The sequence below is a fragment of the Bidens hawaiensis genome, unplaced genomic scaffold (assembly GCF_021521415.1).
Source record: "Bidens hawaiensis isolate Kalapana, Puna unplaced genomic scaffold, B.hawaiensis_p1.1 tig00038193_1, whole genome shotgun sequence".
In the NCBI taxonomy this organism is placed as follows: domain Eukaryota; kingdom Viridiplantae; phylum Streptophyta; class Magnoliopsida; order Asterales; family Asteraceae; genus Bidens; species Bidens hawaiensis.
In genome coordinates, this window is record NW_027505536.1 from 105,066 (window position 1) to 177,154 (window position 72,089).

General features: G+C 36.0%; 6 protein-coding genes and 1 pseudogene across 8 annotated transcripts; 3 read left to right on the top strand and 4 right to left on the bottom strand.

The window, feature by feature from the left end:
- The first annotated feature begins 3,972 nt into the window (after nucleotides 1-3,972).
- On the top strand, nucleotides 3,973-4,731 carry LOC143613794 (uncharacterized). The gene has a single exon (XM_077087410.1). The coding sequence runs from the start codon at nucleotides 3,973-3,975 to the stop codon at nucleotides 4,729-4,731; it is 759 nt and encodes a 252-aa protein (XP_076943525.1).
- Nucleotides 4,732-13,939: 9,208 nt separating this feature from the next.
- Nucleotides 13,940-16,667, top strand: LOC143613804 (carbonic anhydrase 1-like; annotated as a pseudogene). Its single transcript, XR_013150181.1, has 9 exons — nucleotides 13,940-14,143; nucleotides 14,203-14,264; nucleotides 14,820-14,963; nucleotides 15,054-15,102; nucleotides 15,195-15,311; nucleotides 15,402-15,455; nucleotides 15,547-15,632; nucleotides 16,152-16,257; nucleotides 16,343-16,667. The product of XR_013150181.1 is annotated as a carbonic anhydrase 1-like (transcript).
- Nucleotides 16,668-18,688: 2,021 nt separating this feature from the next.
- LOC143613796 (protease Do-like 1, chloroplastic) lies at nucleotides 18,689-23,158 on the bottom strand. Its single transcript, XM_077087412.1, has 8 exons — nucleotides 22,773-23,158; nucleotides 21,231-21,353; nucleotides 20,430-20,601; nucleotides 20,242-20,279; nucleotides 19,442-19,640; nucleotides 19,221-19,373; nucleotides 18,993-19,127; nucleotides 18,689-18,912 (listed from the first exon to the last, which is right to left on the bottom strand). The coding sequence occupies exons 1-8, from the start codon at nucleotides 23,156-23,158 to the stop codon at nucleotides 18,835-18,837; spliced, it is 1,284 nt and encodes a 427-aa protein (XP_076943527.1). The 3' UTR covers nucleotides 18,689-18,834.
- Nucleotides 23,159-28,431: 5,273 nt separating this feature from the next.
- On the bottom strand, nucleotides 28,432-40,604 carry LOC143613803 (uncharacterized). 2 transcript variants are annotated; one of them, XM_077087420.1, is made up of 14 exons: nucleotides 40,510-40,604; nucleotides 39,822-39,910; nucleotides 39,543-39,603; nucleotides 38,849-38,902; nucleotides 38,679-38,762; nucleotides 38,497-38,582; nucleotides 38,242-38,322; nucleotides 37,817-37,947; nucleotides 37,642-37,683; nucleotides 37,474-37,550; nucleotides 37,299-37,389; nucleotides 37,123-37,204; nucleotides 28,693-28,765; nucleotides 28,432-28,609 (listed from the first exon to the last, which is right to left on the bottom strand). In XM_077087420.1, exons 1-14 carry the CDS (start codon nucleotides 40,602-40,604, stop codon nucleotides 28,441-28,443), a joined length of 1,215 nt encoding a protein of 404 aa, XP_076943535.1. In that variant the 3' UTR covers nucleotides 28,432-28,440. The 2 variants fall into 2 exon arrangements, with proteins under 2 accessions (XP_076943535.1, XP_076943534.1); XM_077087419.1 differs by having other exon boundaries at nucleotides 39,543-39,610; nucleotides 39,766-39,910.
- A 1,551-nt stretch (nucleotides 40,605-42,155) lies between these two features.
- On the bottom strand, nucleotides 42,156-45,559 carry LOC143613802 (protein KINESIN LIGHT CHAIN-RELATED 2-like). The gene is made up of 3 exons (XM_077087418.1): nucleotides 45,217-45,559; nucleotides 43,653-45,144; nucleotides 42,156-42,330 (listed from the first exon to the last, which is right to left on the bottom strand). The coding sequence occupies exons 1-3, from the start codon at nucleotides 45,557-45,559 to the stop codon at nucleotides 42,156-42,158; spliced, it is 2,010 nt and encodes a 669-aa protein (XP_076943533.1).
- Nucleotides 45,560-63,769: 18,210 nt separating this feature from the next.
- Nucleotides 63,770-65,313, top strand: LOC143613795 (RNA exonuclease 4-like). The gene is made up of 6 exons (XM_077087411.1): nucleotides 63,770-63,993; nucleotides 64,059-64,189; nucleotides 64,297-64,508; nucleotides 64,592-64,798; nucleotides 64,884-64,964; nucleotides 65,067-65,313. The coding sequence occupies exons 1-6, from the start codon at nucleotides 63,804-63,806 to the stop codon at nucleotides 65,311-65,313; spliced, it is 1,068 nt and encodes a 355-aa protein (XP_076943526.1). The 5' UTR covers nucleotides 63,770-63,803.
- Nucleotides 65,314-69,191: 3,878 nt separating this feature from the next.
- On the bottom strand, nucleotides 69,192-71,377 carry LOC143613801 (CASP-like protein 4A1). Its single transcript, XM_077087417.1, has 3 exons — nucleotides 70,818-71,377; nucleotides 70,613-70,751; nucleotides 69,192-69,449 (listed from the first exon to the last, which is right to left on the bottom strand). Exons 1-3 carry the CDS (start codon nucleotides 71,375-71,377, stop codon nucleotides 69,255-69,257), a joined length of 894 nt encoding a protein of 297 aa, XP_076943532.1. The 3' UTR covers nucleotides 69,192-69,254.
- Nucleotides 71,378-72,089: the final 712 nt, after the last annotated feature.

A 72,089-nucleotide genomic window follows, 5' to 3' on the forward strand; every position in this document is an offset into this window, starting at 1 on the left:
GGGACCTACTTCTTCAATAACACTATCTTTTTTTAATAAATATAGCTTCAATTTGTGTTGCAGTTTACTCGATTGATTTTACTTCTTTTATAAAAGTATAAAACTAGTTCGACGACAGAAGTGTAAGGGTTGTAGAAAATGAAAAGAATCCAAGATGGCAATGGCATCTTTGGAAACGTACAAAGGGAGTTCACATTAGAGAAAATGATGATTATCATAATTTTCTTTTATTCTGATTCACAATATTATATGTCTTCCACATAAAAAACCGTCTCTGTCATAGCAAAAAATAAATTAGCTAATTAAGGTGTTCAAACATGAAATTCTCCTAATAAACAAAGAAAAAGATAACCATACTAATCCAAATTCAACTTATTTAAAATAATTAAATCCATGCAAACCGTGCATCCTTATCCCATCACCAGATGTCACGATTCAAGTCCACGATACCATCCAAAATTTTGATTTGGTGAGTGTTGGTGTAAATGAGCCTGAGGTTGACTTGGCTCGAGCTTGGCTTGTTTTGACTTATGAGGGTTTAAGCTCGAGCTTGACTCACTTCGAGCTCTTTTTCTAAAGCTCGAGCTTGGCTCGTGAGTTGTTTTTTCATACTCAAGTTCGGCTTGGACTCGAGTCATTTATTATTTATTAATTGATTTATACAGTTTTTTTTTGTTTTTTTTTTGAGACAATTTTAAACGAGCCGATTTAAGCTCGACTTGAGCTCATTTAGCACCTTAAATGAGTAAAAGCTGGTTGGGAAGTGTTAACTTAATACAAAGAAGTTCAAAGAGGTAAAACTTAATAAATATATAAGGATAGAGCTCGGGCTCGATAACTAAACGCTCTATTCGAGCCCGAGCTCGAAAAAGCTTGGCTCGAACTTTTTATCAATTCGAGCTTAAGTAGCTCGTGAGTAGCTTGGCTTGCCAACACTCCATGAGTTACTGCATACGTGAAACTACCACAAATGGTAAAAGGGGCTAAGGTGATATTGAATATGTCCTTTTTAAAAGTGTAAGTGTTACAAAAGCCGTCAACCATTGTGCCAGGTTTGTTGGTTGTATGGCCACGGTTGGTACAATATTATGTCAGGCACCCTTTCGAAAAACTTTGCACCACACCTCATCCTTATAATACTTGTTGCCACTACAAGAAATTATGTCTGATATGACGAAGAATTTACCCCGTACAGCGACGACTTGTCGCCGTCATACGCTTTAGTGACAACAAGTTGTCACGAACATATCTGTAAGGTGAAAAGTAGTGAAAACATCAAAAAATTAGTCCATAAGAATCTTGTATTCCTTCAATAAATATTTTGCAAATAGAAGTCGAACACACAAATAACAGACAAGTCGTCGCTATAGTAACGACAATTGTCGTTGCCATAGGGTTCGCCATATTTTTGCGAATAATATGGCGAATCCCACTCTCGATGATGACCGTACTTCTTGTATACTTAGTTCAAAAGTATTGTTGCCTAACCACAGAATTGTTGGAAAAAAACTATAGTGAAAGTGAGTATTCACTCTTTTGGCCATTAACTAATTATGTTCACTAATTATATATATGCGCACGGTAGAAGAAGTAGTGGAGAGTGGAGTTGTAATGAGATATGACAGTTGCAGAGAGAAACATGTTGTTTAAAAGGTAGTCAAATTATTAGCAAATTTGAGTTTGGTTTGATAACTTGAAATATTGTTTGTAGAGTATATTTGAAGATGGAGGGCCGGATATGAAAGTTAATTGCTATAAAGTTGAGAGGCTAAAAAGTGAAGTCGCTTGATGATGAGGGGCTGAAATACGATACATGAAGAAATGAAAACAATTAAATGGGTTGAGCCGTGGAATATTGATTGCGGTTATTTTTCCTCTTAATGTTGTTTCTTTTCTAATCAATGAAACTAGGGTTCGTTCATATAGGTCACTAGATTGTTAGATGAATCTTGTTTTGTAATCCGAGTGTTCAATTGAGAGATTGTTTTGTGGTTGTTTCTTTGTTCTTTGACTCATTGTAATCTCATCGCTTTGATGAAGATTTAGTTTAAAATTAATCACATATTCAGATTGAATATGTAAGTTGTCAAATTCCTGTTGTTCTTGAGTCTTATTATATCCGATACATGTTTGTGACACATGCTAAGATTAAAACAATTGAAGAAAATGTAAGGATATACACTGAAATGAGAGACCTCATTTATATTGTATTAAATCTTTGAGAATTTGGATATTTCATTCTATTTGATTTCGATATTTATTTGGCATGGTTAATTGTATATATTTATAGAATTTTAATTATACATTAAAAAAAATTGAAATGTTTTGGATCAAGTTAGTAGTAATTTGATGTGAGAGCATCTATTTAAATCTTATATTTACTTATCTTTTAATATTTGTTCAAATTTCAAATTCCTAGTTTATTTTTTTATTGTTTAGTATAAGCAGGGCTATTAAGTTAGTTGTTTATGATATTTGAATAAAGACTTTTAAGCGTGAAGTTTGTCTACCGAGTATTTTGGTTCGGGTTATTTGATTATGATCAATCGTTCTTGAGCAATTTAAGTAAAGTCGTGAAATCGGCATCATAATCATTTGTAGTAAAAACCTTAAAAAAATTGTAGCCAGTTTCTTAGCTAGGATCTAACAACATTTGTAGCATGATTGATACCAAAATCTACAGCTAAAATCATTGTAAATCTGTAGCATAAACAATAGCTACATTTCTTAGCAAAACTTCCTTCACAAACTTTTATAGCCAAATCCGAAGCTAAAATATTGACATCACTTTTCATAGCTAAAGTCATAGTAAATATGATTGTGTATCATAAATCCGTGTCAGAATAAATTAACCACCAAAATAGCACCTACTAATCAAATATGTAACAAAGTAGGTGTTTCTTAAGACTAGTTGGTATATTATGTGATGTTTGTCTTTTGTTTAAAAGGTCTGTCCAGGCTCTTTTTTGTTTGTGCCGCGTCGATCACGTACAGACATTGTTATCTGTAGACTGTTTGTTTTTTTTTAAAAACATAGGTATATTATGTGATGTTTGTCTTTTGTTTAAAAGGTCTGTCCAGGCTCTTTTTTGTTTGCGCCTCGTCGACCACGTACAGACATTGTTATCTGCATACTGTTTGTTTTTTTAAAAACATATTATTAAAAAACGTTTACGCGAACTCTTCTTGGTGCAGCCTTGACCCATCAACTTCTATAATCTTCTAAGGTCTGCAGAGAGTTAAACACTACCACCTACCAACACCTACTGCCCACCACCACCACCCGCCACCCACCGTCCACCACCACCACCATTGCCGTCTTCCACCACCACAACCCACCATCCGCCACCACCACTGTCCATCACCACCACCCATCGTCCACTACCACCTATTACCACCGTCTACCACCTACCACCATTGTCCATCACCACCCATTACAATAGTTTGTACACCACCAATAGTTTATTTTAACAGTTTACAAACGTTAAAAAACAAGCAGTCTTCTTCTTGCATACTGGAGAGGTTTGGTCCACATGTTCTTCTATAGATGCATGCAGATTTGATATTTTACTTCTGAACAGCACCTTAGTCTACAAGTATAGTAAATTGCTAGAAATAAATGAATAAGTTAAAATTATGAATGAGAAAAAACCTATTAATCAAATTAAAATCTCCATAATGGATAAAACTAATTTGAAATAACCAGAACTAATTCCAACAACCCATAATTTGAACAAGTTAATGCATACCCAAGTTGGTCACCCGACGAACACGTACCATTGACTCCTTTAAATGTGGTGTGTACATTGTACAAGGTAGATTAAAGTAAATAAATGAGTATGACCTCAACTATGACATATACAAACGCGTGCAAGTTAAAATTCCAGAATGAGACACTAACTTATTCATGCATAAATACCCCCACCCACTTAACTTTTTTGTTAAAGAAACTCAAAACTTAAAAAAGAAAAAATGCAATATTCCAATGACATAGGGTTTTCACCTAGCTTTAGTTGCTACTCCAACCATAACACGACCTCCACGGCGGCCGCCAAGGTCAGCCGTGAGGTCAAAGACTTCGAGTTTGCCGATATTAACGAAGAGGATTTCGAGTTCTCCGTGGAGTTCTCCGGGGAGAAGTTTTCGACCGAAGACCTTGCTCTTGAAGGCCGGATACTTTTACCGATCTTCAACACCGATCTGGTGACAAAGGATGAGGCAGATCATGACGATGTCATTCCACTAGACACGCTGCTTCCGAGTGATAGTGAAGACACAATGTCTTCCACATCATCAGAAGCAGCAGAAGATTTGGAAGATGATACATCTTCCAGGACTTTCTGTGTGTCCTGGCGACACAGATCCAATGGACCTGCTCATGTTAAGAAAAGCAGGTCCACTGGATCTGAAGACTCTCACTCCAGAAGATGGAAGATAAAGGACATTCTGCGCCGGAGCAACAGCTCCGGCAACGAGACCATGTTCTTTTTGTGCCCTAAACGAGTCGAAGCTTCATGTAAAAAAGGGTTAGTCAAGTCAGTCGAAGGTCCAAAAGCCGCTGGAAAGTCGAAGACAGCGCCATCACCTCCGTCGATTCACGAACTGTTTTACGTCCATAAACGAGGAGAACAGAAAGGAAGTAAGATGAAATCATATCTACCTTACAAGCAAGACATCTTAGGGTTCAAAGTCCATGTTAAAGGAGACTCAAATAAGAAGTTACCATTTTAAATAATCAAAGTCATCGTGTTCGTGTTCATGCTCATGTTCGTCATATTGATCATATATTGTTAAAAGATATAGATATTTTTACAACATTTCATTGATGTGTTCATATGTATCTTGCACTCAGATCTGCATATGTTTTTGTATTATTTTCAGTTGATTATGTTTTTATAATTATATATCCAGGGTGATCTGCATGTACAAATTGTCCACACGCTGACAAATTATGTAATTGAAAATTATGGTAAACGTTGAGAGTGATTCCACTATTGTACGTTAAATAGATAATTTAATTTTGTATAAGATTCGTTGAAAATATTATATGTATAAATATAAATATATATAAACGTAAAAACAACGACGCTCGATTTTTATTTTTTATTATTGACTTCGATCTGGTCAAGAAAGGTGGCTAGACTAATTCAGCCAGTTTACCAAACTAAAAGCACTTGGAATTATTAAAGTATAATATAAGGTGGCTTTTGGTTTACGATAAAGGATATAACTGTTGTGGGAGTGACCCTAGTAAAGTGATAATTCTTGATATGTTCTTTCCTTAGAGCTTGTTCTTCACGGATACTCTGTCGGTCTTCATTTCAAAAGCATGTGATCAATATCAAGTGCCTAATTTGGCACTACAATTTGGTATGCTATCTATATGTTAAGACATGTACGCCTGGTTTAATCAGTTTTTTCTTTCCATATTTTTATGAAAAGAACTAATACGGCCTTATGTTATATATAGCAGCTTTACAATTTGAGATGGAACAGACTTTTGTTGTTTGCAAAAATCAAATAAAATTAACCGAGCGGATGTTTGTTTATATGGTTTGAAACCTTGTTGAGTCTATTAATGTTACTTCATTTTTAAAAAACTTAATTAAGAAGCAATATGAGTAGTAGAGTGATTTATAATAGTTAGGTAGAAGTAGAACATAAATTGAGTTTTTTCAATGTGTTGATCTAAGTTTACTGGTATCAAGTTAAGTTAAATTTGATTTATTGGTTTTAGAAAGGTCACGCATACCTCATGAAAGATGTTTGGGTGTAGGAAGTTAGCAGGTCAGTAGGAAGAAGTTAAGATATGATAGATCTTATGGGCGAAGGAAATTGATTCATATCTTAGTGTGTACTTACGTTGGCTTAGTACCATTCCGCTTTTGTTCTAGCCACTTCAATTCCAAGGAAGAACTTCAATGAACCAAGATCTTTAATGCTAAATTTATTATCAAGAAAGACCTTGATTTCTTGTATCTTGTTTAAATTATTCCCGACCACAATGACATCATCGACATAAATTAGCACAGCAACATAAATATCCTTGTCTTTGAACACGGACAAAGAGTTATCTGTCTGTTTAAAACCGATTCCCACCAATAAACTGGTGAATTTTTTATACCAATTCCTTGATGTTTGCTTTAGACCATAGAGAGATTTCTTCAGTTTGCACACTTTATCATCATCATGTTTGCCAAAGCCTTGAAGTATCTTCATATAAACGTCCTCGTCTAGGTCACCATGGAGAAAAGCATTATTTACGTCTAGTTGGTGTATGTGCCATCTTCCTTTTGTGGCTACGGTTAGAAAGGTGCGGACTATTACTAACTTTGCAACGGGTGCAAAATTTTCGTGGAAATATATACTTTCCATTTGAGTAAAATCTTTTGCGACAAGACGAGCTTTATACCTTTCGATGTCTCCATTCGGTTTATATTTTATCTTGTACACCCATTTTGAATCTATTGCCCGTTTTCCTTCTGATAATTTTTCTAGAGTCCAAGTTTCATTTGCCTCGAGAGCTTGGATCTCTTTCTTCATGGCTTCTGTCCAATTTGAATCACGTGCAGCCTGATTAAAATGTTTTGGCTCATTATGTGAAGTAATGGTCGATAAAAAAGCTTTGTGTTTATTAGTAAATTTATCATAAGAAATAAAATGTGCTAAGGGATGTACCATTGAGTGCGTTTGATTGGAAGTGGCTTGCTTGTGGTCTATAGATGGCGGAAGCTTGATCTCATAGTCGCTAAAATGTTTGGGCTGGGATTTGATTCTTTTGTCTCTTTGGAGGTTCATGATAAACCCAGTTTCTCCATTATTAATTGGTCCAATAACATCTTCATTTTCAGAATTGGGCTGCCCAAAATTCCCCTCTCTTTCTTCTTGTCGTGATTCTTGCATGTCAGGCCCAATAACACACTCTTGGTGAGAGCCATTTTCAGATTGGGATGTATTAGGGCTCCCACTTTCATTGTTGGGCTGCAACCCAACATTGGTTTCTTCATTCTTTTCAGAATGCTTAAGACTTGGTTCTAGTCCATACTGAACCTCTTCATAAGGCTCGGTATGCGGGTCTGTTACAACCCATTTTGTGGGCCAACTTGGTCATCGTCATAACACCATTTTTGTGGAAATACAAAGATTTCCTTCTTTACTGTTTCATGATTTGCAAATGAAAAAATGTTTTTCATAAATTTAACATCTCTTGAAACAATAATTTTGTGGTGTTGAATATCATAAATCTTGTAGTCCTTGGTTCCTTGTGGGTAGCCCAAAAAACTCCCGGTCTTCCTCTCGCTTCAAATTTATCTCCTTTTGTTTCAGTGCTTTTGTAATAAGCAAGACAACCAAAAGCCCTCAAATGTTCATATTCGGGTTCTTGGTTATATAGAACCTCGTAGGGCGCTTTGTTTTCAATCACTTCGGATGGCATGCGATTTATCACGTGTGTAGCTGTTAAAACACATTCCCCCAAAACTTTGTAGGCAAATTGGCTTCAAATCTTAATGCCCGCGCCGTTTCTAACAAGTGCCGGTGTTTTCATTCCACTACACCGTTTTATTACGGTGTATAGACAAGTTGTTTCTAAGTTATACCTTCCTTGGCATAGAAGTAGAGCATATGATTTGAAGTAAATTCCCCCCCCCCTCCTCCCCCACCCCCATTATCGCATCTTATCCTTTTAATGGTTTTCTCAAATTGGGTTTGTATCATTTTATGAAAATTTACGAGGCAAATGCTAGTCTCATGTTTATGCTTGAGGAGAAAAACCCACATAGCCCTACTATAATCATCCATTATTTTCAAAAAATAACTCTCACCAGCGAAGGAAGGTGTACGATACTTACCTCATATGTCACAATGTAATAAATCAAAGCAAGCATAAGTCTTGGTGGTGCTAATAGGAAATGGTAGTCTTATAAACTTAGCCTTAACACATGGGTTACAAAAATCCTTTGAATTTAAAGGCACATTTTTAAGAAAACTAACATTGGGTAGTTTAGTATTTGACGGGTGACACAATCTCTTGTGCCACGTACTAAGGGTTGCCGTCATGGTTGTCTCTTCTCCTGAACCATCCCCATCTTGTATAGACCACTTTTACAATCACCAACTCCAATCAACGTCCTTGAATTCAAGGCCTGCATTACGCAAAAATTTGGGAAAAAAAGTTATAGCACATTATAAATCTTGTGATAATCTAGTAACTGATAATAAATTGCACTTGAATTCTGGGACATAAAGGACATCTTTAATCATCATCCCATTTGGCAGGATGTAATCACCCCTACCTTCAACAGCAATTGCTTCTCCATTAGGTATGGTTACAGGTGATTCACAATTTAGTTTTGTTTTATTTTAAGCATAAAATCATCATAAATTATATGCTCGGTTGCAACCGAGTCTATTACCCATCCGTCTTCCTTACCGACGTTTCCTGCCATGTTCAGTACAGGTGTAGCTTCTTCGTTAACTGTATCCTCCTTCTTTCCAAATAGCCTAATAAATTGCTGGTATTGTGCACCTGTCAAGCCGGGGATAGGACTCGACTTCCCCTCAACATAGGTGTCCTTTGGATTTGTTCTTTTTGATTTGTTTTTGCCCGACCACCACTCGGGATAATTCATGTGTCTAAAGCATCCATCCCTGTTATGACCGTCTTTGTCACAAGACATGTAGTGCTCCACCGGATCACTAACGTCGTATCTTCCCTCTTTTGCTTCGGGTTTGTTTTGCAACTGACCTTGATCACACTTTGTCGGGATATATGTTAGGAAAGCGGTAGCATCTTCGGCTACTCCTTTGGTTCCTTCACTGACTTTGCCTTTGCTGCCGACCATGGTGGTTCTTAGGGTTTCGGTTTAATCAGATGATCTTTTCCGCTCTAGTACCATAATAATTTTATTATGATCTGCTTATAATAATTTTGAATGTAGTAAGAATTTTCATATATTGATAAACAAAGTAGATCTACTATATATCATTAAAAGTGGGCTAATATTCAAGCCATAGAAGGAGGTGCTAATTGTAGAAGGTGGTAACAGGAAAGGCAAATAATGTGACAAGAATAAGGCAATAAATAATTCCTTTCTTTATAAGTTGAATGTCCGCAATGGACGATTCGTGGCATTATATATTTAGACAATACAATAGGCATAAATAAGTTTATAAATACGTATATAACTATTATACGTGATTAAAGGAGGATGAGGTCCTAATGAACTAGTTAAGTGTAGTTGCATAATGTGTAGAATAGTATAAAACTCGCGCGATGCTGCGGCAACAACAATTTGCAACGCGATACTTGTTTATGTTAGTTTATCAATCTTCTTGTGATATAGTGTATAGTACCTGTAGGTCCCGAAATGCCGGATCTGACAAACGAACGGATTTTGTTCTTGATAAGCGATCAAGATGGGCGCGGTGAAGTGAAACGATCAATGAATAATATAGATATAATATAGATAATGAGCGATCCCGTAATCAATAAATTGGATAAATATAATAAAGGAATAACAACCCCACCCAAGGCGAGCTCCGCTTGGGTGGGTGAAAACACCATGCAAAGCACACACATAATAACTAACAATAAAGTTCTATTTATAGCTAAAACCAAACATTCTAGAAGATCTTTTCCCTGTTGAAGATAAACGCGTGCACCAAAGCTTTTGTCTTGTATCCGGATTTCTCGCTCACTTTAATTATTTTCTTGACCATAATATATTTAATGGGTTTCGTTCTTTTGAGATCATAAGTCACATTTTTGACCATACAATCACCCCCTTGACTTGTGATATCAATTTTTTTTTCCGACGAAAAACCCGATCAATATGGACTTTCTTTGGTTAGCCCGAGCAACAATCCTGTCTCACAACCCAAAATTATTTCGCATAACCAGCCCAATCTTTGATTAAATAACTAGGCCTAAATCATCATGGCATGTCCACAATTCCAAGCCCTTAAAAAAATAAAAATTCTGCCCAACCCAACACATGAGTGAAGCCCAATATGAATCTGCCACAATAACAAACCCTAGCATATCACGGTAGCCGCCAGATCTGACTCCCACCGGAAAAACGAGATCCGGCGACACACCGGTTGCACAACCGCTGACCACATCGGTCACTTTCTCCCTAGATCATCGACAACCTCCATCTCCAGACACCTATTGACTACCGAACCCGTATCCTAGACACCACAGCCACCACCATCTCTAGATCACCGTTGGCCGGCCACCCTTTCCCGGAAAAACGAGATCCGAGTTCTCAACCACCGTCCACCTAGCCGTCATACACATCAGAACGTTACTCAACCGGAAAAATGTATTCCAGCATCACCACAGCCACCACCATAACAAATCTACCGGTGACCCACCTCCCGGAAAACAAGCCGCCACAACAACTGATGCCTTTAGCTCACCATTTTGCAACAATCATAGATAACTAACACTCACCAAATTAAATATCGGAGTTGATTTATACATCTCCAATATCTGGAATCGCCGTTGGAGAAGAATCCTAGGCTTGTCGGAATTTCGGCGCATGGCGGAACGGTCCCGAAATGTTGGATCTACAAAGACGAACTTCTAGCATGACTATTTCCAACTTTATTTCCAAGATCTTCAAACTTTATTTTCAAAACTTCAACAGGTCTTCAAGAAATTCAAGAAATTAACGTCTAGGTTCGGGTAATCGCTGAAATAGAACCCGAATATTAAGAACAAAGTTGAATCGGTTGATTCAAACCCGCTCTGATACCATTTGTTGGTCCCGAAACGGTGGATCTGACAAACGAACTGATTTTGTTTTTGATAAGTGATCGAGACGGGTGCGGTGAAATCAAACGATCGATGAATAATATAGAGATAATATAGATAACGAGCGATCCCGTAATCGGTAAAATGGATAAATATATTAAAAGAATACCGACCCCACCCAAGGTAAGCTCCTCTTGGGTGGGTGAAAACACCATACAAAGCACATATATAAAAACTAACAATGAAGTTTTATTTATAGCTAAAACTAAATGTTCTAGAAGATCTTTTCCCTATTGAAGCTAAACAAGTGCACCGAAGCTTTTTTCTTGTATCCGGATTTCTTTCCACTTTAATTATTTTCTTGACCATAATATATTTAACGGGTTTCGTTCTTTTGATATCACAAGTCACGTTTTTTGTCCTACAAAATGTTTTATTGAAGTAGATTATTAAGATAGATTATTGATAATAAAAAATCAGTGTAAAACTATTGTGGCAAAAAAGAATAAATAAAAATTATTACAGTCAGGGATTGTATTCGAATATGTATCCGGCATTGTCTAAATATAACATTTTGTAATAATGAGAAATAAAAGATAAATACATATATAATATTGTGTAAGAATGACAATAGAATGTCGACATGCTTTCTATGGCAAAATACGCTATAAGAATAATGCCTAATCAAATGGTACTACTACATAAATAGGGATCTTATGGTACTACTACATAAATAGGGATCTTACGTAGTTTTCTCAATCTTACAACTTTAATGATTTTTCTCAATCTTATTACATGATTTTTCAAAAAAGCTTTTAAGCTTCAAATACTCTTCATTCGTTTTTTATGAGTCTTAACATGTGTCGCTTGTTAAACATCCTTTCATTGGATCAATACCGCATTTTATACTACTTTTTATGTGGCGTTTCAATTTTAGGTATCAAGCTTCAATTTATGTTGTGATGTGAGAGTTTACTTACCGTGTGCACGTACTATCTCCGTAACGATCACCACCGCCTCCACTGTCACCATCTCCAAAAGAAGGTGTATTGTATGACCGTGGAGACAGAGATGATCTTTACGGGGATGGTAGTAGTAGGTGCAACTGTGATAGCACGAGGAACAAGATAATTGTAGATGTACAATGCGGCAAGAGAAAAATTAGTTCATCGTTAAGCTTTTTGTTTATCAATTGGAATGTTTTGTTGCAATAATTTTAATTGTGTGTAAATGAAAATTCAGTTTATTTACTAATGCAATTCCAAAAGGTAATTAAATATTTTTTCTATATATATATATTTATTTTGAAAAAAAAAATATGAGGCTAGAAGGTGATCCATTGATTTGTGATGGTAGAAACAATGTTCAAGTACCACCATGTCCTATAGATAACATCTTATCCCTCTCATTATCACCCATTTCATTTCCATCCATTTCTATGCATTCAATTCATATATATGATTTTAATTTGTTTATATATAATTTTTAATTGCCTGATAACATTATGTTACTATGTACTAGCAATATGCCAATATCTTATGTGAGACCGGGACTCAAATGCAGGTTGTTACATGTTTATTTGCTATATGATTTTGATCACAACGCGAAATTACATTGCACAAACCATAAGTTTATATAAATTGATAACCGTAATATTAAAGTACAATTTTATTAACAAAATAAAAAAGTTATAGGTTCACTTTTAAATTAATGCACATTTGATACAACAATTGAGTTTTTGTAAGTGAAAGAAAAATACGTATAAAACTATGTTTAATTCATTTAATATATTGCAAATAACTTAAACCGATTTTTTCTTTTTCTAGTATTTTCCTAAAATTAGTTGTATGTCTCAATCTCCGTGTTAATGTTAGGGTCCACATTACTATTTTTATTGTTTTCAAATATATTTTTATTTGTTTATAATTTACTTATTTTAATTGTGTTAAGCCTAGGCTCAGTTAAGACGATTTTGATGAAAATCATAAATCAAATTTTGGAGTTTTAAACAACGGCAAACCAAATCAATCGTGTTGGGTGAGTTGGCCTTACCGGCCGATTTTAAACCGTTTGACAGTTTAACGATTTGAACTGTTTTTTCTTTTTTTCTTCAAACCATTAGTTTGTACTAAAATCTTTAAAGTAATACAAACGGTCGGTAATGATTATAATACATACTGACAACTAATGTTATATAGTAGCTTAGTTTACACGACGGATCTCTTGTTTAAAATCGGACCAAACCATTAATTAAACCAGCAAACGATCAAAACCAAGTTACTTTGGTTTAGACGGGTTCAATCAGTTTCAATCAATGTTTTAAAATCCGGTATTTTACTCGTGCCGGTTTTGGTTCAAAAATGATACAACCCGTTGAATCGGGATGTACCGAGAAGTTCAACCGGATTGAAATATAGTTTATCCTGTAGTTCCATATGAATACAACTCTAACTCAAAAAATAACCTTAAAGTACATTAATAAACATCACACATTAACCAAAAATCGCACATGAGCAATGATCAAGTCAAATAGGAAGTTTGTATTTGTACGTGAAATTAATCAATTACAACCATGGATTTGCAAGAAACAAAATTGGTTGATTAACGAACCGTTGTTTAGTATGTTTACTCGTTTTAATTTTATCTACCAGGTTAAAAGTCATTTAAAAATATACGGGCCGCAAAAAAATATCAAAATTCTCTTGGTTTAAAACCAGTCGCTTGCTTAAACCAGTACTTTTGAAAAAACCTACAATACGATATTCTAATAAACCGTCTAAAAATACCAAGCTATAAATACCGCTTATCTTACCGAAATCCGGTATAACCGTTCAACCAGCCGCTACATACCGGTTTTTAAAACATTAGTTTCAATGGTTTACAAATAACAAAGTTATAAAATGTAATAATAATAATAATAAACTTAATACCATCATGTTACAACTATTAATACCCTTATTACTAGAATACATTTGAAGAAATAAAGATGGATAACGATGGTGATATATACCCATACATACGCATAAACTAGAAGTTGAAATGCATGAAGGGTTGCCACGTGGAGTGACCTGGTACGTCCAAACCTGATCTTCTAATATCCATGCAGAAGCCGAAGAAATGAAATTAGTGTATAAAACCCCAAGCAAATCTCGATGACTAACATCACCTCATTCGGCTGTGTGTTGGTGCTCAATGTCTGCCACAGCTGCCACATTTGCACCCTCCTTTACCACATCCACCCTCAAATCGTCCACCGTCTCCGCTTGCTTCGCGAGGCTTAACAACAACTCGCAGCCGTCGTCCTCGGCCAGTCCACCAGTACCGAGACTCATCCGTAATCAGCCTGTGTTAGCCGCCCCGACCCCGCTTGTTGCACCTACTTGGGTATGTTTTAGAAATCTTATGACTTGGTGAATAAAGTTGCTGATGAATGTCTTTTGCAGACGGAAGATATGGGAAGTGAATCGTATGATGAGGCGATTGCGGCACTTAAGAAGCTTTTAAGGTATCCGAAAATGGTTGCATATGTTGTGTGTCCATTTTGGTCGTATAAAGAAACAATACTAATTTGTCATACAAACCGTTGACAGATGAAAATTGGTCATGCGAGGTTGTATGTATTAATACATCGCACAGACCATAATGTTCACACGAGTTGTATGAGTTGGTGTCTGATCAAATTATATGGGTCATATGATGTGTTATACTACAGAGTTAAAGACCATACGAGTTGGTGCTCGTTCAAATTAAAAGAGCGTGGATTTTTTTTTATTAAGAAACAAGTTATTTCAAAATCAAGTATTTTTTTTAGTTTATTGATAAAAAAAATTAAACAAAACGGTTTACTTAGATTTTTCAAAAATAAAAAATAAATATTATAAGTTAATAGAAAAAAATCACCATTCAAACACTTCTTTTGTCTGAAACCGGAGATAACTTAGAGGCGCTTAAGGGTTCCGTACGACTGGGTTGGGTCGGCTGACGAATTCTTTTTGGGACAATTTTTTGACTTCTGCTAAAAACTTCTAAAACAATATGGTTGATAATTCTGATTATACAGTGAAAAGGAAGACTTGGCACCTGTGGCCGCCGCAAAAATCGACCAAATCACAGCCCAACTTCAAACACCCGACACCAAACCCGCATTCGACTCTGTCGAGAGGATCAAAACTGGATTTGCCAAGTTCAAGACCGAGAAATACTTGTACGTTTACAGTTGCCTTAATATATATTTTACAAACATATTTTTTGAAAAATAAATAATCATGTACCGAATAATTACTTGTGTATGCAGGACAAATCCAGCTTTGTATGATGAACTTTCCAAAGGCCAGAGCCCAAAGGTACAACTATTGTTAATTTTTTTATATAAACTTTATTGTTTCAACACTTTTATAGCCTTTTCTAATGCATATTTATCGATTATGCGCTACAGTTTATGGTTTTCGCATGCTCTGACTCTTGAGTTTGCCCGTCACACGTGCTGGATTTCCAACCCGGTGAGGCATTCGTGGTCCGTAACGTAGCCAACATCGTCCCTCCTTTTGACAAGGTTGACTCGATCACAGTTGTATATTTGTAATTTCTACACACCACGAGTCATATATACTCATCACTTACCATGGTTTGCCTGCATAAACAGACTAAATATGCTGGCGTAGGATCCGCTGTTGAGTACGCAGTTCTTCACCTCAAGGTAATCTAAACATTTCCATCACCCCACCCCACTCGACCCGGTCCGCTATTTTTGTATCTTTGACTGCAAATTATGGATATGAATGATACAGGTGGAGCAAATAGTTGTAATTGGACATAGTAAATGTGGTGGGATCAAGGGTCTGATGACTTTCCCAGATGAAGGACCACACACGACGTAAGCAACCATTTTATATGCTAAACAATTATGTTATTGGAACGTAGAAACAAGATCAAATACATTTTATTCTTAGTATGAAAACAGTGAGAACCAATTTGCTATTATTATTTGGTTTATTTTTATAGGTATTTCCTATTATTTTTTGTTCGTATTTGCTAATTTTCGATTATGAGACGTTATAAGTATTTGCTGATTTATATTTTGTTGTTATTATTAGATTTTTTATTTTGCTGTTGTAAATATTTGCTGGTATTTGCTGTTACTATTTCGTTCCCGATTTTGATTATTTTGTTGTAATTTTTAGGTTTTTTTCTTTGTTATTATAAATTATTGTTTATGTAGATTGGTATTGTAGTTGATATTGTTTCTTATGTTCTTATTTTTTTATAAATTGGTATTATTTACAACGTTCTCATGTTAAGATTAAAATGTACATGAACCTTCCCCTTGAAACGTATAATATTTAGGGTTTATTTGTATCGGACCTTTGTAACGTATATTTTTTTTACCACATAGTGATTTCATTGAGGAATGGGTGAAAATTGGTCTGCCTGCAAAGTCAAAGGTTATAGCAGAACATGGAAGTAAAGGACTTGATGACCAATGTCTGACCTGCGAAAAGGTAAATATTATTTACAGAAGAATAATATATAGTAATAACCCCCAACTGTGTCGTGTCGGTGTAACAAGTATTAATGTTGTTGCAGGAGGCAGTGAATGTGTCACTTGCAAACCTGTTGACCTATCCATTTGTTAGAAACGGATTGGTGAACAAAACACTGGCCATCAAGGGTGGACACTACGACTTTGTGAACGGGACCTTTGAGTTGTGGGGACTTGACTTCAACCTTTCGGCTCTTACCTCTGCGTGAGCGGGATACTTTTGTATAACTCCATCGTTACCCCTGACACCAAAACTTCACCGTTGATCTCTACTTGTATTTCCCTTGAATAAAAGAAATTGAGCAGCTTCTTGTGTAATAATTTCAGTCATTTGCATGGTTGTTCTGTTTTTCGTTTTCTATGTAAAAAGATGTGGCTATCATACGTATACGAGAGTTATGTTTCTAAAATGTGCACTGCGTCTCTTTTATCAAGTCCCGGTCGATATCAAACACAAACAAAACGAATTACTATCATTTATCGGAAAATATAACTCAAAAAACTAATTACAATCTCTCAAACCCTAACTCTGTTTAACTCTTGATGGTAACTCGGTTGCATATCGTGTGTTCTATAATGTCTAACCATACCTCGGTTTATGTTAGCTAAGACATTACCAATTATAATTATAATACAATTAGGAAACATATTATAATCAGAAAACTTAACCAACTATGACCAACTTGTCAATATTAGTCCCTCAAGTTTACCGACTTGTAACTTGGATTCCAAAATTTACCAACATTTTACATATCCGCCTTTCTATCAACTAAACATTCATAATTTCTTCATCCTGCATACCTTAAATATGACCAATATTGACTCATGTGTATGAGGTGCCGCTTCAAGGCCCGGAGGCGTTTTCTAGATTGCCTCGAAACCAAGCCCCTTATGGAAAAGGCTTATGAAACATTGGTATCTGCTCTTTGTTACTATTGCTATATAGCTTTAAAATGGGGCATTGGTAGATAAACTATAAAACATTTACATCTAATGTTCGGAGGTCAAAACGTGGTCCTCGTGCTGCATTTTCTCACCATGGAACTTACGCATTAACCCAACGTTATCAACTTATCTAAAGGCTAGATTCTAACTATTGCTCGGTCGTATACATAGTTGAGTATGCTTTCCCTTTAAATGACATTAAAACTAGATCATCTTTGTATTACGACATTTACATGGGCATGTTACTAGACGTTGTCCTTAAATTGCACTTTGTCACAATGATGAAAAGCAGACAACTGTGTATACCTTTTCATTGCATACTGCATTTAATATTATGCTAGCTTTCATGTCTACTCGTCTTTCGCTAGGTTGATTTCGTCTATTAAGTTGTTTTCACCTTAGTAAATTGAAAATATTAACATAATTCACCATTGATAACCTACCATGCTTGTTTGTAATACACTTTTTTTCCTGAGGCATTCATGAAACCAAAAATAATCACCGAGTAAGAGTTTATAACTCCACAAAATAAGAGCATTCACAACTTATCCCACATCCCATTTCTATAATTACACTAAAAAACACTACATTTCTCTCTTCTGTTTAATTAAATAATATTTTTTTTATACTTTTATCATTACATTTTTCTCTCTCCACCCTATAATTTACAAAATATTACCTTTTTTCCCAAATTTACAAAAAATCAGTACCTTTTCTCTCTCCACCCTATAATTTATACTCACAACCACTCAAAACCCCACCCTATAATTTACAAACTCCCCTCAAACACCTGGTTTTAGTTTCTGCCCAGACGAGGACCTGACCAGGACAGGTTCCACCTTTACCTGGTCAAAACCCTACCCGAAAAAAACCTAGAAAACCCGGTCAAATACCCGACTATACCTGGAACCGGTTTCTCCCAAACCCAGATTTTGACTTTTGTTGACCATACGAGAAACCGGTTCCGGTTCTAGAAAATACCCGATTTGTGAACCTCCACACACCCATCTACCCCTCGTAAACTACTCAAGAGAAAATCTACTCCCATGTCTGGTTTTGAACCCTAGTCTTTACTCCTAAAGGCAAGAACCTTTATCACCCAGCCAAGGCTAGAATGTCTAGTATCTAGTTCCACAAAAGGGATTTAAGCAAAAGGACCAGAAGCCTCTAGGCTAAGATTTCACTCCACAATCCAAATGGATATGAAAAGATCTAACCCTAATTACTGTTGCCCTTAATAAGTCCCGTATAAACATCCTTACCAAGGTGACATTGCTAACAAAAGCTTAGGAAACAAAATTTTCTACACGATGGGTTGCGGAGTCCAGTGACTTTTTACCTAATGTCCTATAAAAGAGAACACAATAGATTGGTTAAAAATGAAGTTAAAAGCAACACGTGTATGTCGTTAACAAGGGTTGGTAACTATAACCACATTCCCAATGAATCACAACTATGCAGTTTCGGGTTCACAGAGAAGTGTACACTATTTACATAACCCCAATTTGGAAACAATACATCAAATAATACAGTGAGACATTTCCCATAATTAATACCACAAGTTTACAACCTGACCTCACATGCCCAGAATTCATGATTCATCAGGCTTTGGCTCAAGCACCACAGGGATCTTCTCTACATGATCACCACGCAGCACCTCCACAGTAACCTAAACACGGAATAATAAGGAAACAACGAATAATAAGGAAACACAGAATATTAAGGAAACTTGCATGTATAGTGTTTTACCATGTCACCCACTTTACACTGATCAAGAATTCTGTACAAATCACTTCCATTAACAACCTTTTTCCCGTTTACAGAAGTAATAATATCCCCAAGTATAAGCCTTCCATACGTATCACGTTTCGTTGATTGAAGACCCTGTATGTTCAAATGAATCAGACTCATGCCATATCAGCAACTAGAGATTATAACTTAAAAATCCTGATTATAATTAGCATATACAAAAGTTACCGCTTTTCCGGCAGGGCCATTTGGAGGCGCATCTAACACAAGTACTCCACTGACTCCCAGTTGCTCAACTGACTTATCGGGTGCAAACTTAATACCTAAAATAGGTCTGGTAACTTTTCCAAACTGCACCAACTGGTCAACAATTCCACCCACCTGAACAAAAAGCGAAATTGTAAAATCTAGATGAGATTTAAACTGAGTTAACTAGTTGAGTGACTCACTGTGTCAACTGGGATGGAGAATCCAACACCCGATGATGCACCAGATGGAGAGTATATAGCTGTGTTAATCCCAATAAGGTTTCCTGAGCTGTCAAGAAGTGGGCCACCACTATTTCCAGGGTTAATTGCAGCATCTGTTTGGATAACATCTTGAATCGGGCGACCAGTTGCTGCAGAGCTTATTTCTCTCCTAAGCCCACTACAAACAAGAAAATAAGTCCTCATGAAGTTTGTTATTTACAACTTATAAAAGGAAATTGCACAATTGATTTTTGTGGTTTGAGTGTTTAGTCCCCGCCGTTAATGTTTAACGAAAAAGTAATGTCATATTGTCATGTACCATTCATGTGAGGGTAATTGTGTCTTTTCTAACTTGGAACCCTCATAAAATGCTCTTTAAAACTCTATAACTCCTAACGTCAACTTATCACCTTCGATCAGTGCAAAATCAAAGGTTTGGTACATAACCTAGGTGATGAAGTCGACATTAGGAATTCTAGAGTTTAAAGAAGTATTTTATCAAGGTTCCAAATTTTAAAAGACACAAACCCTCACATAAATGCCACATGACATCACTTTTCTGTTGAAAACTAACTGGGATTAATGGTGGGGACTAAACATGCAACCTTTAACAAATGTCTGGATTAGATTTGCAAATTTTAAAATCTAGGGACCAAATTTGCAATATCGTCAGACCACAAGAACCATTTGTGCAATTTTCTCTAATTATAATTAGTACTAGTTTACTATTACGGTTTAGGTGTCTTTAGCCCCCTTTTGCTTGTAGCAATAATACATACCTGATGACACCAGTTGTTAGAGTATGATCGAGCCCAAACTGCAAAAAGATATATAAACAGTCAGTATAATTCATTTATGACTTATGTGAACTTCCTATTAACAGAACATGAACGTACGCATACACAATATACATACATACATACAATACTCATATTGTAATGCAAAGAATTGGTATATGCACACTCACAGGGTTCCCAATAGCATACACTTTTTGGCCAACAAGCAAGTCAGCAGACACACCAACTGGTATTGGTCTCAACTTATCTTTTGGTGCATCGATACGCAGTACTGCAACATCCTTATCTTGGTCAAACCCGACAACTTTTGCATCATATGTGGTCTGATCAGCAAGAGTTACCCTGCACTTACATAAATTAACTCGGTGAAAAATCAGAGAAGGGAAATAATGATATCATCGGCATTTCTAACAAAACCAAATGATGAAGATAAATACTGAAACAGTGTAATCACAATAGACAAACGGAATTGAAAAATGATTGGTCGGCCTAAAAATCAAGCTAACAAGGAGATTGAGACACGTGCCATGAGAAGGGAGATGCTTTAGGTCTGCGTATTGTTACTCAAATCAAATTACGCATTTTATGAGGTTAGCAAGAATAGCACAGACTAAGAAGGATGAGGTTATTAGTAATAAATTTTTGTTCTTTCTTAAACTTAGTTCAAGTTTTTCACCAAACGGCTTTCTACTCCTGCAGTTATTTTGATTGCCTTTATAACATGGAAAAATTAAACACTCTTACATCTATAATACATAATTAGGATCCATCAACCACTTATTTGTTGTACTTTTGTTAATTCTCATGTCTCAAATATTATTTCTTTCTTGTGAATTAACTGACTAATCAGTTAACAACTTACAACCAATCAATCAACTCATTGTTCATAATTAGAGCCTTATCTGAAAACACAACATTCACCCTCAAATTCCACTGTATGAAATAAGTGAAAGAGTAAAAACTTAACCAACCTTAGATCAGACGCACCTCGAATAACATGATAATTGGTGACAACGTGACCTTTCTTATCCCAAACAAATCCTGATCCAGACCCCTGAGGCACCTCCAATACATCCAGAGTAAATGCATCCTGCCTACATAATAAAATAATTTTATCAAAACATCATTTTACATATTTTTATCCAGTGATCTAGGGAAAAACATCAGAAATTACTATCCAAACTAACTAAAATCACAATCATTCCTTTAATACTATTATCAGCACCTAGAAGCTAAATTCGTAATATAAACAACCGAAGGAGTATTTTCCCGTCTAGATAAACATAACTTCACTCAAAAAACTAGCAAATTAACAATATTGACTTCAATTGATCAATATGAATTAGAAAACATGCATTTTGATATTTTTGTCCAGTGATCTAGGCCAAAACTAACAATGAATAGATAGATTTGGAAAAGATGATAAACAACCACAATATTAGAAGAAGGGTATAATCAAACACACTTTGTCTATTACAATAAGACATACACACACACACAAGAATTGGAAGCTAATTCTAGAAATGCATTTAATTACAATTATATGCGAGGCATAGCTTATGGAGAGAATATCTCCATCTTTGACTAGCCATGATTCGTGAGATTGCACTGATTATAATCCTCGATAAAAGCATCACAAATTACTATCCAAATTAACTAAAATCACAATCATTCCTTTAATAATATTATCAAAACATATTTGTTAATTGTTATCCAGTGATCCAAAAACATATTTGTTACATCATTTTACATATTCTATCAAAACATCACAAATTACTATCCAGATTAACTAAAATCACAATCATTCCTTTTATAATATTATCAAAACATATTTGTTATCCAGTGATCCAAACATATTGATACATTTGGATCCCTTGCCCCATGAAGCTATTACGTTCTGAAAAGAGTTCAATGGGTTGTGCACAGTAACTTATCAAAGCCAAAGACTATAATTCTGTTTTTAGTAGGATCGGGTTTGCCATTCAAAACGGGAGAGGTGCCCAAATAAACCGGTTAACCGAACCTAACCAGAAACTGAACCGAAACCGAACCAGTTTGAAACAGATTATGTAGAAACCGGTTTGGAACCGATTGAAACCGTAGGTTCGGAACCGGTTTGTAATTTTCTCCACCAAAACCGGTTCCACCAGGCAAAAACCGGTCAAAACCTGAACCGAAACTGATCGTAACATTGTAAGAAACCAGTTTCAACCCCAACCGAAACCGATCATAAACCGGTTTTGACTTATGTTGACCAAACCGAACCGGTTTTAACCCAAACCAGTTTTGAGTTTTAAACCGGTTTGTGCACCTCTAGGTAGCGACAAAGCTTGTTGCCCACGTATCCACCTCTCTATCTCTCTATTGTAATTTGATCCTTTTGTGTTAACCCATTAATCAAGTATGTTTATTTAAAAAAAACTATTTTATCAAAACATCACAAATTACTATCCAAATTAATTAACAAAAATCACAATCATTCCTTTTATACTTATAATATTATCAGTACCTACCTAGCGGCTAAATTGGTAATATAAACAACCGAAGGAGTATTTTCCTGGAAGAGGCGAACGGTAGCAAGCTCATCCGTCTGCAACTTCCGAGAGGGAGTGACAACAAAGGCAGCAGCCGAGTCGACATCGGTGACAAATACCGAAACAGATAGAGCCACGGAAGTGATTAAGACGACGAGTGAATCCAGAAACTTGTTGACAACAGATTCAGGCGGTGGCGAGTAGGTACGGTGAGGGAGAGACGCGACGATGCAGGCCGTGTGGAGATTGCGTTGAGCGAAGGCTGTTCGAGAGATGGAGAGAGTGGAGTTTGTAGGACGAAATCGATGAGGGAGAGATGGATATGTGGAGAAGAAGAAGAAGAAGAATGAATGGGCAGCCGCCATTCTGATTATTAGGGATGACTTCTTTTTAGCGATGATGATGATGATGATGATGATGGATTTAAAACGGAAGTTTTTTTTTAACTAATTTTTATAGCTCTTATGGTTAATGCTTTAAACTATGTGTAGTGAAAAATCGCCCTACCCTACCCTACCCTACCCTACCCTCCAATCATTGTTCGCCACGTCGTCATCATCATAACGCAAGCGGGCGACATGTTTGTGTCACCCCTTTTATTGCCCGGGGGAGCGGTGTTCTCGCCCTCGTCGTCCCTTGTCGCTCACATTTGTAGCCCCACTGCACATGACCTTTGGGTAAATAAACTGAACTGATTCAAAAATTGAACCAAAACCAAACCGATTGAAGCCTTAGATTCGGAACCAGTTTGTAATTTACTCCACCGAAAACCAGTCAAAACACAAACCGAAACCGATCGTAATGTGGTAAGGAAACCGGTTTTAACCCGCACCGAAACCAATTATAAACTGGTTTTGACTTTTGTTGACCGAAGCGAACGGGTTTTTAGTTTTAAATTAAACTGGTTTGTGCACCTCTAACGTTTAGGATCTTACAGTGTCATGTTTGAAATATAGCAGCATGAGATATGGTTAAGGCTTAGGATTTTATAATTCGAAATCTGATTTCAATTGGGTTTTCCTATAGGGATGGTTTCTTCCTTGATGGTGTTGTTGAGAGAGTCATGTCTGAAATGTCAAAATCAGTATAGACGTTTGACATTACGTTTCAGAAAGATAACACTTGAGTGTTTAGGGTAGTTCGAAACATTGTTAAAAAAATGTGTCTATAAAAGTCAAAATAGAAAAATAACAAACAAATCTATGTAGGAATTTTGGGGGTTTTATATAACTTGGATATATATCTGAATCGTGTAATAATCATATAGGAGGTAAACTATTTTCCAAAGAAAAATATATTTATTAGGTATAGATTTCTTTTTTGCACTTTTGTTTAGATACATATGAGATTATAATTTAATTTTAAAGAGTCCACAACTAACTTTATATTAATAGTGTAAATAGCCCAACTTTTAAAAATGAGTCTCAATGGACCCAACTTCACCATGTTTCTTGCATCTTCGAGAACCATGTGTCCATGTCCCTATCAAAAGACCACCATGTCCATGTGTAATTACAAAAAAGATTTATTCACATTGATTGAAGCAAATAGGGACACTGTGATCTGCTACGGGATTTTAGAATTCAAAAAAAATGTCTTCTATTTAAATAAAGTGCTATGGATTTAATGATTTATCTTTCGAATACATACAACATAATTTTAGTGGGTCGAGCCGTTATATGTAAAGTTCTATTATGAAGGGGGTTGATTTTGTATGCATCGCTTGGAAATTGAAACGAAAGAAAACCTGGATCGAACTGGAAACATGAAACTCTAAACACTTAGGGCAAGCATTCGGGTAAGTGGTGATTGGTATGCTGCTAGGATTAACGCACACACGAAGCACAAAACACAAAAGTAATAAACGAACAAAAGGATTTAACGTGCTTCGGTCTAAACTGACCTACGTCCACGGGTGATAACTAGGTGTTCTTTATTGAGTGACAACAATTATAAGTCATAGCAATCATATTATAGAGAGACTAATCTATGGTTTGCATCTTATTAAACAAGAAATCTAAACTAGGTTGGGCTTGGGCCCGGCCGCCCGCACCTGCCTCTTTTGACTTCAAATAATAAGTCGGGCCAAACAAGGCCTAGGAACTCAACAATCTCCCATTCGGAGGCCTTGAGTACTCTCTTCTGTACACCTGATCGTACTTCTGTAAACTGAACCTTAAAAATCTTCTAGTTGCCACCACATTCTCATCAACTAACCTAAAGGCCTGTTGAAGCTCCTCGGAGTTCCAACATATCAGTCAAGGCTAAAATTGCCCCTGGTTTGTTCTCTGTCCCTATCGGCTCCCACTATAACGAACTGTTGGATCCTGAGATATCATTAGAACAAACACTCTTCATATTCAGTAAGTAATTTATCGGAGAGACTTTTACATATGGAATATTGGCTTTCTTAATCCAATGTCGACCTGGAACTGTAACTAAAACACGACCCGTGCTCCAACTGTCACAATATCCCCCAAACTGATTTAACCTTCCTAGCTCGTTCATCCTGAATATTCAATTTGTCTCTGAATTTATTACTTCAAAAAATGAACCCTCTTCTGCCCACGAGATTCTGTGAACCGGATTTTATTTTTCATCGGAATTGGATCAACTCCTTCCAGTAATATGTCGACCATATATTACGATCCCCTTTTCTTGCCACGAGACAACACGAGATTTCCTTTGACTATCTTCCACTGCCTATTCCCGAACTTAACATCATACCCCTGATCATCTAACTGCCCAACTGAAATCAAACATTTCTTCCAAATTGGAATAACTCTCACGTCTTTCTAAGTCCAAAAAGTACCGGCTGAAGTTTTCAAATCAATATCTCCTATACCCGTAACCTCTAGAATACCATCGTTCGCTAGTCGAACCTTTCCAAAATCCCCAAACTTTTAGATTCTTCATCTTTTCACTACAGTGAGTGGCATGAAATGATGTATCATAATCATCACCCATTACTCTTAACACTGCAAACCAAAGCCTAATCACTAGTGACCCCGTCATCTGTGTCATCTTTTGTAGTGTTCATTCTTTCTTACCATTCGGACACTAATTCTTGAAATGTCCATTCTCTTTACATTTCCAGCATTCAATATATTAACGAGTCTTAGATTGACTCCTCTTCATGCTCCCACCGCCTCATTATTTTCTCCTACCTCTGCCTTCTGTGACTTATATATTGCTCAATGATTCACCTGAACTTCTGCGACTTGAATCTTCTCTTAAAATCAGATCCTGAATCTCATCAAAGGTAATTTTTGTAGACGAACTACAAACTGCAGTCACTGTTTGACACCAACTTTCGGGCAAAGAAGATAATAACAAAACGCCTTGAACTTCATCATCAAACTTAATGTTGACTGACACTAAGCAAAACAAGATCGAATATTAATATGCGTTGTAACTCCACCCTCTTTCATTCTTGTTGTTACTAGCTCTTTGATCAAATAGACTTTATTCGCTGCCGAGGGCTTCTCATAAATGTTGGATAGTGACTCCATGATACCACGCGTTGTGGTTTCTTTCATGATGTTAAATGCCACATCTATCGACAACGATAGAGTAATACAAGCCCTAGCCTTTTTGTCTAACTTCTTCCAATCTACTTCTGACAACTTTTCTGGTTTTTCATCCTCAAGTACTACATTTAAGTCTTTATGACAAAGTAGAGCTTCAATCTGCATCTTCCACCGACCAAACTTTTTGTCCGTCAAACTTCTGTAGCGAAACCTTTTTGTATTCTGCCATGAAAATGACTAAACGAAAAACCTGTATCAAAACAAGCACAGACACAGCAATGGCACGGCCTGAACTGAACGACTGTTCAACAGAACTCTATTAAACAATCAACCTATTTAAAACGCAACGAAAAATACGAACTGTAAAATCAGAAACAAAAATTTTTAATACAGAAATAATAAAACCTGACAAACGCGGTTGACACTGGTTCTTCGTTTTGTTAAACGATTTCTTCTGATGTGATGATTGTTCTTCAACGAAAAATAGATTCTTGCTTCAACTGTTCTTGGCTCGTACTTTGCAAATTAGAATCTCAACCAAAATTATTTCCGATCTAAATTGCCAAGACTTTGGCCCACAATAAATCATCAAGCTGGGCCTACTGCTCTTGTATTATAACACTCGAAGAGAAAAAAGTAATAACCTGGTCCAAAAGAGTTTTGAGCCCACTTAATTCAATGTAAAATACAAACTGCGTTGCCTACTGCCACTTTGTATATTAATAAAGCAAGTCAAAATTAATTATCTTGGTCAAAGGTTCATTCCCAAAAGCAAGTCTCTAGTTCTCAAAAAAAAAAAAAAAAAAGAAACAACCGACAAGGCTTCGGCCTAATAAAGATATTCGACTAAACTCCGGGTCTATACTCTTCTTGCGGCGTTACATGGTGGTGATTCCAGTGCTTAACTACTTTCAAACAGAACCCAACAACTACAATCTTCGACGACAATCACGACAGTCGGTTGCTGTGGCGGTGAGAGACGGACGGCGACGCTGGCGGAACCAATTCAACTTGTTCTTCGTGTGATCCCGATCAAGAGCCAAAACTTTGATACCACTTGTTAGGATTAACGCACTCACTAAACACAAACACGAAAGCAATAAACGAACATGAGGATTTAACGTGCTTCGGTCTAAACTAACCTACGTCCATTGGGTGGCAACTAGGTATTCTTTGTTGAGTGACAACAATTATAAGTACATTGCAATCATATATAGAGATACTAATCTAGAGTTTACATCTTATTAAACAAGAAATCTAAACAGGGTTGGTCTTGGGCCAGACCGCCCGCACATATCTCCTCTTTTGACTTCAAATAATAAACTGGGCCAAACAAGGCCTATGAAACCAACATAAGCAACGAATATGATATTAGGTTATTCACACCATGCTTACCAAAACGTACTATACCCTAACAATGTTTAATAATGCTTAAACACATTTTTATAATTGTTTTTGGTTTTAGGATGAAGGGATTGCAACCAACAAATCAACTGGTAATGGTTAAGCCCAAGTACATGAAAGTTATCCAAATCATAAGAGGCGGTGTTCCCAAGCTTACTGATTCTCTTTTCCACACAAATCAATATTGTTCTAGCTTTTTATGCATTCGAATTCACATGCCCGGTTTTTTCCTCGAATGAGTTTGCCGAATCATAAGGGGCGGTGTTGGAGAACTATCTGATGAACACGAACTGGTTTGCCCATGGCACTCCTCACATCCTTACTTCGATAATAGAGTAATCTACTATTCTATTGTTCGTTTATTTATTGTATTTCGAAATTATTAGTTAATTATATTCCATAAAGATAGAATGGTAAAAGTAGTTTTGAATCTCTATAGGTAATTCTTAATATCTAACGGATAATTGGTTATCGGGTACCCAACAAGTATAACGGATAATGGATAATGACTTAACATCTAACGGATAATGGCTTAAATGTTTTTACGAGTCATTATCTAGTTAATGACTTGCGATCCACGAGTTAGTTCATCCAAAACTTTGAAATTATTTAGTTTAAATATAAAAAAAATGTCAGATAAAAGTTCCCATGTGTATGACAGTTTGTTTTCTAGGACATGTAAAAAAAATAGAAACAACAAGAAAAGAAGCAAATTATAAAATTCTACCCAAGGGTCTGAGTTCCCTAGGCACACCATCGAAGTTCCCGGAGTTTACATCTGATTGCAGAAACGGTCTTGTGCCACTTTTCCATTGGATTCCCTCTGCTAAATGCTCTTTGTTTGGTGTCAACATTACAAAATTCGGATCCGCCCTTTGGTAACTGCAAACATCACTTATCAATCTTAATCTTTCAATACTTAAAATAACATCATTAATCATTAATCGTTTTAACACAACACAAACCTTGCTTCTCTCATGTTGTCCACACGAACACCAAAACCGAAAGATGTCTTTCCTTTGCCCCGCTCTCTTGTAGCTGCTCATTATTCTTGTATAGTCATAATCATTGGGATTGAATTATGTAAACATGATAATATCATTAACTTAGTATTAATAATATTAAGGATACTAATCACCGACTGTGTATTAAATGTATTCTGGTTTAAATTAAACTATTTTTAGATAAATATCATGGTGGTAGTTGATTATCATAGATTTAGCCCTAATTATCTTCTTTTGTTGCATGTACATTGTAACCGGCCATTTATAGCCTTTGTAATCAGGAGCACGCTTTTACAAAATATATTCTGTTGTTATATGACACTCTAACGAGTCTGATCCTTAAATTTTCACCGGTCCCTTAACCTTTTCCGATCACCATCATGGTACCACCTCCTGTGATTCAACTCACAACCTCAAACCAATTTCAACATCACCCTCACAAGCACCAACTTCCCAATGTGGCGCAAGCATGTCTATTCAACCCTATTCCGATATAGATCTAGTTCACTTTATCACAAGAACTAAATCCCCTCAGGCAAAATTTACTGACGCCGAAGCCACTAAACCTAATCCGGAATTGTATTCATGGTAGTAGTATGACCAGATTATTCTGACAACTTTTCTGGGCAGTTGCTCACCCACCATACAAACGCTGATCGCCTATGTTGAAACCTCTCGAGAAGCTTGGGAACGGCTGGTAACCAGCTTCGCGAACCCGTCTCGCTCTAGAGTCATGTCTCTAAAATTCAAACACGCATCCAACCCGATAGGCACCTGAACCGTTACTGAATATCTTTATGATATGAAATCAATCGTTGACAAACTAACTCTAGTTTAACACCCAGTGAAAGACGAGGACCTAATGGACCTAATGGCTCATGTTCTTTGTCAGTTAAAGTGATGATTTCATGAATATTGCAACAGGCCTTCGTCTCCTTGATACAAAGATCACCTTTCCAGAACTGTTTGAGAAGCTCGTTGACTTTGAAAGGGAGCTCAACCACACAACAACATCATCACCAACACTCATGGCTACTGTTAATAATACCCAAAGACAAGCGAAGTCTAGCTTTAGATATGCACATGAACGTTGTAATAAGCATGGCAATTCCAACATAGCTTTAGATATGCACATGAACGTTGTAATAAGCATGGCAATTCCGCGGGAGTTCACAATGTGATCCGCCAATTGTTATTTAGCGCGTGCGGCATGTTATGGCGGAGTTGAATCGCCGGAGCACGCATGCGGCTTGTTTGTTTCGCGAACGGCGTGGAGGTTGATGTTGATTGCGAAAGCTAAAGTTGACCCTTGAGGCTTTGATTGTGCCATTGTTTCGCGGGAACTTTGCTTGCGGAAGCAGAAGTTGATTGCGGAAGCTAAAGTTGACCCTTAAGGCTTTGATAACGCCACGCGGGAACTTTGCTTGCGGAAGCAGAAGTTGACCCTTGAGGCTTTGATTGTTCCTTTGTTTCGCGGGAACTTTGCTTGCGGAAGCAGAATTTGATTGCGGAAGCTAAAGTTGATTGCGGAAGCTAAAGTTGACCCTTAGCGTTCATAAAGCTTCATTCGCAACGTGGAAGCAAAAAATGACCCGCATGAGATTATAGTTGATCCGCGGGGAGCGATTTTGATCCGCGGTTGATTGAAGTTGACATGCGGGGGCTATGGCGGAGAGTAATCGCCGGGAGCGCGCATGCAACCCGCTGTGGCGGAGAGTAATCGCCGGGAGCGCGCATGCAACCCGCTGTGGCGGAGAGTAATCGCCGGGAGCGTGCATGCAACCCGCTATGGCGGGGAGTTGGGCGCGCATGCATGGCGGGAGTTGAGCGCGCATTCATGGCGAAGGGTTGAGCGCGCATGTGCTTTGCCTTAGTTGTGCTTAGGTATTTTTATGGTCCAGCTGCGCAATACGTAGGATGGATGCTGAGTAATTTGAGTTAAGGCTCATATTATTGGGCTAAGGCCCTAACGTTTTAGAGTTAAAACTCGTTAACCGCGTCTGAGCTTGAAGCTCGCGCATGTATGTTTTACTTCGTTTTATTTTTAGTTTGATGTCAATACAATGTTGTCATATTGCTCAAAATTAATAAAGGGAAGTGTGAAACATGTATGCAAAGGTAATAGAACGCATGTTAAGAAAAAATAGAGCGTATCATTATTCATAATGGCTTAAAAAGCCTTGATTACGAACTTGACAACTTTTACATGAGACATTTTCTAAGTTGTGCTGCGTTCCATGTGCGCGGGATCTTCCATAGGTGGTGGAATGTTGATCCGCGGCTGTGCGCATGCATAGCGGCGGAGTGGTGACTCGCGGGCGCGCATGCATCGCGGCGAAGTCTTGATCCTCGGCAGTGTGCATGCATGGAAGCAAAGACTTGAACCTTGGCAGTGCACATGCATGGTAACAGAATCTTGATCCTCCGCAGTGCCCTTGCATGGCGGCGGAGTGGTGACTCGTGGGCGCGCATGCATGGCGGCGAAGTCTTCTGCGCAAAACCAAAGGCATGGAGTCGTCCTCCAACCCACATGTTGTCTTCTGGAAGGTGCTTTTTCATTGATTATTCTCTGACCAAGGTATTTTATCTGACCCATGTGCCATCACGTGGTGGCACATGGGTTTTGCTGAGTTGTCCACCCTTCATTGGCAGCTGTCAACATCAGCACATTCTTTATTCCTTAAAAGATACCTTCTGGAAGGTTGTCTGATGAGTACCATCATGGTTGTCCTTATCCTGATTTGGATTAGACTATTGTCTCATTTGTTGTGTTGTCCTTTATGCGCCTATCCCGGGGATGCGCAAGGTCTTCTCTTTATTCTCACGCGCAGATGTTTCATGCGCAGATGTGATATGCGTGAGCATGTGATATGCGTAAGCATATGTAATATGCGTGAGCATGATATGCGCCACGCGCAGATGTGATGCGTGAGCATATGTGATGCGTGAGCATACGTGATATGCGTGAGCATATGTGATATGCGCCACGCGCATAGGTTTTGGCTTTGCGTCTTCATGACATCCTGATTTCAAGCCTCTTGTCTATATCTTGTGGGTTGACCCGCCCCGCTCGATGTTAAGGCGGGTGCATACCCCTTCAAGCCCCCCCAGTCTAATGCGTGTCTTGTCTCGCGCGAGCGAGGTAAGATAGATATTAGACTTAATAGTTTGCTTTTTTTTTTCTTGTTTATAAAGCAGACAAATCTGAAAGATTTTTGGATCTACAAATTGAAAGTTAGATCTGTAATTTTCAGTTTTTGGATCGTGTAAAAATTCCTCCTTTTATAGATCTGAAGCTCGGAGTGGAGAGAATTTAAAACCATCACAGATCCGGAGGCTTGACCGTCCGAATCAGGTAGTTTCTTTTTTGGATCTACAAATCTTTTTCAGCTTCATTTTTGCACAGATCTGGAAGCATCTTTTAGATCTATGGATCTTTTTGAGCTTTAATGGAACAAATCTTGAAGCATCTTTCTGTAAACTTCCAGATCTGGATTTTTCTTGGGAGAAAAAAGAATCACAGGTCTGAAATAATGGATGAACAGATCTGAGAACCGAGACGAAAATCGAAGGGTAGCTCGTTGCCGGTCCCACGGATGGCGCCAATGAAGAAACATGAAATGAATCTGACCTGATCCATGACGATGTTCCTCGGTGTTCGAGATAAACGAACCACGACTTCATCTTCTTCTCCGGTAGTTCGAGACCTGCCATAGAAATATGGGGGGTGTGGAGGTGACTGCTAAGAAATCTCGAGGATCTCTTGTTTACAGACAAAAAAATGGTTATGGTGGTGGCTCTTATTGAGAGCAACAACAACCCTTAATAAGGAGGTGGAGACCTCCTTATATAGGGAGCCTCATGGCCACCATCATGGTACCCTAATGGGCCTAGCCCAGTTAGGCTTACCTCCACAAAACCCCCTCAGCCCAATAATATTGTATTAGTCCACATAATAAAATAAGCCAAATATAATAAATTAAGGTCGTAAGCCGGGTTTAGTACCATACCCCTACAATAACATCTCGCAATCACTGTCCAACGACTCTCACTCTAATGGAAATAGTCATGCCAATTCCAACAACAAAACATTTCGCAATCAGTGGTCCAACGACTCTCACTCTAATGGAACTATGGAAGTAATTGTGAAAACCGTGACAACATTTGTTGTCAGTTATGTAACTTTGCAGTTCACGAAGCTGAAGATTGTAGGAAGCTCGCTCGTTTTCTTCGTGAAAATTTACAAAAATCACATAATTGGTGAAGCCATCAGTTGATTTTTCAACCGGTCCCCAAACATCCAAATATATTGGTTGTAAGGTTTTGTAGTAGTAAATGAGTTTACGCCAACGGAATCATTGTGACTTTTATTAATAGAACACGAATTACAATGGTATTTTTGAAGACTAAAATGTAAACCTGAGCATTTGGCTATTTTCTTGAAAATCTGAATGGAAGGGTGCCCCCGTTTGTGATGCAAACGAAAGACGAAAAAATTGAGACTGTATTTATTTGAAACAAGGATAGAAGATTTGCATAGTAGACATCAAGTCACAATAGGTGGTTCTATGACCCAAAATCCGGCTAGCTAATGTCACTACTTCCCACCCCTGGATGTTTGACAATGGGGCCTCACACCATGTCACCACTGACTGTTCGTCCGTTCACTCTCTGTCCGAGTATGACAGACCGGATGAAATTGTCCTTTGCAAAGGTAAAACCCTATCAATCACTTATATTGGTCAATCAGACCTTAACACATCTCATGGTTCCATTTCATTAAAAGACGTTTTGTGTGTTCCTCATGTTAACTACAAACTCAAATATGTTGCAAAATGATGTAAAAGTAATCATGCTTCTGTTGAATTCTTTCCTACGCATTTCTTTGTCAAGGATCTTCAAAGGGGGGCACGCCTAATGCGCAAGGGAGGGGGTGTTACCTTGATTTCTACTATGTAAATTTTCCATCCTTGCCTCAAATACACGTAGTCTCAATCACTGCATCTCTTGATTGGCATCATAAACTTGGCCACCCTTCCATTCGGATACTCAAGAAAATAGCCAAATATTTAGTTTACATTTTAATTTTCAAAATTTCCATTGTAATTCGTGTTCTATCAATAAAAGTCACAAGGATTCCTTTGGTATTAACTCATTTATACTACTACAAAACCCTTACAACTAATATATTTAGATGTTTGGGGAACAGTAGAAAATCAATTGATAACTTCACCTATTATGTGATTTTTGTAGATTTTGACACGAAGTACATTCGGCTATATCCGATGAAACATAAATCTCATGTCTCTACTTTATTTTCACAATTCAAATTGCTAGTTGGAAATTCTTTTCAAACTCCTTGATTCCTTTGGTATTAACTCATTTATACTACTACAAAACCCTTACAACTAATATATTTAGATGTTTGGGGAACAGTAGAAAATCAATTGATAACTTCACCTATTATGTGATTTTTGTAGATTTTGACACGAAGTACATTCGGCTATATCCGATGAAACATAAATCTCATGTCTCTACTTTATTTTCACAATTCAAATTGCTAGTTGGAAATTCTTTTCAAACTCCTTGGTTTCTCTTTTCACCGGTAATAGTGGAGAAAGCATTAGTCTTACTTTATATCTTCAATCTCAAGGTTTCTCCCACTTTAACCCCACCCCCTTCCATACCTCAGAGCAAAATGGTGTTGCTGAAACCCGTCATCCTCCCATTGTGGAGGCCGTTTAGCCCCTTCTTCACTATGGTCATCCTCCTCTCTCATTTAGGACATATGCATTTCAAACCACGGTTTATCTCAAAAATCACGTACCCACTGCTTCTTGAATATCAGTGCCCATATTCCACCCTCTATAACCAAAACCCAACCTACAACAATCTAAAATCCTTTGGATGCTTGTGTTATCCGTGGCTTCATCCATATGCAAAGTCCAAACTTCACCCACGCTCAAAACAATGTGCGTCCCCAGGCTAATCAAATTCCAAATTGGCCTACAAGTGATATGATTACACCAACCGACGACTCTCACTCCGGACTCGTGGAATTTATCGAGCCCAAATTTCCATCAAAATCTCCAGGTAATTCTTGTCCATTCCTACCGTGGATGAATTTTTTTAGCATACCACTAGACCAACCCATTCCCCTAGCCAACCACAAACTATCTATTCATCATCCACTTCTAGTTAGCAGGCCCAAACCCCTATTTCTGTTACAATCAATATCCACCACCTGGCCAGATATGCCATCTCAAGCCCATCAACCACCACCTGACCGAATCAACCCGCACATAACCTCTCAGGCCCATTCCCTCCTCCAGCAATGCAGTCCGCCTATCCACCACATGTTCCCTAAACTCCCGTTCACCCTCAACACACTACCGAGTTCCACACTACTGCTCAATCTCAAACCAGTACCCCACACCACTTTCTCGAGTACTCCACTTTCATCTCCATCCATCCCTACATCTCCGCTTACTCCTCACTTAAATTCATCTGATTCTTCACCTCCCACTTCTCCTCTACCCCTACGCACTCGTAACCCAATTAAATATTATAATCCTAAATTTGTCAACCACACTACACTTCATCCAATTTCTCAGAACCTTGTCCCAGCAACTCACAATCAAGCCTTAAAATATCCAGAGTGGCGAAAGGCAATGGATAATGACTTAATGCTCTTATCGCAAACGCTACTTGGGAACTTGTCCCTCATTCACAACATAAACCTATCGGTTGCAAATAGGTATTTTGCATCAAAGGATGCCCTGATGGATCCTTTGAGAAATATAAGGCTCGCGTAGTTGCCAAAGTGTTCTTTTAAGAGTATGGCAAGGATTACTTTGAAATGTTTAGTCCGGACACTAAACTCGTAACTATCCAAACGGTTCTTGGTATTGCCTTATTCAAAACAGGCCCATCCCACAACTCGATGTTAACAATACCTTCTTGTATGGAACCTTGCATGAAGATGTTTATGTCTCAACCTCCGGGCTATGTTAATATGGATCTTCCGGATCACCGTTGTTGTCTTCGGAAATCTCTCTATGGGCTCAAGTAAGCACCACGTGTGTGGTACACGGAACTTGTCATGTTCCTTCTTAAAATAGGTTTTCGCAAATCCTTAGCTAACCTATATTTATTCGTCTACAATTAGAATGGAACTGCCTCCTATTTTTTGGTATATGTTGACGGTACTGTCATGACCAGCAACAATGATTAATTTATTCAACATATCATTTGCGCATTATCCGAAAAACTTTCCATTAAAGATCTTGGCATGCTACACTAATTCCTTGGTATAAAAGTTATTTCCACCACTACTGGTTTATTTGTATCCCAACTTGCTCACGTATAAAATCTACTAACCACGTTTAAATGGACAGAACTAAACCCGTTGCCGCACCCCTTAGCTCTACTGAGTCACTTTCTCTTATTGATGGTTCGCTTACCATTGACCCTACAACGTACCGACAATTGGTGGGCTCCCTCAATATCTTGCTTTACACGACTCGATGTTTCTTGTGTGGTCAACAAACTCTCTCAATACATTCATGCACCAACTCAGCTTCACAGACAGGTATTAGAACGAGTTCTCTGATACTTGAAAGGCATAATTCATCATGGTTTGTTTCTAAACCGTGGTTCTCCCATTGAACTTACGGCCTTTACCAATTCTTAATGGGGTGGAGTGGCCGACAAGAAGGCACTCCACAACTACCTATATTATCTGCCTTGGTTACTACATACTCTCACGTCGTTTGGAGCGTCAAAAATCAATTTCTCAATCTTCAATTGAGGCTAAGTACAAGGCATTAGCAGACGGAGCAACCGAACTATCTTGGGTCCAGAACCTACTATTGGAACTTGATCTATCAATCAGTAAATCTCCTACATGATATTGCTGGTGCTACTTATTAGTGTGCCAACCCGGTCTATCATTCACGTATGAAACATGTGGCACTCGATCATCACTTTGTTCGGGAAAAAGTAACTAATGCTTCATTATGGGTTCTACACATTCATTCTGTTGATCAACTTGCTGATGTGCTCACTAAAGTACTAAACCCCTCTATCAGGTCCATTTCACCGCCTTTGATCCAAGATTGGAGTCTTCGATGGACCCTCCATCTTGCGGGAGCATGTTAAGGATACTAATCATTGACTGTGTATTAAATGTATTCTTATTTATAGCTTAAACTACTTTTAGATATATATTATGGTGGTTATTATTTATCACAGATTTAGACCTAGTTCTCTCCGTTCCTTGTATGTGCATTGTAACCCGCTATTTATAGCCTTTGTAATCAGTCTAACAGATGCAAGCTTTTACAAAATATATTCCGCTGCTATAAATACGCTTCGTCACATAAGTTATACCTGACGCACTGAAACTGAATGACGGTTTCCACCATGACTTGAAAGAAAAAGACACGGATGAACTATTAGGGCCCACTTTTCCCTGTACAAGACATGAACAATATTCAAAACTTAACATGATAATTCGCATGCGAAATTCACATGTGAAGCATTGCATTGAAATCAAGATAGCTAACCTTTAGCAAGATGTTTTTATTGGCTTGCCAAGATGCACCAATATTGAAGGTGGAATCTTGGATGTTGTTTGATCCCTTTTGTTCATTCATTCTGTTCACAAATGTAAAGACCAGATTCTCTTTTCAAATCATGTGTGAAAGGATTTCACATTGAACAGTGAACATGCTAAATTACCTTGTCAGCAGCTCGAATCCAAAGTCTATGTAATTAGTAATTCCAATTACTTCACTCTCTTCTAGTGGATTCTTTACCTGCGTAATTCAATAATCTATGTCAATCTCTTAGACAAATGATTGCATACTACATATACATATGTGTATGCGTTCGAGAGAGAGAGAGTACCCTTCGTTGAACCACCACATGCTGATAGAAAGAGGCTATGAACTGCAGTTGAGGTTTCATAAAGAACAATGAGCACACTAGCGGGAGAGAATTAAAGGCGTAAAATAAATAGTAAACTAGTACAAAGCGGATAATGTTTTGATGATAATTCAAGAAACCATAAACAAAGGGAAACCTTGGAGTTCTGTGCAAATTCGAGACCGAAATTAAAAGATGGGCTTAACAGGCTGCCAGATCCGATTCCATAGCCTATGGCGCAATTCCAATTCTTCAAATTTTTATATCTTGCACCACCATCCTTTTCAACTACTCAAGCACAGAAACCATGAGAACAAGTCAAATTACAACCTCAACAAAATATTTAAATAAACAGCAATGTTTATAGAGGAACAACTACAGGAAGTATAGAGAACATAACTTGATGAATTAGTGAATTACATTATACCATATAACATATAAGTTATATCAAATTTATCAAAAAAAGTAAAGAATGCATATAAATGCTTTCATACAAAATAAATTTTCTTCAAAAGAGTAAAGCACTTCAGAAATTGGACAGATAATCACAATATAAAAAAAAAATGGTGCGAAAAATCTTACACCCAGGATCGTATTGGACTCCAGCAGTTAACCTTCCCATCTTGGTCACCAGCCACGCAGATTTCGGGAAGTCATTTCCCACTACAATCAGAAAATTATAAAGAAAAACTCGGTGTTGTTATAACTTATATCAGTATTTAGTATTATATAAAGGTAATTAGGTAAACGAAAAGTAGTAAAGCTGAAAAGAACATTAATGTATCTGAAAAGCAGATTAGTTCTTAAACATGCATTGCATTGCATTACATTACATACTTGAATATGGCAAAAATGTGGTTCCAAATGACAAATGTGATGAGCCAAATCTCAAGCCCATTGTACCATAGTCTTCTGAACATATTCTGTACAACAGTTAACTTCGCAAATGAATATAAAGCCATAATAAGAAGGTTAAAAAGATTTGAAATGAATCGTTTGCTCGATACAGAAGAGCAAACCTCTGTTTCTTAAGCACTGGGAAAATGCCAAATGCCCCAAAACCATATCTTGGGTAGTATGCGCATGCTCTCATGAGCAAAATCCTGGAAACACATACATGTGAGAGGATAACGGAAGAATATTTTAAGCGTAAAACTTACTCTTGATGGAAGATAAAATAATTACTTACGGATCAGTACTGGATACATAAAGATCTGTGAATGTGTGAGGATCTTCAGCATCACTGTGACATACATAAAAAAAAGGTTTCCTTCAATGAATGCCAAGAAAAGTAAACAGTGTTGGTAATTTTAGTGTTATCGACATGTATTTTAGTATATTGGATTAGCTTGTCGATCGAGGAAATAACGTTATAGATTAAACGAGTTAGGTGGCGCGGGAGTGCGGGCTCATTTAACGATAATGTTATTTGGGCTTTGTTATTCGGTTTTATGCTTGGGTTTAAGTAATTATCTACTTGGGCCTAAGTGTAATGTTAAAAGGACTTTTAATTGTTTTAATTGGGCTCATAAGGAAATTTGATTTGGATTATATTAATCGATATTTTTCATTCCCTGGATTTTGTCACTTTGTCGAATTAGACAGAACAGAAGAGGACGGTTACTCTTCTCTGGTTCTTCATCACATTCATAGAAATCTTCAAAATCCAATTTCATATACAGAAATCTCTGTCTTATCCGATAAATCATTGCGAGTAGCCCGCAAATAGGTTTATCTGAAAGTGATTCACGATTCAGAGACTAATCCAGGCAATTGTTCAAGAAATAAAGATTACAGGTTTGCATCATTGATCGAAATTCATTATCCAGGTACGCACATATACAACAAATAGCAACCCACAATTGAAGGATATATAATAATACCTTTGCCAGCGAAATAATGCATTACCGACTATTGGCTCCTCGGGCTTATTATCAAGAGGACCTGAAACCTGAATGTGGGCTAAGGAACTTTTCAATCTGTTTGTTATAAAAGTCAGCTCTTAAGTATTAACTCTATATGAAGCATAAGTACATAAATCTATATTGAACAAAACGCGATATCAGAAACATGTACAAGTGAGTAATGAAATGTTTTGATGGATACAGATGCGACTAAATCAACGTGATGATCTTCAATTGGCTTCAATAAGAATATCGTACTGAAATGATTTGCTGCATCAAAATAATCTTCGAAAAGGCTTTTTAAGACGAGCTTCCCAAGTAAGAGATTATATGATGACTCCAACATCCTGCATCACTTAAGAGTTTATTATTATTATTATCAAAGCATTTGATTTTTAATGATAAGTAAACCCCTTAATAGCATAAGCAATGAATATGAACAACTTATTGTTACATTGTAAACACTTGTCATCTCATCATTCAGAAATCATAACTATTAATCGAGACTAATCGAGATTAATCGGATCGGACTTTAATGTAGAATTTTAAGTTTTATATACACACACATTTTTATATGTAATTTTCAGTTTTATACATACACAAATACATTTTAGCCGGAAATTGGCTAGAATCTCGCTGGAAACCACTGATATTTGCTGGAATCTCGCCGAAAACCGCTGATTTTTGCCGGAATCTGGCTGGAAACCGCTGATTTTTGCTGGAATCCCGTCGGAAACTACCGATTTTGGCCAGATTCGATCATTGACCGATTAGCCCAATATTAATCATTGAAGTGGGGACTAGTGATTAAGGGATTACTAGTCAGGATTTTTGCAACAGTGAAAAACACTAATTCGAACGTAAATTGCTATTTAAATCATTCAGAAATCATAGCAGATAACACTGATTCGATCGCATAATGGAGGAAGAAGAAATACGCAGAGACCTGGTACGAGCAGCAAGCGGAGGGAAATCGAAGAGCGGCGGAACCAGCACCATAGGCGGTGGAGGTCCTTTCTCCGATGACAAAAAGCCTCCCATTTTCAATATTATTATTAATTGAATTGATGTATAACTTCTTCTTTTTCTGTACGTGATTGATGCATGGAGTTTATGGGGAAGCCATCAACCCTCGCCCGCGCATTTCTCACTTAATGACTCTTTCTGTCACGTGGCCTATTTTAATAATGCTTACGTGGTAACTTAGGTGCCCGTTTTAGTAAAGGCATTATTTAATGATTCGTGTTATTTGATTGACCCTACGCCAACATACAGAGTAAAGGTATTATTTTTCACTCAAACGCATCATACGGGCCATTGAGTTGGCTTTCATACGACCCATATAACTATCGTTTACTTGGCATACGACATCATATGACCATTTTCCTCAGTCATATGACCAACAACATATATGTAGTGAGAATGGATAATGTGTCAGTAGTATATGTGCAGTTCTAACTAGAGGTGTATAAAACCAGTTCTAAACCCAAACTGGTTTGGTCAACAGCAGGTCAAAGCCGGTTTAGAAGCAAGATAGGCCGGTCTGGCCCCATGTCAGTTCGGTCCGGTTTTAAACCGGATTTCCTCAAACCGGTTCGATTTTAAAACCAGTTTGGTAGATCTTAAGGGGAGCCTATCCTGCAACTAGCGGTCTGGGTCGGTTTGGGAACCGGTTTGGGTGAAACCGGTTTTTTATCAAACTGGTTCGGTTGGGTTTGCATAAAACCGGTCCCAAACTAGTCTTTTATACACCTCTAGTTCCAACCAAACACATAGGGTGAAATATATGAACGAGGTCAAGAACACGAGATATGTATTCGTAAGTTGACCATACAAACGGACACAACTAATATTTATTTTTCTTTATATTAACTCTCAAAACTTATAAATTTACAATAAACGTACAAATATGCATAGAACATTTAATTTACAATAAACGTACAAATGTGTAAAAACATTTAAATCATAAAAAACTTGTTAATTTCTCTTTTATTTTTTAAATTACAAACGTGAATAAAACAATTATGCTTAAAAGTTTTATGATCACCACTTATTTTACTTTTGACACAAGAAACTCAACCAATATAAACTAATTACAAAAAACCGAGTTATCTGTTAGGTTTATATCGTTTTGCAAATTCACCATTCATTTTATAATGGTTAGAACATAAAATGATACAATGATATGTGCCCAAACCCATGTAACAAATGTCTTTGCAATCCCATATTCATTCTGCATTCAATCCACTTACTCATATGCAACAGCTCAGTAATTGTCCCCGTCGTATAGCTCAGTTAGTTAAGGGGGCGTAAAACTTGAAACAACAGCCATGTACTGTCCCGTCCATGTTCAGGTGCAGCCAGTTCCCTTGTCAAGTGTTTATTTCAATTTCAATAATGATAATGTGATTAGTGGGTGGTTGACCCATTTGGTCATTGATATTTTCCTTTTGTAACTTCTAATTTGTATGCCTTTAAAAGGCTTCGAATTAGAAAAGAAAGCCATAACAAAATAAACAGAGAACAAAAATAATACATTTTTGTTAATACTACCAAAGTAGAAATAATAAAAAAAAAGGCATTGTCGATTGATCAACCATCAAGAAGAAACTCCAGTGACCGGGATCCCTTCCTCCGATCCCTGCCGGATTCTTTCAGTAGATCCGCCAGCCACTGCTTCTCGTTGTCCACATCAGGATTCGCCGTTCCAAGCTTATCCTCTCTCATCCCGACAACATATTCCAATATCTCAATTGCCTCATCCCACCTACACAAAAGTTTCCGAAGATCATCATCATAGTTGTCAATAGTGAATGGCGGTAAATAGCGATGTGTCACCTATATGCTATGTAGCGAATAGCGACCACTATTTCATATTTAGTGATTAAGGGGTAGAAAAATTTTAAGCAAATAAATAGGGTTCATATTCACAAAATAAGCTTTTATGGTGGAATTTGTGGAAGATGCAGCTGTTTGGTCGATAAACAAACCTAAAAAATAGGTTTCTACAATTTTTTATATTAAAAAATAAAGAAAACCCTAAATACCGCTATAATCACACTAAATGACTGATATTTAGTATATAGCGGCCTATAGCCGCAGTGCTGGGTAGCGCGCTATAGCGCCCACTATCACCGCTATTGACAACTATGATATCATACAATCCCTGTTTACACAACATAAAATCAGCCACCGAATTGGAAAAAAATCATTTAAATAGCAACCCCGTTTTATAATTATTCAGTTTAAGTCAAACCGGAAAAAATTACTAAATGCTTTGTTTAGAAAATTGTAACATTTCTAAAAAAAGTTAACAAGATCAGAACACATATTGAGTGATTCAAGAGAAGGAAAAAAGAACTATGAATGACTATGATGAGACTCTTGTAAACTTGTTATCATCATGTAATATTACTATTTTTTCTTAACGGTAAGTTTGTATTAATATATTTTAAATGATTTTTCAAATGAGTTTGTATTAGGATTTTCAAAATGATAAAGGTATTCAGATAATAATATAGATTAAGCTCTAGGTTCGGCTAATTCGACTGATTCCAAGTTTTAAACTGTCAAACATGAACCGTAAATCTCAAACTAGTCGACTTGCTTTCATTTAAACTAGAGTAAACTGCGGTTTTCGTCCCTGTGGTTTGTCCAAATCTACAGGTTTAGTCCCATAGTTTCAAATTTGCGATTTTCGTCTCTGTGGTTTCATTTTCACTTGCAACTAAACCCGAATTCACTAATCCCGTTAAATCTAATCGTTAAACCCATCGGCGTGTACTTCACATGTGGGGCAGTTTTGTCCTTTTTCTCCCCAAATAAATGCCCGTCCTAATTTGCAAGCCCCCTCACGTGAGGGGCTGAGGTGTATTTGGGGGAACAAAGGACAAAACTGCCCCTCACGTGAAGGGCACATTGATGGACTTAACGACCAGATTTAATGGGATTAGTGAATTCGGGTTTAATTGCAAGTGAAATGAAATCACAAGAGACGAAAATCGCTAATTTGAAACTATTTGACTGAAACCGCAGATTTGGACAAACCACGGGGACGAAAACCACAGTCCACTCTAAAATCTTAAATACCTTCCCATTGCATCATAAGTACCAGCAAGATTACTATAAACCCCAAGTGTATTAGGATGATGAGGCCCATATTCTGTCTCCAAAACACTCCTAGCTTCCTCAAACACATCTGCAGCTTCAACAAACGACTCGATCTGAACGCACGCTAGTCCCATTTGGTTCAAAGTAACCCCGAAAACACCCGATTTCTTTTCGCCCGCAGCCCGAAATTTTAAAATCGCGCTTTTAAAATACTCATACGAGTCAAAATAACTACCCATCATGTAACATAAAACCCCAATCTGAGCCTCAACTCCTGCCACTGTGGTCACTTGACACGGGCCTGTTCCGTAAGCCTTAAGTGACTTCTTGAGCAAGTCAAGAGCCCGGTCCAGCTTGTTCATTGACTCATAAATCGCGGATACTTCAATAAGCCCGTTTGCAGTTTCATCATTCGGGCCTTTGGGATTCGGCTTAACGTATATACACAGCGCGTGTTCACAATACGTTTCTGACTCCCGAAACTTCCCTATTTTGTTGTAAAGATCTGCCAGATGAACGTAAACCGAAGCGACCGATGGATGGTTATCCCCTTTTGTAAACCGAAACACATTAAGCGCTTTCTGATAAGTGAAAATCGCCTCGTCATAACGGGCCAACGACAGATAGGCGTCACCAATGCACACATCAATAGCCGCCACGTCGGACTCATGCCCGTTTGCTGACATGGCCATTCGGGCCAAAACGTAATGCTCGACGGCAGTTTCGTAATTCCCCACCGAGTCACAAATCAAGCCCATTAGCCTCCGGTCTGCAGCCTCTTCTAACGAGTTACTCGTCCCATTTTTCCCATGTATTTCAGTAGCCAGTGTGCATAATATTTTCGCCTCGTCAAACTGCATCGCTTGAACGTGAGCCTCGGCTACATACCGACACGTCTCACCTAACCGCGCATCATTTTCACCTAAAACATGTTTTTGAATCTCCAAACCCGCTTTATAACATAGTATCGATTTTTCAATATTTCCTTGCATCGCGTATGTGTCACCGAGCTGCATACACCCTGCAAACTTAGCCAACAAATGTTTCTGTCCCTTGTTTATTTTCGTGAGGCCGATTGACTGCTCAACAATAGGTATCGCTTCATCATACTGCCTTAGAATGCAATAAAGTGCTGCCACCATGTGCAAACACATCACAAACTCCAAATCGGGCTTTTCGGTTTGACAACTTTCGAGCGAGTTCTTGGCCCGTAAAGCCAAATCAAGCGCCTTTCTCGGGTCACCACCCCTTGACACCAGTTCCCGAGCCTGCTTTAGCAAATACTGTCCATTGTATCTCGGGTCATCGGTATTCAAAGTCTTTTCGGTTTTCTTCACAGTCAGCTTTGACCCGGCCCCGGCTGCTTTCTTCTTCGGGCCGGGCTTCAGGATCTTTGCAGGCGACAAAGATCTAGCCGGTGAGGACGACTTCGTTTTCTTGTTTTTTCGTGTGGTGGTTTCTGACTCTTCTTCTTTTTCATCACCTGACACACGGGCCTCTGCACCTGCACCTGCAGGTGCAGGCTCGGGTTCTTTTTCATCACCAGTTATCTTGCTGTCAGTGGCGCCTTTGCAGTCTTTTGCAAAGTCGCCACCAGCAAGATAACGTAGCTCGGAATCAATTCTTGATTCCTGACCATAGGATAAGTAACTATATCTTGAAGTGGAGTGATCTGAGCTTTCCATTTCATATACATTGTTGTAGAGTTGATCGATCGAGTTGTGACTGCTGATGCTTAAATTAAATGACTCGTTATCGGTGGTTCGTGTGCTTAACGGGCTAGTTGGTGAGACCCGTGTGTCAATCAAGTGTTGTTTGTGTTTGGGTTCGGGTTCTGGTTCACTGGTCGGGTTTGGTTTTGTTTTCTCGGTTACACGTTCGGGCATTTTCGGTTCAAATTCGTGTTTCGGATTCTTGAATCTACACAGGCTGAAATTATTATCAAAAAATTATCAAAAATGATCCAAATCATATAATGAGACAACACAAATTTATGAAACAGAAAGACGTTTTGTGGACAATGGATAATATACAGAAAATGAAAGGATTAATAAATGTTGATGGGAGCATGCATTAAATTATTATTATGTTTTGTGCAATCTGCATGAACAGGATATAACATGAGGAATAATAAAAACTGAAAGGCATGCAAATTGATGAACGTACGATCGCAATTAAATAATTTTTAGAAATGTAATAACAGTTAAAAGAAAGATTAATTTATTAGGGAAACAGAAACGATGGAATTGAATTGAAGACGTACCGTTATAATATTAATATAATGAGACAAAAGAAACAGAGGGATGGTTTGTTTGGTATGGAGAAATAGAATTGTGATGGAGAAGGTGGAAGACCGACGGAGGGAGGGGGTTTGGTTATCAGCCACCAAGGCTTCTCCCTCGGTCACTGTTTTTATTTTTTTTATTCAAAATATCACAATTAGATTTACCTGTTAGATAAGCGGGTTAACGGGTTGAAATGTGTGACTTGAAACCGGCTTATATCATTATTGGTGCTAAACACTTCGACCCTAACCCACATATATATAGTGGTATATGTAATTGGGTTGACCAAAACACGACCTGTTTAACTCAGTTTTCAGAAAATTATTAAGAATCAAGATATATATAAACATAGTCAGTAATATGCTTTTTTTTTTTTTTAAAAAAAAGAGTTATTAAAATTTTTGAAAATGAATTGAAATTTGCATGTGTAACACGTAGAAAAAGGTAAAAAGAATAAATTTAAATAAAAACATAATTATAATATTTTTTTTAAGTATTTAAACGGGTTAGCAGATCAACCTGAATACGACTCCTTTTTTTAAAATATCGTGCTAGTCAACTCAAAACATGTTTTTTTCGTGTCTGTTTCAGGACTTCAGGTCACGTTTTGAATTATGTTAATAGTCGTCAACACAACTCTAAATTATGATGCTATTGGACAATGGCAATTTATAAACATTTTCTTTTCATATTAATAGGTGTAACGTTAATATACTAGGTATAAAGTTTTCTTTTTTTCCTTCAAAACTTAAAAGTCCGTCGATTTTTCTTTTACTCAAAAACACAATTTGAAACAAAATTTTCAAGAATGTATGGTGTATTGCTATTCAGGCAAATGGAAGTCGTCGATTCTAAGGTTTATACTATAGGCGAGATTTCTAGGGTTTATTAGTTGATGTAGGTAGGTATTTGAACAATGTAAGTGCAATTCTAATTTTCCAACACAAATATAGACATTTTAAAATTTTTTATGTTGTGCACTTTGATGTTATCCTCTCGACTCTACTAATGAAAGACACTTGATCCCTACCCATATATCTAAATGAGAATTTGATATGCTTGTTGCGTGTGATACATTTGAGCCATATTACAATTGTTAGTAGAGATGTAGTAATTGATGCTGAGTATTTGAACAATGTAAGTGCAATTCTAATTTTCCAACACGAAAATAGACATTTTAAAATTTTTTATATTGTGCACTTTGATGTTATCCTCAGACTCTACTAATGAAAGACACTTGATCCCTACCCATATATCTAAATGAGAATTTGATATGCTTGTTGCGCGTGATACATTTGAGCCATATTACAATTGTTAGTAGAGGTGTACTAATTGATGTTGAAAGGTCGATAAAAAACATTTATAAATTACCTTTACTAGCTAGGACAAGTAATGTTCGAATCCATAAGGATTCAGTGAAAAGTGCTAATCAAGTTTAATATTTTTTAATTAATTATACTAGGGTGGACAAAGGATGTCCAACGATTTGAATATTGATTTGTTTGTAAAACAGTTAGAGAAAACATTGACATACTTAAGATTCAAGTAATGCAATGAACTGACCGAACAAAACTTATACCAATTAGGAATTCATGGACATAATTCATTCATTGTAATAGGCAAATAATTACTAGACACATTAGTTTGGTTATGATGATTCACGAAACCCAATCCGACGAATTGACTCAACTGAACGTGGTTTACCTAATTACCAGTTTGTTAATATAAAACCTAGCAATTATCAATGATTAATGGTAAACAGTTCAATGACAATAAGAACTTAATCCTAATTGTTGATGAATACAAACAAAATAATTGATGATAAATGTAAATCTCAGAAACACAACTGTTTAACCGATTCAAACAAACATAGAGGCTTAATCAACCAAAAGATTAATCAAAACTAAATCCCAATATTGGTAATAATCATAAAATACTTAGTACATATGCAAACCCTACACCTAAAGCGGTCACGAATGATTTAGCCCTGCCTTTGCATCACGATTGACTCAAGTATGGATTGGAAGGATGTAACTATGGATGATTTGGTGATTGAGAGGTGTTAAGATGGTGAAGAATTGCTCCAAAATCGTTTTTGGTGGTTAGGGTATGAATGATATTCGAATTTAGGGTTTTCTGGGCTTAAATATGGAAGAAAGACAAGAAAAATAGGATTTCCGTCAGACCATGCAATAAGCTACCACCTGGTCACCGTAGCTTACGGCCGGAAGCTTCTGCCTTACGGAATTTTTTATTCCATATATATATATATATATATATATATATATAGAGGATCAAGAGAGAACTCCTTCTTAAAGAGAGAACTAGAGAACTAATAAAGAAATATTTTTAATTTAATTAAAAAAATATTTTTAAATTTCTATTTTTGCCATTATTCTTATATTTTGTTACCATTCACTCGAAAAATATAAAAAAAATAAATAAAATAAAAAATAATAAAAAAACTCATTGTAGTGCACATATGTAATACATCGACTTTTTTTATTGCATATGTGCACTAGTGTGTATTTTAATATGTGCAATAATGTTGAATAGCATATATGCAATTTTTTGTATTGTATTAGTACAATAGTGTTATATTATATACAAAAATACCAAAAAAACAATATAGTGCATATGTGCATTGTGTTGTATTACGTATATGCGATAGTTTGTTTTGAGTACAATTATTAGTGTTTGTATTTGCATATATTCAATAGTGTGTATTGTATAATGCAATTGTGTTGTATTATATGCAATAAAACACTATTGTATATATGCAATACACATTAGTGCATATATGCACTATATCGACTTTTTTTTAGGAACAGTATCATCTTATTAGGAGGAAAGAAAAAAATCGCAAAATATTTTTTTAAAAAAAGTTAAAAATAGTTTTTATTAGTTCTCTAGTTTTCTCTTTAAGAACTATATATATATATATATATATATATATATATATATATATATATATATAAAGGGTAAAGTTATCATGCAAGTAGAATTATTGTACTAATCATGCGAACTGAAGAAAATATAAAAAAAGTGGCGGTGGCAATTTTGTAATTTATATCAAATCTAAAGAAACACAAAAGTGGCTCGGTGATCGTTCATCTGAGTGTTGCATTATGTTGCGATCAATCAAAGATAACTTGCTAATGGAATCAAAGTTTTGCGAATCATTGATTGCTTAATTGAACCTGCGAATTACACTAATCAATCAATTGAAGCTACTAAAATAATCATGTAGAATTAGAAGATCGGATAATTACTCTATAGTAGTTACATAACTACTCTAGAGTAATTGCTTAATCATAACTAGAGTAATTATGAAATCACATATTTTGAATCTGATGAAGTTTTGTGTAAGTATTTACATAATCACTCTAGTTATAGAAACAATTACTCTAGTTATATATTTAGTACATAATTACTCTACGTGTAAAAATAATTACTCTATTTATATGTTTAGTTATAATATCCAGTTACATAATTACTCTATTTATGAATATAATTACTCTACTTGTTGTAACTTTTTATCTACTCAGGCAAATCAGTTATACTTTACGATGGAAGAATCGATGAAATTGAATCAAACAAAAGCAAACGGGCTATTTCAGTTGAAATTGAGCTCTGTTATTTAAATTGATCAATATATGTTAATTCAATTGATTGATTTCACATAAACCCTTTAAAAAAAATTATGCTCTGTTTTTAATATCAAATTCTATTTTAATTGAATCATATAATTCAATTGATTTCATCAAACAGTAGGTTTCCAGTGGATACAAAGAAGACATGTGGAAGAGATGAAGAAAATAGAGAAGGAAAGGTCGATTACTACAGATTTTGTAGAAGAGACGTGGGAACGTGAGTTGGAGATGAAGGATGAAAGAATCATTTAATTACAAAATTGTCACCATCTAATTCTTTGATTCATATGATTAGTACTGTTTTTTTATTTATATTTGATCTATCTCCTATACATACATATATATATACAGGGTTAGGTTCAAATAAGAAGTTTGATTTTCCTAAGAAGGCTAGGAAGGAGGGTATTTTAATCTAACACTTTAATATCAAAACCCACTTACTTTAATCTCAAAACCCACTTAGATTAATTTCAAAAACCCACTTACATAAAACACAATTACATCTTCACTCATCTCCTACAACCACCACCACTCCACTGCCCACTGCCACCACAACCGTCACCCGCCGCCACCACCTCGCCGGAAAAGTCCGAAAAAACACAATGGAAAACACTATGAAAAACACAATGAAAAAAACACAATGGAAAAATACACTATGAAAAAAAAAACACAATGATAAAACACAATTGTATGATACAATGTAAAAAAACACAATGGAAAAAACACAATGAAAAATACTATTGTATAACACAATTTTGTAAAACACAATTCGGTAAAACACAATTTGTAAAATACCCACTAATTTTTTTTAAAAATTTTATATTACGATATGGTACTCATATAAAAGATAAAAAGACGCTCGTTATCATGGTGAATTTGTTTTTCAATAAAAGCGTCGTAAAAAAAGTTATTGACGTTTTAAAATGATAGGAGAATTTGGCATGTGCATTGCATGTGAAGAGAAAAAGTCAACAATTGTGTTATTCCTTTTATGCCCTCCCCCTTCTTTCACACTTGATTTTCCCTTAAACTAATCTCAATTCTCCATATTCAAAATCAATGGACAAGATTACTCATTATCCTTCCTACAAAAAGTATACTTCCTATTATAACCTAACTATATATATATATATATAGGAGATGGTTCAGGAGAGAAATGAGATTAATGTGAGAAATGAATATGAACCGCTAGTTTTATTTTATGTTTTAAATGCTTAAAAATAAATGTGGAAAGTATTAATGCATTCTCTCTCTTCAATTAATATAACTAATAAATATAATAGTTATCTGTTTAATTAATGTAAGTAATCAAATTATTATAATTGGAAAATAATAAGAATTCATTTATTTTTATAACTTATTTTTTCTTTCTTGAAATTTTATCATACACAAGTACAATTTATTCATACGTTAAATTTTCTTTCTTCCAAAACCAATTTCTTCCAACTCAATATATTAATATCCATCAACACGTAGTTACATTGTAATGAATAGTACAAAAAACTATCTTACACGTGTTTGCATTAAATATCAACAAAAAAGTACACAACCTACACAAAAACATATAACCTACACTTGTTCTAATAATAAGAAAACATAAAACCGACACACGAAAAACATATAACCGACACACAAAATTCAGCATCAACAAACTACACACGCACACGAAAACGTATAACCTACACACGAAAAACATATAACCTACACTTGAAAATTTTATCCTACACAAATACAATTTATTCATATATTAAATTTTTTTCTATCCAAAACCAATTTCTTCCAACTCAATATATCAATATCAATCAACACGTAGGTACATTGTGATGAATAATACAAAAAGCTATCTTACATACGTTAGCATTAAATGTCAATAAAAAATATGCAACCTACATATAGCATACATTTGTTTTAAGAATAAGAAAGCATACCTACATACGAATAATATATAACCTACACACGTATAAGATATGTGTATCCATAATTAGAGAGTGATTTATTATGGTTATATTAGTTGTATTAATTGAAAAGAGAGAATTCATTTATTGTTGCATTTACATTTTTTTCATTTATTTTTAAACATTTAAAACCTAAAATAAAACTAGTAGCCCATGTTCATTTCTCACATTTCTCACAGTAATCTCATTTCTCTCCTGAACTTAAACATATATATATAGGCTAAGTATAAAATGAAAACCCACTTGAGTTGTTAAAACTCTAAAAACTCATTTTCAACCACATATTTTTAATTAATGTTTAAATCTTGTGGTCCTCAATTAAAGTGAATAAAAAATGTAAATATAAATATAACTTTTTCTCTCTGCTTAAAACATATATAAAAATTAGTAAAAAAATATTAAAAAATAGCAAAACACTTTTTTGATGTTTCGATGTTTTGTATTAAATGTTACAACATATACATGTAACAAAAAAAAAACGATGTTACATAGGGTTTTCGTGGGTTTTCACAACTCAAGTGGGTTTTCATTTTAACCTTACCCTATATATATATACACGTATATATATATATATATATATATATATATATATATTTTCTTGTAGAAAATGTCATTTTGATTTAAATCTAGAATTGGTGTGTAAATTCTCTGACTAGTAACAAAGTTGACTTAAATTATGGTGGACGGTGGGTATCTCCTTTAAAATAGATTATATTTAAAGATAGGGTGCGTGTGGTGATGACAATGTGAGGTATCGTATACTCAATAGTCATACAATAAAACTAAGTGTTTAGAAACGATAGGAAGGTCGTAAATTTTGTTTGGACGGCTAGTTTAATGGGTGAAACGATCCATAAATGCTTTGATTAGAATTTGGTTCAAATTTTTTACACCACTTGCTGCAAAAAAATAAAAAATAAAAAATTCAAGTTTTTGCCCAACGCTGGTCGTAGGGGGGGGGGGGGGGGTCTGGCAGGGTTACAGACAAAAGTGTCCACTAGTGGTACCTTACGGTGACCAGTAGTTTTACTTGAAAACCGCTATCTTTATATGGCCTCGTATTTCTTTTATTTGTTTAGTTGAATATGGAATAATAGAATTTAACTTGTGATTAGTTCAAATGGTAAACGAGATGGGTATTTATAGTAATGATGGATAAACACCATATGATGACTATGTTTATGATGATTAGAAATATGTACGAGTAGCCAGGATCGAACGAGTGGGACAAAGATTTATTTAAAATGAGTTATGGTGCTGCAGGTGGCGTAAGCAACGCCAAGGGCGTAAGATACCCTTGCCTTTTTCTCCGGCTTGTTTTTGTCGCATTTGGTTTTCGCTTTGATGCATACCTTTTTTATATGAGTATCATATATTATAATACTAACTTGTTGGGAAGTTTTGCCCTAGGTAATGTTATCGGACTAATTGTGAATGACGATCAGGTGTGCCCAGGATGATAAGCGGACACACATCTTAATAGTGGAAGTTATTTATTTTGTAAAAATGTTCAAGCTAACTCAGTCAATTGATGGCTTTCAATTAAAGTATAAATGTGGTAACTATTATAAGTGGACTTGCATTTGACGAAAAGATTAGTTTTATGTTCTTGAAGCACATAGAAATTTTGGGACCCAATTTTTCACACAGAATATTATAAATGTCGTTTTTAGTAACTGGGGTGTTTCATCCCCATACTTATTTGGTGATTTGTTAGCTCATTATCTCTTGAGTTTAGTAAAACATTTATAAAAGGTATCACTACCTTTGTTAGTGCAATGCTTGATGTACCCGTGATCTCTTCTGTTTCTGTTGAAGGGAAACGATAGAGTAACTCCCAATTGAAAAACTTGGGAGATGAATTATAATAAGTTTGATAATATCCACCAGAACCTCTATAATTCGGCTTTGTGATTCTAACCCTTAACTCCTTACATGCTTGCATATCTATTTCTTGAGTTGTAAAAGAGTTAATCAAACAAGATTAGAATGTTAATAAAACAAAATTTAAACTATTCACCATTCTCCCCACTCTTTTCTAGTTTTATATAGTCCTTTCAATCAAATTATCAATTTAGTTATTTAGCTATGTTGAAAATGACTAAAAGATGCTTCAATTGGACCTTCATTAGAATGTTAATTAAAAGTTTAAACACTAGAATTAAAACATCCTTTAGTCATTTTGAGGTAAGTTTTACATTAATCGGCTCGTATAATCATTCCAATCAAAAGCCTTAAAATATCATTTTGAAATTTGGAAAAAAAAAACTTAACAACGTTAAGTTTTTTTTAACGGAGGTCCAATGAAAATAAATGGTGTGAAAGTTGGGATCGGTGACAACTACTTTCAAAGTTGAGATTATTATCAACCAACCACATTAAGTTGGGATTATTAAAATTCAATTTGCCTTTTTATTAAAGGCTTCCCATGCTTTCGGTAGAAAATTATAATTTAAATAAATAAATAAGCAAATAAATAAACATTAGGGGTCGAAAGAGTCAAACGAGAAAGAGGAGATAAGGGATAATCCAATGGGGTAGGTCTTCCATCACTTTGCTTTTGATCCACATCCTTATTCCCAGAATAAAAGCTTTTCCCCATCACCTTCTTTTTTTACCCATTTAATTTATATTACTTTTAAGCACACGTGCAAGTATATCATCCTTTAAATAACAAAGTCCAAACAAGGAATCATTTAAAACTTTTAATAGAGCTCCGTCGTGGGATCTCTCATTAATTATTGAGAAGTTAGTTCAAACGTGTTGCTAAACGTATTTCACCTTCATAATATTTTTACTGAATATACATCCTTTCTAAACTCATCAAATCATTTGCTATTTTACTTTGACATTATTTACACATGTGTTCCTCTATCATTTTTTTTACTTAATAGTCTCTACTAAATATATCAAATTAAAAACTATTAAGTTATTATTATTAATTTAATTTTATTAGATTTTATCATATATTTTTTTAATTACAATAATATCAAAAAAAAAATATATATATATAAAATAAATTGACATTAATAATAATAAATATTATTTATTATAATCGATGACAATAAAAGAAGAAGAGAGAAAAATAAAAAGTTTATAGTTTTTTATATAACATTTTAAAAGAAGAACATAAATGCAAAAAAAAAATAAATAAAAAATACAAAAGAGTAATATGTTGAATAAAATTATTGAAAAACTGAAAGCTCAAGAGAAAATGTATGACAAGTACAAAAGTAAGATACATATAGCCTAACCTCAACGGCATAAAAACACTAACTAAGTTTAACTTTCATATTACCAAGACTTTCAAGTTAGTAAACATAAGTTATTAAAAAAAATTAAAAAATAAATAAATGGTTAAAGACGTATATTATTTAAAGTATAATAGGTGAAAATGAAACTTAAGAAATACTAATATTTATATTGACCAGCATAAATACTATACTATGTATAAATGTATTCATAAAACATAAGTTATGTAAATCTCTAAATATTTATTACACAGGAACCAATTTTCAGATATTCTATATATCTTAATTCAGGATTAGAACTTGGATTTTATATATTCTTTTACATTGGAATGGAAGGCAAAATGTCAACAAGTTGGGTCGTTAGTCTCTTCTTGATCGGAAAGCTAAGTCTTTTATAAAATACATTGATTGATTCATGAAAGTTAATGAAAGTCAACCTAACGTTATATATGAACTTCTTGTATTTAGGTGTGCAAACAAACCAAGTCGCTCACTAGCTCGTTTACGTATAAACTCAATTGCTTTAACTTTCGAGAGCTCGAGCTCTACTCAAAAGCTTGATCTTGATCAGTAAGTTGCCTTTCATGTTCAAGCTCGATTCAACTCGCTTAAACCTTAATTTACATAATTATATAACCAAAATTTTTTAACTTATATTTACTGTAAGGCCCCGAACCCGGTAGCCTTACTTTAGCGTCGGATTTACTCATAAACACAGTTCTTACAAATCAGAGTTCATTAAAACTTTCGCGGAATATAAAAAATTTCATAAAACATTTCGTAAAACATCATTTTGTCTTTCAAAATTAACGAACATTAACTTAAACGTCTTGAGTCTTTCGATGCCAGCCTCTTATTCAGTGCCACGTGTCTCCTCAAGCGAGCTGCCTCATCCTACTCACCTACGTGCATACTAAAAGTCAGCTACGCTGAGTGAGTTCTAGTTAATCAAGCAACTTATCATACAACCACTTCATACAATATATACGTATCTGAAGACACATAGTCCACTGTCTAACATGCCACTGTTTAACCACTTAATTACCCCTATAGCTTAGCCTCTTAATTACCCCTACAGCTTAGCCACTTATGCCACTTTATGCCACTTGATGCCACCTTAATAACAAAGTCACGTATAGGCTTATCATACCACGTACTATCGTCATGCCACTAACACTCTTACTAGACTCTGCCACTTCTATCACACTCTACAACTACTTGTCTACAGCACTCTTTATACCAATACAATTTTTACATAATAAGCAAGTCGCATCATAGAATACATACACACTAACAACCACTTGACAATCACTCTCCTTGACGATACGTGCAATATCCGAAGATCGTTCACGTACCGACAAGCATTACATAATAGCTACTTGTATAACATCTATACACTTACCACTTAAGGTAAGTGTATTCACACTTTCGCATCTAACCTGCTTAACTTACCACTTAGCCTCTTATTTACACCTACCACCTTGCCACTTTGCCACTTTAATAACGTATAACGTTATGCCACTTTGCCACTTAATAACGTATAACGTTATGCCACTTTGCCACTTTAATAATGTAAAACGTTATGCCACTTTGCCACTTTAATAACGTATAACGTTATGCCACTTTGCCACTTTAATAACGTAAAACGTTATGCCACTTTGCCACTTTAATAACGTATAACGTTATGCCACTTTGCCACTTTAATAACGTAAAACGTTATGCCACTTTGCCACTTTAATAACGTATAATGTTATGCCACTTTAATAACGAAGGCACGTATAGGCTTACCCTACCACGTACTATCGTTATGCCACTAACACTCTTACTAGACTCTTGCCACTTCTAACACGTTCTACCTCTACTTGTCTACAACACACTTCATATCATTTACATAATAAGCATGTCACATCAACAATCATACACACATAATAACGATGGCACGTACAGGCTTTCCCTATCACGCGCTCACGTTATGCCACTAACACCCTTGCTAGACTCTTGCCACTTTTAACACACTCTACCTCTACCTGCCTATATCACACTTCATATCAGTTCGGTATTTACGTAATAAACCAGTCACATCATAACATTCGTACACACTATCAACCACTTGGAATTTACTATCCTTGGCGATACGTGCAATATCCGAAGATCGTTCACGTACCGACAAGCATTATAAAATATATACCTCGTATAACATCTATAGCATACACTTACCACTTAAGGTAAGTGTATTCACACTTCACATCGAGTATGCACACAGCCCCGAAAACATAACAAGGAACGGGGCTAGAAACTCACCTGAACTCTGCTTCTTCCTCTGATAGTTGTAAATCCTTTCTTTAACTGAGCTCGGCTGACTGTATAAGTTACACGTATCAATACTCGCCTGATCTAATCTGGTGGCCCAGTATTAGCTTACTTTTACTTATTGTTTCAATCTATTCTCTAATCGAACTTGACTTTAGGCGAAGTTAAACCTTAGGCGAACTTGGCTTTAGGCGAAGTTGTCATCAGGCGAACTTGGCTTTAGGCGAAGTTGTCATCAGGCGAACTTGGCTTTAGGCGAAGTTGTCATCAGGCGAACTTAGCTTGCAGGCGAAGTTGTCATCAGGCGAAGTTCATCAGGCGAACTTAGCTTGCAGGCGAAGTTGTCGTATGCAGCTACTGTTCGTTCTTAAATCCCTTAATCACCTTCGTTTCTTAACCAAATAACTCGATTTAGGTACCCACGGGATCGTCTGACCAGCGCCTACAAACCCCAACCATCAAATCGACCTAACATCGATGTTTAAAGGGTGCGATTTAGGCATATAGGTTACGGGTTCTTTTTATCAATCGATTAACCCATCAAATCATAACCATTTTCAGTAAGATTAGCTTTGTTGGATTCGTTTTTACCATACAAACTCAGATCTATCATTTCTCAAATCAAACCGAACCTATACGAACGATTTCTAACTATAAACGTACTTTGAACGAGTCGAACTACGAACACGGTTAAGCCTTGATGTTGTTTTGGTCCGTCACGACGTTCCAGCACCAACAAGCTCGGGTTTTCGCCTTTGGATCTTGGTTCGGGTCGTGTGTGTTTTGGGGTGTGTGTGTGTATGGAAATGAGGATTAAATGGTGGTTAATGGTATTTATATTTAGGGATCATGGGCTTAAGCCCATGGACTCTCCTTCCTTCTTTCATAACCCAAGTCCATAACCCATATCCATTACCCAACACTAGCCCGACCCATACCAACTCCTACTCTATTTATTTATTTCCCGATAATCAGAGTAAACTTTCCCTCTATTATTAAGTAATATAATTAATATCATTTTGGAAATTTCGGGATGTTACATTTACATTATCCCTTAACTCTTGTATATTAATGTTTCATTTTAGTAATTCATAATAAGAAAAATAAATTTTCTTTTAGTCTATGTATGATAGATATTATTTATATTTTGTATATAATTGTGAAGTGTATTCATAAGTTATTTAAAATTTATAACGATCACACTAATTTATGATGATGCTTATATGTATATTGTGTATCATATTTTAATTTGTAATAATTGTCATAATTAAAAACTATACAATAAAGAATAGTTATAATGGTAATAAAAGAACCACCAACTGACAACCTTTACCAAGTCCGAACGATTGTCGACCACCAGATCCGCTGGTCTGCAATATTCACCCCGGCCCACAAGCACAAATCCTCGGCGCGGAATATAATCCCAAAGTACTCCAAAGACTCAAATATAGTAAATAAAGAAGGTGGTAAGACCCTTGCGGAGTTCCCCAACAGCATAGAGCTTGGGAAGCTCGGACCCGGTCAAGATCCGAACAACAAGGAGCACTCAACCACTAGTCTAGTCTAGTAGTCGTTTTTTTCTATTAGTTGTGATGCAAACAGGCCTTTACTTAATTTATGAGATTAGTTGAGTAGGCTTGCCTTAGCTGTCTGCTATAAGATAGCTAGTTTTGGGGCTTTCGACATAAAAAGCCGGTTTTTTTTTTACAAAATAACTGATATACCCGTTACCTGCGAGTATGCACGATGCCTAATGGGTATTCATCCTAGTATTGAACACGATTTTACAACCAAGTATGAGATTAAGATTACCGATACCTGACTCGAACTGTACCCATTAATTTAGTTGGGCCTGAGCACATTTATTAGTTATGCTTCAATAAAATAAGCTTAGTATCGGTATAAGGTTTTAATGAGTGAATCTCGTCTAACTTACATGCGGCTTTCACACACCTTACTTGTATTATGGGGCTGTTTGGGATTCATTATTTTACCTTCTTATAAATTTTCATTATTTTAATAAGTTACAACATTTTAACTTAAAAAACTTTTCCTTTCATAATATAAAAAATTCCAAAACACTTTATTACTTTTCAAAAAATTAATAAATTATAAATTAATGAAAATAAACAATCCAAACAACTCCTATAAAATCTCTCTACTTTTACCTAAATTAAATATATATGATGTCGTGAACTAATAATATATGATTGGAAAAGGATTGAGCTGTATAACATGAAAGTGACGGAGATAATTCAAGGGCCCACCATGTAATATACGTCTGACCCATTTTTGAGGTTTGAAAAATCACTAAACTTGCCCATGTGAAAACTACTTTTTAACGTGTCATAGCCACCATTCAGTTAGAACAAGCAATGAGGCATAAGGATCTTTTAATTGTTTTCGTAACTCAAACAAAATGGCGCTCGGTATCGTCATTCTGACCGGCCAGGCTTGATCGATCGGTAAGCGAGAACAAATCGCTAAATCGGATTTTGGTTACCGTCATGGTGAATGACTTGTTTTCTAGTAACCATATATAGAACTCAACAATCAACACGTGTCTAATTATACAGATCCTCTATTTATAAAAACTTTTCCTTTCATAATATAAAAAATTCCAAAACACTTTATTACTTTTCAAAAAATTAATAAATTATAAATTAATGAAAATAAACAATCCAAACAACTCCTATAAAATCTCTCTACTTTTACCTAAATTAAATATATATGATGTCGTGAACTAATAATATATGATTGGAAAAGGATTGAGCTGTATAACATGAAAGTGACGGAGATAATTCAAGGGCCCACCATGTAATATACGTTTGACCCATTTTTGAGGTTTGAAAAATCACAAAACTTGCCCATGTGAAAACTACTTTTTAACGTGTTATAGCCACCATTCAGTTAGAACAAGCAATGAGGCATAAGGATCTTTTAATTGTTTTCGTAACTCAAACAAAATGGCGCTCGGTATCGTCATTCTGACCGGCCAGGCTTGATCGATCGGTAAGCGAGAACAAATCGCTAAATCGGATTTTGGTTACCGTCATGGTGAATGACTTGTTTTCTAGTAACCATATATAGAACTTAACAGTCAACACATGTCTAATTATATAGATCCTCTATTTATAAAAACTTTTCCTTTCATAATATAAAAAATTCCAAAACACTTTATTACTTTTCAAAAAATTAATAAATTATAAATTAATGAAAATAAACAATCCAAACAACTCCTATAAAATCTCTCTACTTTTACCTAAATTAAATATATATGATGTCGTGAACTAATAATATATGATTGGAAAAGGATTGAGCTGTATAACATGAAAGTGACAGAGATAATTCAAAGGCCCACCATGTAATATACGTTTGACCCATTTTTGAGGTTTGAAAAATCACTAAACTTGCCCATGTGAAAACTACTTTTTAACGTGTCATAGCCACCATTCAGTTAGAACAAGCAATGAGGCATAAGGATCTTTTAATTGTTTTCGTAACTCAAACAAAATGGCGCTCGGTATCGTCATTCTGACCGGCCAGGCTTGATCGATCGGTAAGCGAGAACAAATCGCTAAATCGGATTTTGGTTACCGTCATGGTGAATGACTTGTTTTCTAGTAACCATATATAGAACTCAACAGTCAACACATGTCTAATTATACAGATCCTCTATTTATAAAAACTTTTCCTTTCATAATATAAAAAATTTCAAAACACTTTATTACTTTTCAAAAAATTAATAAATTATAAATTAATGAAATTAAACAATCCAAACAACTCCTATAAAATCTCTCTACTTTTACCTAAATTAAATATATATGATGTCGTGAACTAATAATATATGATTGGAAAAGGATTGAGCTGTATAACATGAAAATGACGGAGATAATTCAAGGGCCCTCCATGTAATATACGTTTGACCCATTTTTGAGGTTTGAAAAATCACTAAACTTGCCCATGTGAAAACTACTTTTTAACGTGTCATAGCCAACATTCAGTTAGAACAAGCAATGAGGCATAAGGATCTTTTAATTGTTTTCGTAACTCAAACAAAATGGCGCTCGGTATCGTCATTCTGACCGGCCAGGCTTGATCGATCGGTAAGCGAGAACAAATCGCTAAATCGGATTTTGGTTACCGTCATGGTGAATGACTTGTTTTCTAGTAACCATATATAGAACTCAACAGTCAACACGTGTCTAATTATACAGATCCTCTATTTATTCTAATCAGATATTAATCGTAATTTAACTATGATCCAAGCGACGAAACAATGTTTCAATTCGGGTGTTTGAATTTTCAATTAATAAAAATCAAGTCATTTGAATCACCGTTTCGTGATAAGTTTTATATAAGTCGAATCGTATCGTTCTTCTGATCAAAAGCCCTAAAACATTGGTTTGAAACTCGAAAAAAAACTTAACGGCGTTAAGTGCTTTTTAACAGAGGTCCATTGAGACAAAAATAATTGAAAGTTGGGACCGCTGGTAGTGATTTTTAAAGATGAGATTATTATCGGTCAATACACAAAAGTTAGGATTATTTATTTTTAGTTTGCCTACTTTAATATGGACAATCTTTTGTCTTCCATCAACGATCATGACCCCGCGCAGAGTATATATATAACTTACCTTGATTCCATCTTCCTCTTCATGATTAATACAGAAAGTCGAGTATTGGTCTTGACCTTCGAACGCAAAAGATGAAAGCCAGTAACATAACTAGAGAAAATGATGGAACAACTGGATCCAATGTCAATAGTATCCATGCAAAAAAAAAAAAAAAAAAAAAATTGATGCACCTTTTTTTCACAATTTTGTAATTATTGGGAATATTTTAAAAAAGCTTCGAATCTCCTTGGGCCACAGTTTGGTCAAAAGTTTTTCAGTCCAGAATCCCACATTTCTTTCTTTTTTTAATTCCAAAAGTTGATATTTACTTCATGCTAGACTATGTGCACCCATGACAGCAACACTAGGTTAGAGGGTTCCTTATGAAAACTTAGGTGAACATGGAAGTACGAATTGATATAACTCATCAAACTATAAACGCACAAAACTAATATTGAATAATTCATAATGTATTAAACTACAATCTGCTTGTGGTGCGTCTATATATTATATATATGTGTGAACCATCAAGTGGGCAAAAGTGAAATTGTACTAATTTTGATGTTATTTTACTAATCTCGTGAAAATAACGTTAAAAGTGACGGACGGTTAATCAGGCATCATGTGGTGGCGTTGATAGCCGAAAGATAAGGGTACACGCACCAATCGGCCGGTGTCCCGATGGTTGAGTGTTATGTGTCTTATGTCCAAGGCTCGATGCAAAACTAATATCAAGCCGGGGGTCTCACCGGAAGCAACCTATCTATTCCTACGGGGTAAAGGTAAGGCTGCCTACATCTTACCCTCCTCAGACCCTACCATAACTTTGCTGTTGGTGGGATTTACTGAGTATAATAATGATGATTTATTACAGAGGAAATATAACTCAAAAACTCTATTAAACATAACTCGTATTTCTCTTGATGAACCATAACTCGGTTGCATCTCATATGTTCTTTAATGTCTAATTATAATTTAATTATAACTCGGTGTATATGCACTAACTTAATTAAGTTGCTAGTACGTCAAGGCATTATATACTTTAATTACAATGCAATTATGAAACATACCTTAAATAGAAAACATAACCAACTATGACTTATTGGTCCCTTAAGTTCACTGACTCGTGACTTGGAGTCCAAAAATACCAAAAACTGAAAGAATAGAATAGTTCGTGAAGAGGGCTAAGGCTAAACCAGGCTTTATGCATTTGTGCATGTGTCAGGTACTTCATTCTGTGAGCCCAAACCAAATTCTCTCCAACAAGTGGGAACAGCTTTTTCTTGTACAAGTTGGAATGTTTGTTTATCTAAATCAATGAAAGTATGAAACCTAAGGCCATATATATGGAGCAAGTGAGCAACATGATCATGTTGCCATGCATGATCAGATATCAGTTGAATGCTCACATCAAGATGCCATATATACATGTTTCCACTTGAACAAGACTCCCAGATTATAAACCAGAATATGTTCAAACCTGATTCATAATATATAAAATAAATGGCCAGCAAAGAAACATATGCATGGAAAGGAAACGCATACGTGTGAAAACACAGTACAAAAGACGGGTGCACGCATGCTATTGTATCATACCCTATGTAATGTAACTAATAACCAAAGTGTAGTACCACATGTGGGCATGGAATATATTGCAAACTTTTGGAACCATAAAGAGCTAGGCGAAAATATTCTGTAAATCCTATTGTTGACCGGATTTTACTAGTCTCTTGATTTTAGTAATGGAGCGTGTATATGCGATGAAGATTCGAGAGATGGGAGATTGAACTATCAACTATGCACATGCACACTTGAGTAAGATGGGCATAAGAATCTATTGTTTGCTGTACTTATCTTCTCTTGGTTCTTTAATAACATTATAAATACCTTACACATTCTGCCATTCTTCCTCAAGTCCTCTCAACTTTGACTCTTTAAACAAATTCTGATTTATTGATATCAAAGTTGACAGAAAATGGATCCTTCAGAGTGTCTAAGGTATTAACTATACAATATACTAATATACATAAATGTTCTCTTAAAAATCAATATGTAACATAATGCAACTTCTGAACTTACTACATGGTTTCTTGACCAGGAACAAGTGTGCAGCATGCTATAGACAGTTTAACAAAAAGGAGCATCTAGTGGAGCACATGAGGATTTCGTATCACTCGGTTCACGAACCCATATGTGGAATTTGTGGGAAATGTTGTCGATCATTTGAATCTCTTCGTGACCATCTTATTGGTATAATATTAATTATTATCATCATCATCATATGTACATTTATTAATACTTGAACAATTCCTCAGGACCATTGCCAAAGGCTGAATGCGAAAGGGTGTTTAGAGACCGCGGATGCACCCTTTGCTTAAACATTCTTAGCAGCCCACACGCTCTCAGGTTTCACCAAGATAGATGTCAGCTATCGCGTGGGAATAACGTAATAATATATATCCTCAAACTTGATATTGCTTTTTCATTTTTGGATATGTAATAGTATTAGATTATCAACTAATACCACTTTTTGTGATTTAAACAATGCTCCAGGGCGTGTTACAACGATTTGCTAACTTACGTGTTCACGATGACTTGAGAATTGAAAACGAGAAAACAAGAACAGTTGCTCTTGCCTGCAAAATGGTTGGTGGTGGTAGTGATGGTTCTTTAGATCTTTGTGCAAGAGTTTGCATCATTGATGAATATGAAAACATACTGTTTCACTCTTATGTCAAGCCACAACTTCCTGTTACAAACTACAGGTACCTTCTTTTTCACTAGCCCAATGTTTATGTAACTTATGTTACAACTTACAAGTTCCCTCAAGTATCTAAATAACTTCTAGGTATGAAAGCACAGGAATTAGACCAGAATACCTGAGGGATGCAATGCCACTAAGACATGTTCAACGGAAAATTCAAGACTTCCTATGCAATGGTGAACCGATATGGAAGATCCGCTCAAGAGGTGGGAAGGCGAGGATTCTTGTAGGGCATGGTCTGGATCATGACATGAAATGCTTGGAACTAGAGTATCCTCTTGTAAAAATAAGGCAAGTATCTTTATATTATTTATCACCTATTCATGTGATTAACTTTTATCTTATTATTAATTTGTCATGCTTAATTATTTTATAGGGATACATCAAAATATCCACCATTAATGAAGACTAGCAAGCTCAGCAACTCGCTCAAGTACCTAACAAAATCATATCTCGGGTAATAATAATGATAATAATAATAATATTAACATGTTTGCGGTGTTTGTGCTAAAAGATACATGCGTGTTAAACTGTTAATGATAAATCGGTTCTTTTACAGATATGATATCCAAAACGGGATACAAGATCCATACGACGATTGTGTTGCAACAATGCGACTTTACAGAAGAATGAGATATCAAGCTCATAAAATAGAGGACTATCCTCTTGCAACAGACTCCCAAAACAATAACAACTTTGCTTCATGGAGGCAGGGTGAGCTTGAGAGGATGAGTCCTGATGAACTTTTGGCAATCTCAAGGTCTGATTACTATTGTTGGTGCTTAGATAGCAGAGATGCGGCTTAATGAAGGGACGAACTTGAACTCATTGTGTAGTTGGTGAAGAAAGTAGCTAATTGAATGAATAAACATGGATATTTATCCATCTGTTAGGTGACAGTAAGGAGATTATTTATAATTATAATATAGAATGGATCCTTAATTAAATGTCTAATCAGTATTGATTTGGAAGCAGTATGGAATGATTGTACGTTATATATGTATAAGTTGAGTATGAATAAATATATCTTTATTTGCCAAAATTACACAATTCAAGTTACATTTACATCGAACAACTCCTTATTAGTAAATTTATTATATAGAAATTTAATGTTAGAAACAAGAAGAAGAAAAATATGGATTGTTCTCACAAAGGGAACTGCGGTAACAACATAAACACATGCACTATTATTCTGATGCTGACACATGTTGTTTAACCATATAAATCACTCTCTTTCTCTCTATCATGAACACTATGTAATACAAATGATTATGTGAGTCTCGTTCTCTAGTTAAAATTAGTTCTTATCGTAAGAGCCTATATACAAAGTCTTTAGGCTTGTAAATTAACCAAATGTTCAGTGAACATTAATTAAGCAGGAAGTTCAATTATGTTCGTTTATTTATAAACCAACCAACAGATAATGTCAGATATATGAACAAACATTAATTCGTTTGTGTATGGTCGTCCATTTAGTTTATTATGTTCATTCATTTACGTTCGTTTATAATCGTTTATTTATATTCATTCGTTTAAGTGGAGTTATACTACTGGGTACATTTGTTCGTTTTATTAGGTTTGTTCGTTTGTGTATTAAAATTAAGATAAAATCATTTTGTGCTTTATATTTTTAAACTCTTTGTTTAGAAACCATTCTTGTTACGAACAGAACATGATGGATATTCTGATGTATCCCTTTTTTAAACTCTTGGTTTAGAGTCAATCTCGTTTAATTGGTGTTCATTCATTTATATTATTTTGTGTTTGTGAATCATTCGTCTAGAATATTTTGATGTTCTTTTTGCAGATGATTGGGATGACACCGTGGCATACATGCATGTACCGGCCAGGATGAGAAGGACAAAGAGTACCTAAAAAAGAGAAATGCTCAAAAACATTGAAACCGACCAACCAAGCTAAATTAGCCTGTTCAGCCAGATTAGAAGTAATACTGTCGAGTTTGTAGTTTGAAAAACCGGTTTCATGATTCACTACCTAGTCAACCTGGCTAGTTTGGTTCAGTTTCTCCAAAAATCACAACTACCAGTAGGGCTGTAAACGAACCGAACGAACACAAACAAGGCCTTGTTCATGTTCGTTCGTTAAGAAAATAATGTGTTCATGAACGGTTCACGAACACTTATCGAACGAGATTTTATGTTCGTGTTCATTCATTAAGGAAATTAACGTGTTCATGAACGGTTCACGAACACAAACGAACACAAATAAAATCGGAAAAGCCTAGAGATTGAGACTGATGTATTCATTAATGTGAATAATGAAAGCCTGTAAACGAATCGTTTGAACACGAAAAATGGCATGTTCATGTTCTTTCATTTAACTTTAAAAGAACACAGACACTTAATTGAACAAATATTTATGTTCATGTTCGTTTATTTAAAAAGGGACATTTGTGTTCATTTGTTTAAAATCTAAACGAACATAATTGAACAAAGATAACGAACATACATAAACAAATGTAAATGAACACAAATAAACATAAATGAACTTAAATGAAAACACCTAAATAAACACAAAATAAAAAATATAAAGTCTTTAATTAGATGACCTATGTAGATAATATTTATTATTTTTTATTAATACATAAACGAACATAAATGAACAGACATAAATGAACATAAATAAACGAACGTTCATGAACATAAATGAACGAACGGAACATGTGTTCATGTTCGTTCGTTTAATTAAACGAACACAAGTTTTTTGTTCAAGTTCGTTCGTTTATTAAATAAACGAACATAAACGAACTTCCGCCGAACGGTTAACGAATGTTCACCGAACGTTCGGTTCGTTTACAGGCCTAACTACCAGTTTGGCTTAGGAATCCCATCAAAACCGATGCTGATTCGCTTAAGATATCGTTCCAAACACTTGAGAATCATTGTCCCCGGTGAGATTTGTCACACCATATATAGTAAATACAACACAACTGAAATCATAGGAATTAATTAACGAAGATGGTAATATAAATTTCATATGCATTGTTCCTCGATATGAAAAGACAAGAATTTACATAAGATTGTTAAATTGAAAGGGTTACTTCGTAAGTAATTCAATGGGTAAACATAAATAATGCTCTCTTGTTAAGTTTGGTGTTGTGCATGTCTTTACAAGACGTGTAGGGGTTGAAGTGTAATATTATGTTCCGGAGGGTCTATTTTGGAAATCAGTGTCGGATACTTGCAACGACTTCTGGTAGAGACGATTAGTACATTTTGTTATTAGGGTTTCTGGTTCTTATGTTTTGTACATTTTGCATCCGGTTACCAGTTTCACGCGTACAGGGTCTTGGTAATCCGTTTCACTCGTACAGTCGCCTGGTTACTCGTTTCGCGTATCCTGAACTCGGTTTTGTGTTGTACCTGTTTGTCGCGTATCAACGCCTGGCTACCCGTTTAGCGCGTGCCGGCACATGGTTGCCCGTTTCGCACATGCCGGTAACATGTTTCACGCATACCTTTGCCCGGTTATTTACGTTGGACTTTAAAGTTTTAATTAAATTATAGGCTTTTAATCATCTTGGACTTTAAATTGAGTGAAGTTTTGGGTTTCAAAAAGTTTAAGAGGTATATAATATAATTTAAGGGGTAATGCAATACATAAAACGTTAATATATATATATATATATATATATATATATATATATATATATATATATATATACTTCACTTTGCCGGAGAAGTTGAGGGGTAGCGGGTGCTACCCCTGCCAATACATTTTCATCCGTCCCTGCAAAGTAACGCATAGATGCGATGAAGTATATCTCCTAGCTATAGAGGTAAATGTGTTATAAGATGCCTATTGTCGTATATCATTTTCTACGAATTTCACCAACTTTAAGCGTTTTCTCTTAATCGTCTAGCACTAACTTTGATCATTGGAACCTAAAGCACAAGCCCGCTCTCATTAGTTTCTCATAAGTAAACATGTTCCCGCCTATAGTCGATTACGAGTAATAAAATACTATCTTTGACACCAGTTGATGTCCAATATATATCCCAAAATGGTTGAACAGTAGACAAGGTGCAGAAGGAGTAAATAATTTATGAAAATGTGTTTCCCCAAAGTGGTTTAGAAGTAATGCATTTAGTCCTTCTAAGAGTATATAGAAAACACAACACGCAACTACATTTTGCATAACAGACGTTCAAAAATACAAGAATTCTATTTATAAACCACAAAATGAAACATACATACTTTGTTGATCCACCCGTTAACTCGCACTAAAAATTATATCTTGATTCAACGGGTCCATATTGGCATATGACCACCATAACCAAAAAATGATATGCTATCTCTGTACAGCTCCATGACTCCACTCACAATTTAAGCCAGCATTGATACACCATTGCTTGAAGGGTATCATACATTGGCACATAAACCTTTCACTTTGCTAAAAAGTAAACAAAAGATTGAACCCCAAACTTACTCTACTCTCGCTTATCCTGGATGAGTCGCATTTGACTGCAACGGGTCATACGATCTAGTCAACCATTAAACGCAAGTCGAGCTAACATAAAGCTTATTTAGATTTAACAACCAATAAGTCTAGGGTACGGTCCAAGCTCAACTAGTAAAACTTACATCATCACACTATTATAAGCATGTTCGGTACCATACAATATCTATATACAAAAATCAAAAACATATTTTTTGCATAGAAGACCGACTTTACACCTGTTTCTGTATGATTATCTCACAAAATTTAGCAAATAATTATCAAAAATCAAGAGGAGGTTGCAGTGTATAGTGAATAACCGGAAATCACAGAGCTGAATGCAAAGGCAACAAAAGCTGCGAAACCCAAACCAACAGATGCAGTAGCCAGCTCCGGGAACTTGTCTGCACCCCAGTTGACTTTCCAGTCATCCACTCTGGTGGCTGCGGATGATCCCGATGATATCAGCAGGTATGACAGCATCTGAAGTTTACCAATATTCAGTAACAATTAATTAACAACAAAAACAAATGCACCCACTAACACCCAGCTAAAAAAATCTTTTTAACTTTAGATATAAGTAGGGGCGTGCATGAAATCGAAATAACCAACGGTTTGGTTTTATGTTTTCGTAAAACCGAACTTTTATTTTGGTTTCGGTTTTGTAGGTAATTAAAACAGAATAACCAAACCAAACCAGATTTATTGATTTTTTTTCTTTTTAATTTGGAAGTTCAAGTAATTTTAAAAAGTTTAAAAACAGTGTAACCCAAGTATTAAACCAACCCTAAATGCATAATAATCAATTAATTATTATAGACCCAAGTTCATTATTTTGGGCCAATTTTTTTTCAACCCAAAAATTTCAAGCCCAAATGGCAAAAACGAATAACGAGAATCCGTAAACCAAAAAAACCGAATCCAGTCCAAGATCCCAAGCTAAAAACCGAAACTGAACTATTTTCAAAAACTTGGAAACCAAAAAACTGGTTCCTAGTTTGGTTTGAGCTCATAACCGACCTAAACCAACCCACGCACAACTCTAATATAAAGTAGGTCCCCGCCGTGTAGCTCAGTTGGCTAAGGGGGCGTAAGACTTGGAACAATAACCTAGAGGTCGTGGGTTTGAAACCGATCCTAAGCGCCAATTGCCTTGCCGCTGAGTGAGGCTGATTTACCTCTCATGTGAAGGGTCTGGGACCGAAAAACTGGTTCCTAGTTTGGTTTCAAAACCGACCTAAACCAACCGATGCACAACTCTAATATAAAGTAGCAACACAAAGTGAATACAAGAAAAACATAATAAACTACGGTAACAAGTAACCAGGGGGAACGTAGTGGGGCGATAAATGCCCACAAGTTGAGTGATATTCATTTCCAACACCCCCCACCTCCCGGTGATATGTGGGGCAAAAGAGGGGGGGGGGGGCAAGAATTTGTCAGGTTGTTTTTTGAATATTATTATTATATTTAGTATGTGTGTGATGTGTGTGTGTGTGTATATATATATATATATTGTGCTACAACACCACTACACCCTTAAAACAAAAATTTCCCGTTTGCTAACCAGGCGCCACATGGCAAAAATCGCCTCATTTTGCTAAAACTAGTTATCCTAATGATTATTTTATAAATTCAGAACTCACTTGATCCATGGCGAAATCCAAGTAGTATCGAAGCCGGTGTCGGCTGCCGGAACGATTTCCGGTGGCCAATTGATACACCAAATCACATACTTGTAGCACCGCGTACGCAAACCCAACCACATTCACTCCCATAGAGTACCTGTAACCCCACAATTAATATCTTTAAACAGCCACCGGAGAAATAAAAATAAAAATAAAAACCCACCGGAACTCTTTATAACGATAATACGAATCCATAGCCCATCCTTGACGCTTATCAGTAGCCATCACCGATAAAGACACCAAACAGAATATTCCTTCGAATATTCTAAACCCTAAAGCTATCTTCTTTAACGACCCTTGTTTGTCCGATCTCCGGCGCCGGTTGGACACTCCGGCGGGTGGCTGCCGGACGAATCCGTCGAGTGGGGGGTGTTCGGATTTCTTAACCGGCGGTGTGTCGTCTCGGACGTACCGGTTCACCATCGGAACCGGCGTCGGAGAGGTTGTAATATGGTCTGGTGGTAACTCCGGCAACGGATCTAACGGCGGTGATTCGGGTTGTGGGTGTGGGTATGGATGTGGGTCGGGTTCTGATTCGGGTCTTTCGGGCGAGAAACCGTGGCTGAGAGATGACAGAGATGACATGGATGACACCGGAGAATCTTCCGGTGACTTGGACGGGATAGAGGGTTGTGGTGTCGGATCTAGGAGTTGATCGGAAGCGGAAGTCGCCTGGGAGTCAACGGCAGTTTGCCGTTTGTTGGGTTTTAATTCTTGTTCCATTATTAAAGGAGAATCTGGAAACCAGTTTGGTTCAAGCAATAGGTTTAGAATAGAAAGAACAAGACTGATTGATTGGATTGGTGGGTTCAAGTGAAGGGTAAAGCTGTATAGGTTAGAGATGGGAAAAAAGTATGAGCCCGACGGATATACCCGAAACCTAAAAAAAGGGACGGGTATATTCGAAACATGATGGTTACAGGCCGAGTATGGGATTAGAATTTAAAAATTTTCTCTGGTACGGGTCGGGTATGGGATTAGATAATACCCGGCCTGATTAGCCGAAAAGACATACCTGTTTACATGAACTATATACTCGAAAAGTTCTTTGTATTTCATAGGTTGTTAAGCATATATGTAAAAAAATATATAAAAATTATAATGATATTATTTATTTATTCTCACGCTTATATATACGGGGTGTGTTATATTTAAATTTGTAATAATTGTTGTATGAATAAAATATATAAAATAATTATAATGATAAAATATGTACTTAAAAGTCCAATGAGTATACACGATACACACGGGTATGCCCGATATCCGACGGGTAATGAGCCGGATATAGGACATGATTTTACAAACTGCTATAGGTACCAAGTTTACAATTTTGTGTGTGTGTGTTTTTTTTTTGAAAGACCAACAAAGATTATATTAAAAACACAAACTAGCAAGGAGCTAGACCAACAAAACATCCACCAAAACCAAAACAACA

Bases quoted from the DNA above. Each gene is read 5' to 3' on its own strand.
- LOC143613802 (XM_077087418.1), bottom strand. From the start codon at position 45,559: ATGCCCGAACGTGTAACCGAGAAAACAAAACCAAACCCGACCAGTGAA. The intron at 45,145-45,216 runs GTGATGAAAAAG...GTGATGAAAAAG, and splicing joins CACTGACAGCAAGATAACTG to AAGAAGAGTCAGAAACCACC. The intron at 42,331-43,652 runs GTATTTAAGATT...ACTTTTGTGTAG, and splicing joins ACTTATGATGCAATGGGAAG to GTGGGATGAGGCAATTGAGA.
- LOC143613795 (XM_077087411.1), top strand. From the start codon at position 63,804: ATGCAACTTCTGAACTTACTACATGGTTTCTTGACCAGGAACAAGTGT. The intron at 64,190-64,296 runs GTAATAATATAT...ACAATGCTCCAG, and splicing joins AGCTATCGCGTGGGAATAAC to GGCGTGTTACAACGATTTGC. The intron at 64,509-64,591 runs GTACCTTCTTTT...AATAACTTCTAG, and splicing joins CTTCCTGTTACAAACTACAG to GTATGAAAGCACAGGAATTA.
- LOC143613796 (XM_077087412.1), bottom strand. From the start codon at position 23,158: ATGGCGGCTGCCCATTCATTCTTCTTCTTCTTCTTCTCCACATATCCA. The intron at 19,374-19,441 runs GTGAGTCACTCA...CTTTTTGTTCAG, and splicing joins TCTCCATCCCAGTTGACACA to GTGGGTGGAATTGTTGACCA. The intron at 18,913-18,992 runs GTAAAACACTAT...TTCCGTGTTTAG, and splicing joins AGTGTAAAGTGGGTGACATG to GTTACTGTGGAGGTGCTGCG.
- LOC143613803 (XM_077087419.1), bottom strand. From the start codon at position 40,604: ATGGGAGGCTTTTTGTCATCGGAGAAAGGACCTCCACCGCCTATGGTG. The intron at 39,911-40,509 runs GTCTCTGCGTAT...TAAGTGATGCAG, and splicing joins CCGCTTGCTGCTCGTACCAG to GATGTTGGAGTCATCATATA. The intron at 37,205-37,298 runs GTTAGCTATCTT...TGTCTTGTACAG, and splicing joins ATAAAAACATCTTGCTAAAG to GGAAAAGTGGGCCCTAATAG.
- LOC143613794 (XM_077087410.1), top strand. From the start codon at position 3,973: ATGCAATATTCCAATGACATAGGGTTTTCACCTAGCTTTAGTTGCTAC.
- LOC143613801 (XM_077087417.1), bottom strand. From the start codon at position 71,377: ATGGAACAAGAATTAAAACCCAACAAACGGCAAACTGCCGTTGACTCC. The intron at 70,752-70,817 runs GTGGGTTTTTAT...GTGGGGTTACAG, and splicing joins TATCGTTATAAAGAGTTCCG to GTACTCTATGGGAGTGAATG. The intron at 69,450-70,612 runs GTGAGTTCTGAA...GGTAAACTTCAG, and splicing joins TGGATTTCGCCATGGATCAA to ATGCTGTCATACCTGCTGAT.